This window comes from Mobula birostris, chromosome 3 (genome assembly GCF_030028105.1).
Source record: "Mobula birostris isolate sMobBir1 chromosome 3, sMobBir1.hap1, whole genome shotgun sequence".
Lineage (NCBI taxonomy): Eukaryota > Metazoa > Chordata > Chondrichthyes > Myliobatiformes > Myliobatidae > Mobula > Mobula birostris.
The window spans coordinates 31,030,809-31,102,897 of record NC_092372.1 but is presented as its reverse complement, the minus strand read 5'-3'; the positions used below and the strand labels follow the sequence as shown (position 1 = coordinate 31,102,897).

Sequence of the window (72,089 nt, the reverse complement as noted above, 5' to 3'; positions counted from 1 at the left end):
AATGTTGATAGATGCAGAAAACATAAATGGAAGATACTATGGAAATCACTTCTATATTATGATCATGTGCTACCGTTTTGATTGCCTGAAAATTTAACGTTAATACAATTTTAGCAGTTAGTGTAGTCTGAACTTTGTTTTGAAAGAAAATGGATTTTCAAAAATTTGCGGTATCCATTGATTAGAAGTTGAACCTTTGGCATTCTTGATACACTGAAGGGATGTGAGGCACAAGCAAATGCTTTATCCATAATTGGCCTTAAAGCTCACGAAGAGTGTTCAAACTGTGCTGCTTTCCAAGTATCTGCCTCATCAGTCACACTCCAACATCTAGGAAGTGACATCAGTTCACTGTATCTTAGGGCTAGAGATGGATGTTTGAAAGAGGGGCAACACGGGTGGGAAGGCATTCTGCTCCATGTGTCCCACAGGAGACAACATACCACAACCATGAGTATGGGTGGTCCCAAACCCTCATGATCAGTAGGAGAACTGGGCTCACAAACCAAAAGTTCTGTGAGATGCAGTTGGAATCCTTCATTGACAGGTCAGTTAAACTCACACATAGTTCACTGACTTTCAGTATGGTGAACTCCTCATTTTATTATGAGTTATTTATATATTTGCTCAATTGTGACCTTCTCTCAGAGATTTCAAAATTAGTTTTATTTGTCCCGCATGCATCGTCACTTTGTCACTTTGCATCTATGACCAAGACAGAGAGAGAATTGTCTGGGGCAGCTCACAAGCGTTGGCAACATAGCATGCCCACAAGTCAATAAGCCTAACCCCTATGTATATCTTTGGAATGTGGGACAAAACTGGAACACCCGGAGGAAGCCCGCATGGTCACAGGGAAAATGTACAAACTCCTTGCAGACAGCCGGAATTGAACCTCGATCAATGATTGATCATGACATAAAGCAATTGCACTAACCGCTATGCTACCGCGCTGTGTAAGGTGATGCACATGTTAATGGTGCTATCTTGTGTACAAAATTCAAAAGGAAGTGAGGTCTATTTGAGAATGAATCGTATCAGGAGGTGTCCTGGCTTAGCTTCTGTATGGGAGGAAGAATGACTCCAATGTACTTTACTCACACTCCTAATGTCTGGTATACATACACAAACTGGGAAAATTGTCAAGGGCTCATATTTATACTCCATTAAGCCTCTGTCATTCCTCGTCAGCAAGAGCCTCACCCATCACAAAAGATGAGGGCTTTCTGGATTGCTGTGACCATTTGCCAGCTCTTTTGCATATATTATTACCTGGAGCCATCACAAAAATCTGAGCTTACATGGCAGAAATCTGAACCTCAGTAGCACATTTCCAATAATGCCTGTTTTGCAGGGGAAGCTGAGACATTGGCAATCAGCTGCTGCATCATGCTTGGGTTCTCCTGCTCCTGATCGAAGTAATCTACTGGAAAGGGTGGGCTTCAGGACCTTTTCCAACCCCTGTGCAAGGCAAATCTCCAGAACTCTTCAATTTATATGCAGGATTTCTGACAGGTCTCTCAGTACACCAATAATTCCAATGTGGCCCAGTACTCTATTTACACAGTTTGTCTTTTTTCATTATTGGTTATTCATTACTTTGTCTGGATATGTATAATTTTTTTTTGAAAAATTCTGTTCTATTTCTTTTTTCCTGTATTGTCTGCAAGAAATGAATTTCAATGTAGTATATGTTATATACATACTTTGTTAATAAACTTAGAGCTTTTTAGCTTCTCCTCTCCTCATTGTTACAATACTCACCTGAAAGTGCCATCTTCCAGGATTTAGACGTTCTGACTGTCCAGAATATGGATAGCTGGCTCTTTAAAGATTCAGGCCCACCCTGCTAATTGGTGGCCATGTTTTGGCATCAGGATTTTAATATCTAAAGAGCACCTGAACTGAGATCTGGTGCTCAATAGTCAACTCTACATTGGATTCTCATCGAGTGTCTAGTTTAGAAACCTGACCTCATTTCAGTCTCATGACGTGTCTCAATTCTACTCTTGGATACTCCACACTGGGTTTTAACCATGCTCAATTAGGTCTCTCGTCAAGAGTCTTGGTCCAAAACATGGACGATTTACTCCCCTCCATAGATGTTGCCTGACTTGCTGAGTTCCTCCAGCATTTTGTGTGTTGCTCAACATTTCCTGCATAGGCAAAACCTGTTGTTTGAGTTGCTTTTGCTTTGGCTGCATGTTAGCAACACCTGGGGTCAAGCCACTTGCAGATCCCACCTCTAAACTATTAAGTTTCTGCAGAATCGCTGAGCTAAGTCACAAATATTAAGTCGTGCCTCACACTGCCTGATCTATTTTGCAGTTCTTAATGATATAAACAGAGAAGATGTTATGTCAGAGTTAAATTTTGACATAATCTGCAGCTGGAATATCAGAAGGGATAGTCGGATGAGGAGGAAGTCAGATGTAGAACAGAGAGAAATAATTTTTTTTCATGGTTTCATATTTGTTCCAGTAATAGGTACAGCCACTCAAATGATGGAATACAATTGATTTAATTTAAAAAGCCCTGCATAAACAGGATATAATTCAGCACCTAAAACAGAAACGATAGTTAGCATTACTGATGTCTTTTCACCTAGAATTCTTTAGTAAAACAAGAGTCAAAAGATTTATCTGGCACATTGGCACTATTTTCCTTGATGTCCCCAGATATATCGTTCAGAAACATGCAATAATATGTGGCAACAATTTCCATCTGTCCTTCAGTGGTAGCGGCTAGCATATCACTTTATTAGATTAGATTATGAGAACACTCAATCCTCTTTTATTGTCATTTAGAAATGCATACATGCATTAAGAAATGATACAATGTTTCTCCAGAGTGATATCACAGAAAACAGGACTAACACTGACAGAACCACATAATTATAATATATAGTAACAGCAGTGCAAAGCAATACCATAATTTGATGAAGGACAAACCATGGGCACGGTAAAATAAAGTCTCAAAAGTCCCCAAGTCGATCGAATCCTGAGTCCCCGATAGCAGGTGGCAAAAGGGAGAAACTCCCTGCCATAAACCTCCAGGCACCGTCAACTTACCGATGCCTTGGAAGCAGCCAACCACAGCCAACACTGAGTCCATCCGTCCAAAAACTTGGAGCTTCCGACCAGCCTCTCCGATACAGCCTCCCGAGCACCATCCTCTGCCGAGCGCCTTCGACCTTGCCCCAGCCGCTGAAACACGCAAAGCCAAGGATTTCGAGGCCTTCTGCTCCGGAGATTCTGGTTACCACACAGCAGCAGCGGCAGCGAAGCGGGCATTTCAGAAGTTTTCCAGATGTTCCTCTGTACTCTCACGTCTGTCTCCATCAAATCAGAATTGTACACAGTCCCCTACTTGACAGATAACAGACATCACCACCGAAGTGGCCGCGCGCGCTGCCGTCGCGCTGCCATCTTCTCCTCCTCCTTTATGTGCCGGTACTGGGGATCAATTCCCACTGCTGCCTGTAAGACTGCATGGGTTTCCTGTGGATGCTCAGGTTTCTTCCCACATTCCAAGCATGTGTGGATTGTTGAGGGTTAGTGTGGATTATTGAGGGTTAGTGTAGATTGTTAAGGGATAGTGTGGATTATTCAGGGTTAGTGAGTGTTGGGCAAGCTGTTTTGACATCTGAATCATGACGACTCTTGAAGGCTGCACGTGCACAAGACAGTTTTGGAAAATTGACGCACATCTCTCTGAATGTTTCAATATACGTGTGGCAAATAAAGCTAAACTTTATCTTTAACCATTTCAGCATGGGTGAGACAAGTTTTCCTCAACTTAGTGTCAGCAACACCTGAGCTCTTCGATAGCCACATATGAGCTATGAGCAACTGCCCCTGTTGTGCAGTAGACTTAGTTGAGGCAAAAACTTGGGACATCCTTAACTTCAACTTCTCTCATCATTTCCAATATGCCATTGAGACCATTTGCTTCATCATTGAAACAATTCCAGTCTTTACCTTGTTGCTCCCACTTCATCAGTAAAATCGCTATCTGCTTCTATTGGAACTACAGATCCAATGTGGATATAACATAGAGTACAGTACAGGAACAGGTTTTTTGGCCCACTCTGCTGAACTAGTTAAATATCTAAAAAGCCTGACTAAATTAATCACTTTTGTCTGTACACTGTTCATATTCCTCCATTTTACATAAACATCTGCCTGTCTAAGAGCCTTGTAAACATTTGTTGTATTTGTTGTATTTGCCTCCTCCAACACCACTGTCAGCACGTTCCAAGGTACGCACCACTGTGTATATCCCCTTTGGAATTTACCCATCCCCCCACCGCAAATGCATGTTCTAATATTTCACATTTCAACCCTGGGAGAAAGATACCGACTGCCATCTCTATATAGTCTCTCAGAATCTTGTAAACTTTTGTCAGGTCTCTCGTCAGCCTCACTGCTCCAAAGAAAACAATCTTTGAAAACAAGTTTCTCCAAGCTTTCCTTATAGCAAATGCCCTCTAATTCAGGCAGTATCCTGGTGAAACTCCTCTGCACCACTCCAAAGTCTCCATATCCTTTCTATAATGGATGGATTTTTAAAAACGGTAATGATAATGTGCCTATTTTCAAATATTATTAGCCCAGTGACTTTGACCTTATGTTGCTTGTGTGCAACTGACATCCATTGGTGTTGGTCCTTGGGAATCCAGTTACAGATATCCTCAAACACGAGGAATTCTGCAGATGCTGGAAATTCAAGCAACACACATCAAAGTTGCTGGTGAACGCAGCAGGCCAGGCAGCATCTGTAGGAAGAGGTACAGTCGACGTTTTGGGCCGAGACCCTTCGTCAGGACTAACTGAAGGAAGAGTTAGTAAGAGATTTGAAAGTGGGAGGGGGAGGGGGAGATCCAAAATGTCAGGAGAAGACAGGAGGGTGAGGGATGGAGCCAAGAGCTGGACAGGTGATTGGCAAAAGGGATATGAGAGGATCATGGGACAGGAGGCCCAGGGAGAAGGAAAAGGAAGAGGGGGAGAAACCTAGAGGATGGGCAAGGGGTATAGTGAGACGGACAGAGGGAGAAAAAGGACAGAGACATATCAGAATGGGATGTGGAATTAAAATGTGTGGCCACTGGGAGATCCTGCTTTCTGAGGCCCCTGGTCCTCACCTACCACCCCACCAGCCTCGGGGTCCAACATATTCTCCGTAACTTCCACCACCTCCAACAGGATCCCACCACTAAGCACATCTTTCCCTCCCCCCCCGCCCCCCGGCTTTCCACAGGGATCGCTCCCTACACGACTCCCTTGTCCGTTTGTCCCCCCCATCCCTCCCCACTGATCTCCCTCCTGGCACTTATCCGTGTAAGCGGAACAAGTGCTACACATGCCCTTACACTTCCTCCCTTACCACCATTCAGGGCCCCAGACAGTCCTTCCAGGTGAGGTGGCACTTCACCTGTGAGTTGGCTGGGGTGATATACTGAGTCCGGTGCTCCCGATGTGGCCTTCTATATAGACAATAGGTGCAGGAGTAGGCCATTCGGCCCTTTTAGCCAGCACTGCCATTCACTGTGATCATGGCTGATCCTCCACAATCAGTATCCATTTCCTGCCTTATCCCCATAACCTTTGAATCTGCTATCTTTAAGAGCTCTATCCATCTCTTTTTTGAAAGCATCCAGAGACTTGGCCTCCACAGCCTTCTGGGGCAGAGCATTCTATATATCCACCACTCTCAGGGTGAAAAAGTTTTTCCTCAACTCCGTTCTAAATGGCCTACCCCTTATTCTTAAACTATGGCCTCTGGTTCTGGACTCACCCATCAGCGGGAACATGCTTTCTGCCTCCAGCATGTCCAATCCCTTAATAATCTTATATGTTTCAATAAGATCCCCTCTCACCCTTCTAAATTCCAGAGTATCCAAGCCCAGTTGCTCCAATCTTTTGACATATGACAATCCCGCCATCCCGGGAATTAACCTCGTGAACCTACGCTGCACTCCCTCAATAGCAAGAATGTCCTTCCTCAAATTTGGAGACCAAAACTGCACACAGTACTCCAGGTGTGGTCTCACCAGGGCCCTGCACAGCTGCAGAAGGACCTCTTTGCTCTTATACCCAATTCCCCTTGTTATGAAGGCCAGCATGCCATTAGCTTTCTTCACTGCCTGCTGTACTTGCATGCTTGCTTTCAGTGACTGATGTACAAGAACACCTAGATCTCGTTGTGCTTCCCCTTTTCCTAACTTGACTCCATTTAGATAGTAATCTGCCTTCCTGTTCTTACCACCAAAGTGGATAACCTCATATTTATCCACATTAAACTGCATCTGCCTTGCATCTGCCCACTCACCCAGCCTGTCCAAGTCACCCTGCATTCTCATAACATCCTCCTCACATTTCACACTGCCACTCAGCTTTGTGTCATCGGCAAATTTGCTAATGTTACTTTTAATTCCCTCATCTAAATCATTAATATATATTGTAAACAGCATGTTACTTTTAATTCTCTCATCTAAATCATTAATATATATTGTAAACAGCTGTGGTCCCAGCACTGAACCCTACGGTACCCCACTGGTCACCGCCTGCCATTCCGAAAGGGACCCGTTAATTGCTACACTTTGTTTTCTGTCAGCCAGCCAATTTTCAATCCATGTCAGTACCCTACCCCCAATACCATGTGCCCTAATTTTCTCACTAATCTCCTATATGGGACTTTATCAAAGGCTTTCTGAAAGTCCTAGTACACTACATCCACTGGCTCTCCCTTGTCCATTTTCGTAGTTACATCCTCAAAAATTTCCAGAAGATTAGTCAATCACAATTTCCCTTTGTAAATCCATGCTGACTCGGACCAATCCTGTTACTACTATCCAGATGTGTCGTAATTTCATCTTTTATAATTGACTCCCACTCAGTCTGTGTCGGGTCAATTTTATATATTGGTGAGACCTGATGCAGACTGGGAGAACGTTTTGCTGAACACCTATGCTTGTCCGCCAGAGAAAGCGGGATCTCCCAGTGACCACACATTTTAATTCCATATCCCATTCCCATTCTGATATGTCTATCCATGGCCTCCTCTACTGTAAAGATGAAGCCACACTCAGGTTGGAGGAACAACACTTTATATTCCGTCTGGGTAGCCTCCAACCTGATGGCATGAACATTGACTTCTCTAACTTCTGCTAATCCCCCTCATACTCCATCCATTATTTATTTATTTATATATTCTCTTTCCCCCCCCTCTCTCCCCCCCTCCCTCTCTCTCCCCCCTCCCTCTCTCTCCCCCTCCCTCTCTCTCCCTCTCTCTCCCTCCCTCTCTCCCTCTCTCCCTCTCTCTCTCCCTCTCTCCCTCTCTCTCTCCCTCCCTCCCCTTTTCCTCCTCCTCCCCCCCCTTCCTTCTCCCTGGGCCTCCTGTCCCATGATCCTCTCGTATCCCCTTTTGCCAATCACCTGTCCAGCTCTTGGCTCCATCCCTCCCCCTCCTGTCTTCTCCTATCATTTTGGATCTCCCCCTCCCACTTTCAAATCTCTTACTAGCTCTTCCTTCAGCTAGTCCTGACGAAGGATCTCAGCCCGAAACGCCGACTGTACCTCTTCCTAGAGATGCTGCCTGGCCTGCTGCATTCACCAGCAGCTTTGATGTGTGTTGCAGATATCCTCAGCCAGATTGTCTGTGACTATGAATGTTAGACTGTTATGACACCTTTAGCAGCCCACAGGCTCCTCTTGGGGAGAGTTGACTAATTATGAAGGCAGCATATGGCAGACAATAATTGTTGTATGTTCCTGCTATTGAATTACAGTGTGACATGAATTTCTTTCAAGCCAATATCTGTTAGAAGTATAAATGTCTTCCTAATGTTTCTTCAATCTGCTTTCAGAATAGTGAAGAAGTAAATGTGCAACAAATGTAAACACCCAGCAAAATTCTGCAGCTGTGTTGGATCTCTTTTATAAAAATTTGATGGAAAATTAGATAAGTGCTGGAAAAATAAGCATGCATCTTCAACCACTGTGCAGCAGACCACATGCTCTGACAATATGCACAAGTGCCTAGCAAACAGGTCATCACCCTTGCAGAGTTTTGCCAATGCAAACTGACATATTTGATAGCATTTTAATTTAACTTAAAATTATAAATCTCAAAATAAACTGGCTTACTTTTCTCAAAACTAGTGGCATCTCTGGCTTTCACAAATAATGGCTTGCCTCTGTTTGGGGTTAATTAACTTAATGCTGTACTTGAGACTATTACAAGATGTTTTGAGACCAGACAGGCAAGTGAATGCTGGCCCACTAGTTGGGTCAGCCTCACGTACAAGTTATCTCTAAGCACAGATTCCAATCTAGATTTTTTTTAAATACATGTAGCAGGGAAAGAAGCAACCAAACTATGGTAGAGGTATAAAATTCATGGTAGCATGAGTTTAAGTTGAGAGGTATGAGTTTTAAACATATTGGAGAAAATTTCTTTTTAAACAGAGTTGCTGATGTCTGGAATTCTCTGGCAAAGGAAATGGTGGAATCAGATACAATCACGATGTTTGAGAGGTAATTAGACAGGTGCTTAGCCAGGCAAGGCACAGAAGTGTATGGACCTAATGCGGGCAAAAGCTAGCAAGTAAGTCAGTTTGGATTTGGTTGGCCAAAAGGCCCATTTCCGTGCTGCACAACTCCAACATTCTATGATTCTATTATAACGTATAGAGTTCAAATTAAATTTTTTTTATAAAAGTACACATGCAGTATGTCACCATATACAACTCAGATTCTTTTTCTTGCAGGCGTACTCAATAAATCCATAATAGAATAATAATCATAAAAGAATGAGTGAAAGACCACACCAACTTGGGTATTCAACTGAGGTGCAAAAGACAACAAACAGTCCAAATACAAAAAGAAAGTAGTAATAATAATAAATAAATAATCAATAAATATCGAGAGCATGAGATGAAGAGTCCTTCAAAGTAGATCCAACATTTCAGATGGGGTAAGTGAAGCTGAGTGAAGTTATCCCCTTTGGTTCAAGAGCCTAATGGTTGAGGGGTAATGACCGTTCCTGAACCTGGTGGCGCGAGTCCTGAGGCTCCTGTGGTACCTTTTCCTGATGGCGGTAGTGAAAAGAGAGCATGTCCTGGATGATAGATACTGCTTTCCTGCAACAACGCTTTGTATAGATGTGCTCTATGGTGAAGAGTCCTTTACCAGTGAGGGACTAGGCCATATCTACTACTTTTTGTTGGATTTTCCATCCAAGGGCATTGTGTTTCCATACCAGGCTGTGATGCAGCCAGAGAATAGACTCTCTACTACTCTTCTCAAGAAGTTTGCTGAAGTTTTAGATGCTGTACCGAGTCTGTGGTACAACTGTGGAGAAGATGTTGTTGCCTATTTGAACTGACTGGGGTCTTCAAGTGAGGAAATCAAGGATCCAGTTGCACAAGGAGGTATTGACGCCATGATCTTGCAGATTATTAATTAGTTTTGAGGGAATGATGGTATCGAATGCTGAGCAGTAGATGATAACTAGCATCTTGATGTATGCACCTTTGCTGTCCAGATGTTCCAGGGTTGAGCAAAAAGCCAATGAGGTGGCATCTGCTGTGGACCTGTTGCTCCGGTAGGAAATCTGGAGTGGATCCAAGTCACTTCTCAGGCAGGAGTTGATGTTTCATCATCAACCTGTCAAAACACTTCATCACTGTGGATCTAAGTCCTAACCTGTCACTGAGGCAGGCTACTATGTTCTTCTGAGACACCAGTATAATTGAAGCCTGCTTGAAGCAGGTGGGTACCTCAGACACTAGAAGCAATAGGTTAAAGATGTCAGTGAACACCAGCCCGTTGATCAGCGCAGGTCTTTAGTACTTGACCAGGTACCCTGTCTGTGCAGGATGCTTTTGAATTGGATGATTCACTGCATGGCGTTACAGAAACCTGCTAGTAGTGACTGCAAAGTTCTAGCAGTATGTCTTGTACCATGTAAACTACAGCTCCCTTCCAAGTAATCAATAGGAACTCAGAATAGTCATAGTCATACTTTATTGATCCCGAGGGAAATTGGTTTTCATTACAGTTGCACCATAAATAATTAATTAGTAATAAATTCATAAATAATTAAATAGTAATTTGTAAATTATGCCAGGAAATAAGTCCAGGACCAGCCTATTGGCTCAGGGTGTCTGACCCTCCAAGGGAGGAGTTGTAAGGTTTGATGGCCACAGGCAGGAATGACTTCCTATGACGCTCTGTGCTGCATCTCGGAGGAATGAGTCTTTGACTGAATGTACTCCTGTGCCCAACCAGTCCATTATGTAGTGGATGGGAGACATTGCCCAAGATGGCATGCAACTTGGACAGCATCCTCTTTTCAGACACCACCATCACTGACTGAAATACCAATAAGTAGAAAGGATTAGCAAAATTTATTCTTGCTACTCCTCCTCTACACCTGAAACAAATGCAAATTAAAATATGACTACTTAAAATTTGAAAATACAGATAACAACACAACAGCAATGATTATCACTATTAACATGAAAAATAAACATGTTTATTTATGATTTTAATTTGCATGCTGTGAAACAGTGTTAAAGATGGGTGGTGGGTGGAATGTAAAGTGAAGTTTATCATAGCGCAAAGCAGCAATGTGACCTAATTGGTTAAAAACAATCTAAAATAGTTTTAATACTGTCAGTAAACCACAAGCGGAGTCTATGTAAAATGTTAAAAAAATAGTGTCACTTTTCAGAGAACGAAATGATATAAAGAAAAATTGCTATTGTCCCAGTATACATAATTTATTAAAACTTTCTGCTGATGTTAAACTAATTTCTTCAGTATTGCAAATGCAAGCAAATCAAGTGAAAAGTACAAATATCTAATAACCACATTTATGATGAAGCTTTCATGTTAATAAATTGCTGACAAGTCAAAAATTGAAACCATAAATTTGATTGTTGTCATTATCCTGCTGGAAGTAGGAAAAACGCTGAACTGCTTTCTGTTCCTGATCCTTTTACTTCGGTCATACATTTCAATAGGCAGCAAATTCAGTAATGCCTAAATATGTTGTCTTCTGACTTTATGAATTTATCTTTCTCACAAAGTAAAAAGCTTAAATTGTACTAAAATGAGTCCCATCAGCACCACGGTAGCGTTGCTGTTCGTGCAACACTATTACAACTTGTTGGAGTTAGAGTTCAATTCCGGCGGCCTCTGTAAGGAGTCTCATTGGAATGCATGGATTCCCAGATGCCCCAGTTTCCTCCCACAGTTCAATGTGTGTAGGTTAGTTGATTATTGAAAACCATTCCTGCATTAGGTTGGGGTTAAATTGGGGTTGTTGGGGATGCTGGGGCATGAGCACCATGCCTATTCAGCCATGTATCTCTAAATACAAATAAAATAAAATTATGAAAACAATGCCATTATTTCTGCCCATTGGCTGGACCAATCACTTTGATTGAAGAATGGATAAAGAAGTGCATATAATTTCTTGAATAAAATGCACAGACTCGAGGCATGATTGTCAGGTAAGGTTTTACAGCTACTTGTTTACAGACTGGGGGGTTGGGGGGAGAAGGTGATTGGCATCAGAAATCCAAACTGGCAGACTGATAATACATTAACCACAAGTAAAAGTAAGCTGCAATAAATATTGGGCGCTTACACATGTTGGTGGCCTGCTATCAGGACCTTCTGATGAAAGTTACTTGAAAGCATTACTTTGAAACATTACTTCTCTTCCTCTTATCTTATTGTTTTGTCTTGTAGATTGGAAGCCCTCTGTGCTAAATACAAATTTCTGTTTCTCTTGAATAATTCTGCAGTATGGAGGATGACTTATTTACACTATGGTTTTGAGTTCCGATGAGGCTGAGATCAGTTTGAGAAACTGTCTCTCATACTGAACTCAGTGCAGTGTGGGTAGGTAATTTGTAAGGTAGTATGCTTCTATATGCATGGACGTAAAATTGTCAATAACTCCTTCTCTACTTTGACTGATCAGGAGCCAGAAGTCAGTAAGATATTGCATGTTTTGAAGAAGGCTTTGAGCACATGTCAAGTTAACCAGATAAGTCCTTCTCAGGCGCCAAACGTATTTGCTTCAATAGCAATTTAGGCAAGCTATTTATTGACCCTGTAAGCTAGCACAAATGTTGGAAATGTGATTCCTGGGGCACAAACAATGGTAAACACAAGGGGAGTACAAATCCATTAGTAAAAATCTGTCCATCTGCTATCCTGAATTAGCTTCATGTGGTTTTTCACCTCTCAAGTAGACTGCAAAGCATTCTACCATACCTGACAATCATGCCTCGAGTCTGTGCATTTATTCAATAAATTATATGCACTTCTTTATCCATTCTTCAATCAGTGATTCGTCCAACCAATGGGCATAAATAATGACATTGTTTTCATGATTTTATTTCATGATGGTCCGTATCTTGGGCAAACGTCTAATGTGTCATAACCATATGGTATAAGCTAAATGGATGAGTTTTTTTTTATTTTGCTATTTACTGTGTTTGTGGTTGCATATTTGTAATGAGGATTATGAAGGATTGCTAAAGAATGACATTAATACCAAAACAGACTCATTCAAAATTCATGGAAGGCTGACAGACCCTGAGATTTCATAGATGGCTGTTTACTGTATTTATTACTTCTAATAAACAGTTGAAGGAATGATTATTGTAACTTGCACTCATGTAGCTAACAAGCAGCAGTGCTGACTGTTGAAAGATTGAGAAGCATTGTACAAGAAGATTTTGTTTACATCCCACCATGCCTTAGAGAGGCCATAAGACTATTGGAAGATAACTGAATTCCTCTCAGTGGAAATTCTGTTTGTGAGCTTCATGTGCGATGAAATACTCAAGCACATAAACAGCATCAGACCATGGGTAAATTTAGATTTGTATCATGAAATTGGAAATTTAAGTCATTAAAATGTGTTGATTTTTTTTAAATATCGCACTTGTCTGTCAGCAGTTTGTTTTACAAATAATCAGAAATAATAGAATTAACATGCAATATCACATGTAGATCTTGTTCTGTCCATCTGTGCAGGGATTGTGTAAGTAATATAGATTTTGCTTTCATCTTTTGGGGTCCAGGAAATTGATCAGGATGGGATTCTGGGATGTTTCATCACTCTAATGATATAATGGCCTCAAATCATGTATTGGCCCCTGATTCATCATTAGGAGTGGGACATTTTCTACCTTAGTGGGTATCATGCCCAACAGAGTACTTTTATGTTTGTTATGGGTAGTTAATACTTCAACATCTCAGAGGCAGTCACAAGATTCAAACTATGTATATATTATGCAACCTTGAGGTTTCTCTCTTTACAGGCAGAACAAAACAAAAACCCTGAAAGAACCTATTTTAAAAAAAAATTAAAACATCCAATATGCAGAGAGAAAAAAACAAATGAAGTTTTATGAAAGACACGAATCCAAGCATCACTGCTGCTGGAACAGAACACAGCCTCAATTCATTACAGAAATATTACCAACGTGATAGCAATAAAAATTGTTTCCTTGGTCTCTCATTGGTCTTTTCCAAATTGGACCTATCAAAACTCAGAACAGCATCACTGAACCAACCATCAGGCAGTAGGAAGAGTAATTATATGGAATTACAACTACTCCAGGTTGTCTTTAACCAGATTTAAAACCATGACCATTGGGTAACTGTGAATGTATTATAATACCATAAGATATAGGAGAATTAAGTTATTTGGCCCATTGAGTCCGCTCTGCCATTTCATTATGGCTGATCTAATTTTTCCTCTCAGCCCCATATCTCTGCTTCCCCCTTCCCCACCCAGAATCCCTCCATACCCTGACTAATCAAGAATCAATCAACCTCTGCCTTAAATGAACATAAAGACTTGGCCTCGACAGCAGCTGAGACAAAGAATTCCACAAATGAACCAATCTCTAGCTAAGGAAATCCCTCCTTATCTCCATTCTAAAAGGATGCCTCTTATTCTGAGATTGTGTCCTCTGGTCTTGGGCTCTTCCACCATAGGAAACATCTTCTCCACATCCACTCTATCAAGGCCTTTCAATATTCGATAAGTTTCAATGAAGTCACCCCTCATTCTTCTAAATTCCTGTGAATACAGGCCCAGAGCCATCAAGCGCTCTTCATATGACAAACTATTCAATCCTAGAATCATTTTTCTGAACCTCCCTTGAACCCTCTCCAGTTTCAACACAGCCTTTCTAAGATAAGGGGCCCAAAACTGCTAACAATACACCAAGTGAGGGCTCACCAGTGCTTTATAAAAAGTCTCAGTATTATATCCTTGCTTTTGTATTCTAGTCCTCTTGAAATGAATGCTAACATTTGCATTTGCTTTCCTCACCAGACTCACCTGCAAATTAACTTTTAGAGAATCCTGCACAAGGACTCCTAATTCCCTTGGCACCTCAGTTTTTTGTATTTTCTGTCCATTTAGAAAATAATCAAGAAAATATATCAATAATTGCTCCCTTCTGTCTTCTGTAAAAACCTTACTACCAGCTGAGCTGCAAGCAGCTACCAGGACAGAGGAGATGTTGGGACCACATTACAAACTGCACATTGCTCCAATGACATGGTTTGAATAAAATGACCTTTTATAAAATCTTTTAAATTCTTAAAGCCAAGTATGGATGTGTGTGTGTGTGTGTGTGTGTGTGTGTGTGTGTGTGTGTGTGTGTGTGTGTGTGTGTGTGTGTGTGTGTGTGTGTGTGTGTGTGTGTGTGTGTGCACCCTTAACTCCTGATGGAGCTGTCGGGGTGCCGTCATGACAAGCTTTTTTGGTGTGCTCATCGTACGGCATGTCTTGGGCATCTGAAACCTGGCGGAGCCCATCCCTCTCCAGAATTTTTTTTTATGAGGTCGAGTTGTTAGCTCGACACTCAACCCAGGCACGGTTGGAAAGGGTGCAAGGCAGCCAGCCGGATTCGAACTCGGACCTCTCGCCCTGAAGTCCAGCGCTGATTCCACGACGCACACCAGCTGGCATGTGAGTGTTAGATTGAAATCCCTTGTAGCTTCCACACTATTTAGATATAAATTGAGATTCAAAAACTACAGCAACAAAACCACTTGTCAACTTCTTCCTTACTTCCCAACTTTTTTTTTTTTTTGGAACTTTCTTTCACAATTTCATTGATTTCTTCTCCTCCTTAGGCAGCCACTTGAGATCAAAGATGACCAGCTTCCACTTCAGTCTTTTTGGCTTCATAAACCACCTCAGATCCCAATTTGGGAGTTGTGCACTTTTCCACATATGGGAATGACAGACAGATGACGTGGGGCTTCCAAATTATTTTCATCACTTACACATACAGAGCCAATCCATAGCCTCAAGCCCATCCTGAATGTTCCTTTGTTTTGATTGGTCATTTCAAGAAAGTTTTAAACACATCATTGAATCTTTTTCTCACTCTGCCTGGTGACCTCCTATGACAGTGTTTGAAATAGTGTCCGCACTGAGAATATGCTGCCAGGCGTGCAAAAATGTGGCCAGCCTATTTAGCTGTCTGGGAGTAAATAGGGCCCAAATGCTGGAATGTTGGCCTGGGAGAGGATACTGACAGTAGCTTACTTGGCCTTCCATTGAATTTGGAGGACTTTAAGGATATGGTCAGAATTCAGTACCATAGACAACAATGGTATTGAATTTCAGAAGAGGAACATGTCAGCAAGTTGCCATTATTTATATACATTTCACGTGGATGGAATCCAGGATAAATTTCACCTCTGGAAAACAAACACATTTCCTCTCACAGGTCAAATATCATCTGTGGCATTACATTTTATAGTCTTTGAGCCAATAACCTGGAATTGCACCTGAACATCACTGTGTGAATTCAAGGTCAGAAGGAATTCAAGAAAACACATAACCACATCTCAAGAATAAATTAAAAATAATTGATTCAGGAGAGTTGATGTATTAAAATGTTTGATCAATTTTTAATTTTGCTCCACTTCATAAAAACATTTTTTTTACAAATCATCCAAATTTTCTGCCGACATTACACCATCTAATTTTATAAACCATCTTATTTTTTGCCATTAAGAATTTCTTCATTTAAGCTGTAAAAGCAAAATAAAAATACAAATTAAATGCCTGTGTTACAAGCACAAAAATCATTAATTCATATGGTCATTAAATTTTAAGCACAAAAATGAAAAAAAATTGGTAATTGGAAAGTTATTTGGCAATTAACAGTATTTTCAATACTCTGCTCTCCAATGTATACATGAAAGCTTCACACTATGTAAATATTAGCATACAAAACAAAATAGGTGAGTTAATTGATATTTCAAATTATTAAGCAACTTTTCTAATTATTAACTGGGATATAAAATTGAGATATTAATCTGGACAGCTGACAAACTACTTTGCTCAAACAAATACATCAGAATTAGTCCTAGAATTACACAGCATGAAAATAGGTCCTGCAGCCTAAATGATCCATGCAAACCAAGGTACCCCACCTGAACTAGTCCCATTTGCCATGTTTGGTCTGAGTCTCTCTAAAAGCTATCTATATACTTACCCAAATGTCTTTTGAGTATCACTTTTGTACCAACCTCAACTACTTTCTCTGGCAGCTAATTTCATGTACACACCCACGCTATGTAATTCACACCACTCTAAGTAGCAAACTCAGGTCCCTTTTAAAACTTTCCCCTCTCACCCTAAATCTATGCCCCCTAGTATTTGACATTCCCACCCTGAGAAAGGATATTTTTTCCAGAATTTTATTTATTGTTATAATGTGGAAGAACAGATCACCTGACTTGCAGCTTGTTATTTTTTATGTAGCAATCAATAGTCATTGAACTGCTTTTTCCATGTCAGTAAAACCGGTAAAATTACTTCTTTCACTTGTATTTATTCGATTGCAAACCTCCATTAGAATTTTTCTGTTTGACATTTATGACTGTCAACTGATATAGACTTTGGACTTCCAATCTTTTTAGAACAATTTGCTAAAACTTTTATAGAAAGAACAAATTGAAAGAATAGATAATAGTTAAGTCAGCATCACCAACATATCAAATGTGAAAGTGCAATGCATTGTGTCAGTTAAGTAAATCTGTATTAAATAGTTGTGCAAATTGATATTGATATCATTTGCATGTAAATCACATTAAACCTATTTAGCCATATTTTATGTTGGTTTACTTGAAATCCAAAATAAATCCCAATAGTTCTTCCTGAAATTCAATAGTAGAGCTAAATGTAATATTGAGTTCAATTTACACTGACTGAAACTTTCACTTTAAAATTCTCGACTATTATTGAATAAGAACATATTTATTCTAGCATGTTCTAGCAGCTAGATGGCTGATCCAGTATTCAGTAGGTCACTGTAATATTAAGTTCAGTTTGAACTGACTGAAACAGCTACATATATTTACTTAAATTTTAAAATTCATAAGTAATAATGAATAAGAACTGTATGTTCTTATTTATATAAGAAATGACAGTTGTCTGATCTTATTTTTGGTTCTGTATAGGAATTCCTCCTCAAGGTGAAGTCCCTCCCACAGTGATGAATATTGGACCAGTCTAATGAACCTGTAAAAGCCAATTGGTCTTGGGAAAGCTTGCATTGCCTGCTTCATCAGCCTCCTTCAGACTGCCAAGCTGGAGAAGTTCCAGAGAGCTGCATAATTTCAGCAGGATGAGTTCCTGATTGTCTTATCTCCTGTGCATACAACACACCCTGTGCCAGCATTGAGATCTTACTGAGGATACAAGGCATACAAAAATTTCCCATGGCTGGTTTGATAGCCTGGAATTCCATGTCAAAGGTCCTGATTTGTTATGTTTTTTTGGCTGGACCTGTCTACCCTGCCTCTCCAGCAGTTGGCTAGCAGTGCATTCTTCCTATCACCCCACCTAGTGACTAGCCCAGTTTTCTTAAAGCTGATTTGGATGCATTCCAACATTTTTGAAATGAATAAAATGTGAAAAATCCAACTTGTGTATCTTAGAGTGAAACACCATTGTGCTTCCCAGGCTCATCAGTTTCATTCCATCATTATTATAAACTCCGGACTGGTTCATTAGTTTTCAGGTATACAGTAAATGAACATCATAAAAGCTGCAGAAGCTTGACATACAAAGCATGAACAGAAAGCACTGAAAACAGTCAGCAGGGCAGGCAGCTTCTCTGTCAGAACTGGGAAACTGAGCATGCTTCCATCATTTTACTTTAGTCATGTCATCAGTTTTCGGTCTGTTTGTTCCGATCACTTTAGATTACAAAGTTAAAATCATACATCCAAAGTTTTATAAAATTGAATTCCACTAGCATATGCTGTTGGTGCCTTGCCTGAAAATTACTATTCATTAAAGTTAATTGGCAGAAGAGCAGGAGGTAATAATGTATAAAATTTTGGCCAATAACTTTAATGAATAATGGGCAGAAAACTGTACAGTTTTAAAATTTACTGGGCAGTATTTGATATTGTTAAGAGTGTACAGAAGTTGAACATTTCAAACAGAAAAAGAAAAATCTGGAAATTCCCAGCAGATCAGAAATTACCTGCAATTTCTAACTCATCATCATCAAAATAGACAATTTTCAGTCACACTGATCTGCTGTGTACAGTACAAGGATCTAATTATTTTTCTAATTTTATTTTTAATTTGATTTTTTCTCAAAATTGATGATGTGAACAATGCAAATACTCTATCAAAAGGTACTGAGCAGTAACAAGTACAATAAATCCTTTCTGTCTGATTTCTGTTAATGATTCATTTCTGTGTCTAGGAACCAGAATATTTTCCAGCTTTTTGTTAAGTATCCAATGCTTCCATTATTGGTCTGGTAAATGAGGCATTTTTTCTAAATGGAGTATCACCAGTCTTTATTTCAGTGACACCCTGTTTGAGAGACAAAGAAAAAACAAAATTCTTTATTATTTTATGACTAATAATTTCAGCAAAGTATTCAATTTATACTTCTGATGTTAAAATAAAATGTATTGAAGATTAGCAATGGGTAATTATCACTTATTAAACAAATGTTAATCATCTGTGAACCTATTTGTGTTAATTGCATGAAGACAAACAGCAGTTGGAATGCTTAACAGGTTTATGTTATAGGAGTTTCTTTTGTTGCTTATTTAATAAATATTGGCAAAATCAAACACTGGAAATATGCAATAGAAACAGAACATGCTGGAAGTACTCAGCAGGTAATGCCACTTCTGAAGGAAGACACGGGGAATTAATATTTCAGGGGAAATAGCCATGAATACTAGTCTGTTGTGGATATATGAGTATTAGTAAGTCTTAAGTATGTGAATGTGTTGTATGCTTTCTGAAAATCAAGGTATTTTGAAGTTTTGGACATTTAGCAGGAATGTCCTGCCTGCATCACTCATTTATTTGAGTTACTGATCAACAGCATTTATTTTTAAGACTACAAATTTAACTTCTGTGTTTTTGGCTTTCTCCCTAAAGTCCAATGTTTCAATTGCTGACCCAAAATTCTCCTCATTACTTAGATTGAAGCATTTTCATAAGACATCTATATTCTCATAGTTGTCTTGTAGCCACCTTTTTATGATTTTAACCATACAAACAATATACTTTTGGAAGCAGTATGCATCTCTTAATTATTTGTTCTTAAGAAACTGGATTAAGTATGAAAGCACATCATCTAATTTCAAATATTAATTTATCAAGATTAGCTATTATTGAAGAACTTGAGTGAATAAAACTACTTATTAGTCTTCAAATTTGTTTTCATGATGATAAAGTAACAGAGCTGCAGTAGTGAAATATATCACTCATCCAAAATCTTCAATATAGTTGCACTGAGTCAGTTAAACGCAAGATATGATTGCTGAAATAACCTACTCAGCCTAGCCATTTCTTCCATTACTGATCTAACAAGCATCAAGCAACTATCGGTGCTGGCTTCTTCCTCATACCCCCTGCCTCGTAAATCTACAGCTGTCAGTGAGGTTTCTAATTATACACAGCTCCCTTTCAGATTGGAGCACATATACTTAACCACATAGGGTTTTAGTTTGAAACAGAGAAAGCAGTGTGGGCAGAAATTCTGAATTAACTGGTTTTAATACATAAGCTATCCAACTTGCCCTGTGTAATCCAATTTTAAAAAGTTTTCTCCAGTACCTTTGCTGATGGAAATTCATTTATAGCCTACATACGTAGGCCTATATATAGTAAATGAATTACATTAATAATAAGTCTAGATTTTATAAATGATTCAATTTCAGCTGTTTAAAAATGTATCTATGTAAAAGGTATTCTTAAATCAATTAATTACCAAGAGAAAATTTTCAACTGAATTTAGATCCAAAATATTTTGTACAGTTTATTGTAATTTTGCTTTTAATTTTCTGCATGTCATTCCTGTCAGCTGTGCTGCTCTGAGAAAATGGTTGGCATGCTATGTTGGTGCTGGGATGTGTAACGCACTCTTCAGTTGTGTTGGTTATTCACGCAAAGGACACATTGTTTCAATGTTCATGTGATAAACAAATGAATTGAATCTGAGTCGGCACACTTGTAGGTGCAATGCTTAGAATCCTCTTGTGTCCCAGCTTTGAATTCCCTCTTTTTCTGAAGACAGTGCTCACCTGTACTTGCTTAACATGGTCCGACCAGATTGTGATAGGTTGTTCAGTTTTATAATCATGACGCTGTAAAGAACAGATTACACATAAACATAGAACAAACAGGCCAAAGTAATGCATAATCACCATAAACTGATAATTAAGATTTTTGCTAACTTCATAGAATGAAAAAGAGAATAAACTACTGTTCATTTTTGTTTAAATGATTCATATAGTTTCAAGGAGGGAACAGAAATTGTACTGCACGTGAGAATTCCTTTTCACAAAAACATGAAACTGGGAAGAAAAATGGACTAAAAACGGACAATTCTTTTGCTATAGAATTGTACTTAACATGTTCTGAGCTACTCCACTAATTACACATCCACCTCACTCATTCTACATATGAATATTTCCTGAACTATGGCAGTCAGTTCATACATGTGAACATATTACAACATTTTTATTAAAAATCTTCTCACTCCTGTAGTCAAGTTACAGTGTTAAACTATCCAGGGAAAAGCTCCTTGATTTTTAAGTGGCACAATTAAGGTTTGTCCTTGTGATGTGGAGGAAATATTTAGGAATTCTTGGCATCTAGTTGGAAAATGGGGCATTGTGCATGAATTGCATCAGTGCTAGTGTCTAGTGAAAGATCAGGGTTGTTCATTTGCTTAGAAGTATAATGGGTGGTTTTCTGTTGAACAAGGTAAAGCATTTGCTACTATCTGTGGAGAAGCTCTCATAGAAACAAGTAGAGGTAGTTATTTAGAGTTTATGTAGCTCAGGATAAGTTATCCTACATCCTAAATGGAGCATTTTTGAAGGTGGAATAAATCTGTAAAGTAGCATTGGAATCCTGCATTGTAACAGTCAAATCCTATAAATTAAATGCTATAGTCATAGTCATAGAAAAGTACAGTGTAGAAACAGGCTATTCAGCCCATCTAGTCCATGCTGAACCATATAAACTGCCTAGTCCCATTGACCTGCATCCAGACCATAGGCCTCTGTACTCCTTACATTTCTTAACTTCTTCATCTGAATAGCACATTACTTCCTAAAAGTTTATTTTAAAAGGAATATGGAATGGACATGGCATCAATTAAAGAGGAAATGGCAAGACTTTCACTTCAAGCCAATGGTTATTTGCAGACCATTCCAAGTCAACCTAATAGCAATCTCTCTCTCTATACTTAGAAACTGATTACCTATCTGCATGTATCCAAAGCTACAACTGCTACTGTGCACTTCAGCATGAGCAGATAACTGGACTAATTCCCACCATAAACATACTGAGAATCAGCATTTATCTGAAGCTTTAATGGTTCTGCCACATAAATACTGTAGTGACAAAAGCAGTGAGAAAGTAGATGTCTTGTGGTGAGTGATTAACCTCCTGACCTCAAATATTCTATGACCTACATAACGCACTTCAGGAGCATGCTGGAATACACCATTTGCGTGGATGAGTGCAATTCCAATTAATTGCCTCTAGTGTGCAGAGGAATAGCAGGGGAGGATTTGATGAGAGTGTGAGAAGAAAAAAATGGACTAAGTTAGAAGTTAAATAAAATGGGTATTTGATGGTTGGTGTAGATTTGAGCTGGAAGGCATTTCTGTACTATGACTTGATGCTTGACACCATAAATACAAAGTACCCAATATTTTGGAGCCCAAGCGCAACCCTATACTTTCATTCCTTTTACCACCAGCACACTGTGGCTGCAGTGTTTACCATGCATAGAAAACACCAATGTTGTTCGTCCTAAGAAAGCGGCTTCTACCATGAAAATAAAAAGGGCAACAGGTGCATTGGGATATCATTAACAAATCTCCTATCTTTGTGCACAGCATACTTGCTGCTGGAGGGCAAATGATTCCATTGCTAATAGCACCCACAAGAAGTAGCAAAGAAGGACCATCAAGCTTCCACATTTACCTAAACCCACTATATGAAGTGTTGTTTAGAAGTTCTGGCTGCCATGTTAATGAAGGGATCTGGAGGCTTTGCAGAGTGTACAGAAGAGGTCCATTAGGGTGTTGCCTGGATTAGGGTGTATTTGCTGTGAGGAGAGGTTGGACAAACTTAGTTTGTCTTCATTGGAGCAGTGGAGTCCAAGGAGCTAACCTGAGAGAAGGATATAACATTATGGGTAACATAGAGAAGTCTTCTTCCTGAGATGGAAATGTCAAGTACTAGTGGGCATAGGTGTAAGGCAGGGTTTCTCAACCGGGGTTCTGCGGAACCATAGGGTTCCAAGGGTGATCGCTAGGGGTTCTGCGAGAGATTGTGCTTTAGAACATAGAAACATAGAAAATAGGTGCAGGAGTAGGCCATTCTGCCCTTCGAGACTGCACCGCCATTTATTATGATCATGGCTGATCATCCAACTCGGAACCCCGCCCCAGCCTTCCCTCCATACCCCCTGATCCCCGTAGCCACAAGGGCCATATCTAACTCCCTCTTAAATATAGCCAATGTACTGGCCTCAACTGCTTCCTGTGGCAGAGAATTCCACAGATTCACCACTCTCTGAGTGAAGAAGTTTTTCCTAATCTCGGTCCTAAAAGGCTTCCCTTTTATCCTCAAACTGTGACCCCTTGTTCTGGACTTCCCCAACATCGGGAACAATCTTCCTGCATCTAGCCTGTCCAATCCCTTTAGGATTTTATACGTTTCAATCAGATCCCCCCTCAATCTTCTAATTCCAACGAGTACAAGTCCAGTTCATCCAGTCTTTCTTCATATGAAAGTCCTGCCATCCCAGGAATCAATCTGGTGAACCTTCTTTGTACTCCCTCTATGGCAAGGATGTCTTTCCTCAGATTAGGGGACCAAAACTGCACACAATACTCCAGGTGTGGTCTCACCAAGGCCTTGTACAACTGCAGTAGTACCTCCCTGCTCCTGTACTCAAATCCTCTCGCTATAAATGCCAGTATACCATTCGCCTTTTTCACCGCCTGCTGTACCTGCATGCCCACTTTCAATGACTGGTGTATAATGACACCCAGGTCTCGTTGCACCTCCCCTTTTCCTAATCGGCCACCATTCAGATAATAATCTGTTTTCCTATTTTTGCTACCAAAGTGGATAACTTCACATTTATCCACATTAAATTGCATCTGCCATGAATTTGCCCACTCACCCAACCTATCCAAGTCACTCTGCATCCTCTTAGCATCCTCCTCACAGCTAACACTGCCACCCAGCTTCGTGTCATCCGCAAACTTGGAGATGCTGCATTTAATTCCCTCATCCAAGTCATTAATATATATTGTAAACAACTGGGGTCCCAGCACTGAGCCTTGCGGTACCCCACTAGTCACCGCCTGCCATTCTGAAAAGGTCCCGTTTATTCCCACTCTTTGCTTCCTGTCTGCTAACCAATTCTCCATCCACATCAATACCTTACCCCCAATACCATGTGCTTTAAGTTTGCACACTAATCTCCTGTGTGGGACCTTGTCAAAAGCCTTTTGAAAATCCAAATATACCACATCCACTGGTTCTCCCCTATCCACTCTACTAGTTACATCAAACATCAAACATCACTCTACTAGTTACATCAAACTAGTTAGAACAAACATCATTTTTTGGACTTAGCACAATGCTGGTACTCACAGTGGTGGGCAGTAACCGAGCGGCCCATTTAGCAATCTCATCAGAGGTCTCTCAGTCTAGTATGGCAGTGCGCAGTAGGACTGTATTTATTTGGTTGAGTCCATTCTCAGTTTTTGATGTGCGATAGGGGAGGCTGTTGATAATTGGTGAGTGCTGTATTATATGGAGGGGAGGACGGTAGGCTGACAAGGAACAGAAATGTGTTTTCTGAGCATTGAATGGACTCACCCAACTTGGGCTGTTAGCCTCTCCCTCCCGAATTACCTCCCCTAACGCACCACCAACTGACTTATGGAAGTGAACAAACTCTACCGGTGTGGTAGAAAATTGGAAGGAAATTTTCATTCTAAAGAAGGAATTTTTGCATGCCGCAACTCAGCTGCTGGCCTGCCGCTTTGATGTTCTGTCAATGTTGCAAAAGACAAATTGTGTTGGTTAGAAGAGAATTGTATTGTGAAGTTTTCGTATTTTTTCAGTTGTTTAGTTATTTATTAGACCATAAGACACAGGAGCAGAATTAAGCTATTAAGCCCATCGAGTCTGTTCTGCCATTCCATCATGGCTGATCCTGGATCCCACTCAACCACATACACCTGCCATTCTTTTTGTATATTTTATTAACCCCTGTGTTAGGACAAGCTGCAGTATGAGAAATTGAAAAGGTTTCACCCAAGAAGTCAATGTATTAACATATCACATGAAGCTGAAGAATTTGTGTGAGATAAACTGAAAAACAACCACTTCTCTAAAATTTTTGTTTGTCTTGTTTAAAAAAAACTCTGACATTGTTACAACACACTATTTTCTTCACCGAGAGGTACTGATGTCAAAAACTCTTAGAGATGAAATGGAAAAGTTCTGGATGATGCTACAAAAATGGTTAACTTTATTAAACAACGACCAGTTCACTCAAGAATGTTTTTTTAAAAAAACTGAAAACCTAGACAAAGAGCACACATACAGAAAGCCAGTGACTTAGTGGAAGAGATCTCAACAGGGTGTTTGAGCTGAAAGGTGAATTGCAGGGGAACTTTCAAGAAAATAGTAGGCCAGATTTTGCTGAGTACTTTGATGATGAAGAATGGCTGCAGAAACTAGCCTACTTAGCAGACATCTTTCATCATATGAACCAGTTGAACAAGTCCCTACAAGGCCCTGGAGAAAATATTTTGACTTCAAGTGACACGATTCTTGGATTTAAAAGGAAACTGCAAAATCATATTGTAAAAGGAAATCTTGAATTGTTTCTATTGCTGCTAGGGCTTGAGAGTGAGGAAGGATATCAGAAAGTCTTGAGTCTTATTAAAAACAGAAATTTATTATGATTTATTATGTTTGCCTTACATGTTTTTAAAAAATTATGAAAGGGAAAGAAAGCTTAATTTCAAGAAAGGTAAACTAAGCTGTTTTTTTTTCAAGAAAGTTTGGCTAAAAATTCAGCTCTACTCAAAAGAGCATTGACAATTATTTTTGGATTATTACATCTACAACTTACTGATCACGGTAACGTACCGTGAGCTGCAGACATATTATTTTTTATGCAGGGGTTCCCTGAAACCTGAAAACTATTTCAAGGGTTCCTCCAGGACAAAAAGTTCAATTAAGGGAAGGAATAACTTAAAGAGATAACAGAAGTTTCTGTTGGCAGATGAATTATTACATATTCAGATTTTCAATATATGGATCTGTATTCCTTGAAAATTTTTTTGAAAGTGTTTTCACAAGTAGTTGTAGTCATACAGAGAGCTTCTGACACATTGGCCTTCATAAAGAAGAGTACAAGAGCTGGGGTGCTTATGTTGAAGTTGCAAAAGAAGTTAGTGGGGCCAAATTTGGAGTATTGTGTGCAGTTTTGATTATCTGCCTACAGGGGGATATGATTAAGGTTGAAACAGTACAGAGAAAATTTACAAGGATGTTTCCAGGGCTTGTGAACCTTAGTTAAAGGAAACGATTGAATAGGTTAGGACTTTATTCCATGAAGGAGAATGAAGGGAGATTTTGGATAGGGTAAATGCAAGCAGGCATTTTCCACTGAGGGTGGGTGAGGTTAGAACTAGAGTTCATAGGTTTGAAGGGAACCTGAGGGGGATCTTCTTCACTCAGAGGGTGGTGCAAATGTGTAACAAGCTACCAGTGGAGGTGGTGGCTGCAGATTTTGATTGCGATATTTAAAAGAAATTTGGATAAGTACATGGACGAGAAAGATATGAAGGGCTATGGTCCATGTGCGGGTTGATGGGACTAGGCAGAATAATGGTTCAGCATGGATTAGATGGGCTGAAGGACCTGTTTCTATGCTGTGCTGCTCTATCACTCTATTTGTAGTTTCTGCTGTCTTTTGTTATAGATCCTGCTTATTTCTACATAAAGTGACTATATTAAAACTATGGTACTCAAGACTCTTATGTGCTAAGCTACTTAGTAAGAATTTCCTTTACTTTGCTCAGATACTGCTATGCAAATATTTTTTGTCAACCATACATTCCAGATTTCTGTACATTTTAGCAGATCATCAAAAATTAGTGAAAGGAGCAACAGCAGCGAGTAAATTAGAAACTCAATGAATTTGCTCCCCTCCAGTTTTCAGGTTAGTTCATTAATACTTTACAAGAAGGCTAGATCAACTTCAAATGAAAAGATAATGCTTAATGGAGTTATGTTCAGTGCTAAGTTTACATAGCGGTCAATGGTAAGATTTTAAGCTTCACACTAAAAGCTACAACATCCATTATAACTTTTCCAACTTGCACACATTACTGGGGCAGTCAGGGCATGTTTTGCATAAAAATCTTGAAAATTAAATACAGGAGTAAATCTCATTTGATTTTTTTCCACAGATTTTTCAATTGGATTTTAGTACAATGTAAGTACAGTAATGAGCTATAATTGCTTATTAAATATGAAGATTAGATTTTGTTCTCCAGAACTTTTCATTCTGAACGCATGATACAATATTTGCTGCAAAATATTTCTTCATGTTAATCATCTGTTATAGAAATGGCTTTAATTATTTTCACTCGTCTCTTCTTTGAGGAATGTTCACACTTGCATTCTATAAAATGCTGCTGTAAATAATTAGACTGTTCCGCATTTTCCATGTTTGGATGGCTAGAATTTTATTTGGTTTATTTGCACAAACTATTGAGGTGTGAAACTAAATAATCAATGTCTCATGTTCAGATCTTTACCATAACAGGAGGACGTGGAACAGATTTGAAACCTTCCATTTTGAAGTCCCGCCCTGTTACAGACAGTGATTCCATCAGCTGTATTGCAAAGGCTTCTTTGTATTCATCGTATACTTCCTTACTAAAACATGAACAAAACAAATACAAGAATATGCTGTTAGCGAAGGGCATGCTTAGTGATATATAGTGTGTCTGCCACTATCACTGCATAGAAGACCAAACACAATTAAAACTAAGCAGCTAGGGATGTCCAAAATTCTACATGCCACGTATGGTTCGCACATGGCAACATGGGCCAGATGAAACAAAATAGCCAGATTGAGGTCTGTCTGTAAAAGTCAAATCCCATAATAAACTGAGGAAATGTCATTCAATTAAGCCATCTAGAGTATGTCACACCAGTTACATGTGTCAAGGAAGCAATATATCAAAGGGGTTTCAAACAGATGTTCATTATGGCTAATGTGTCCAAACTAATTTTTGAGAAAGCAACTTTATACACCTATAGAACATGGTGTTGCAGTAGTAAAAACTAAACCAAACTTCCACTGCTATTTGAAACAACACAAAGAAGGTTTTTAAGTTTCACTTCTACAAATTTCTGAAATTGGGACAAGTAGCCAATCATATGATAGACCAGATTTAGAAATTAAGCCAGTAGTGAATTATTTACCACAGTAAAGCATTAACAACCTTTTGAATTCAGCTTGATCAGAATTTTAAAATTCAGCCAAATTCTAAAAGGCAGTATTGTTGCATATTTTAAATGATTTTTAATAATGGCACAGAAAATTATTTCCAAAAAAGATAAGCTATTGACTTAATCTGAGTAATCTCACAACCAATTACTAAATTGTTCCAGTATCCCCAGAGCAAAGAAGGCTGAGGGGTCATCCAAAAATAGATAAGCCTTTATTTGTCACGTACTTTCTTCAGATACATGAAGTGTAAAAGAGAAGCAAGAGTGGATATTGGACTGCTGGGAACATAGTAATTGGGGACAACAAAAAAGCGCGTGAACTGAATAAGTACTTTGCATCAGTTTTCACTGTGGAAGACGCTAGCAATATGTTGGAAGTTCCAGGTGTCAGGGGCATGAAGTGTTTGAAGTTACTGGACAGAAGACACCTGGACCAGATGGGTGTACACCCCAGAATTCTGAAAGAGGTGGCTGATGAGATAGTGGAGGCATTAGTAATGACCTTTCTAAAATCACTAGATTCTGGAATGTTTCTAGAAGGCAGGAAAATTGGAAATGTTACTCTACTCCTCAAGAAGGGAGAGAGGCAGAAGACAGGAAACTATAGGCCAGGTAATCTGACCTCAGTGGTTGGGAAGATGTTGGAGTCTATTATTAAGGATAAAGTCTTAGGGTATTTGGAGGTACATGATAAAATAGGCTATGGTCAGCATGGTGTCCTCAAGGGAAAATCTTGCCTGACAAATCCATTAGAATTTTTTTAAAGAAGTAACAAGCAGGATAGATAAAGGAGAATCTGTTGATGTGTACTTGGATTTTTTAGAAGGCCTTTGACAAGGTGCCACACACAAGGTTCCTTAACAAGCTATGTGCCCATGGTATTACAGGAAAAATTCTAGCATGGATAAAGCAGTGACTAATTGGCAGGAGGCAAAGAGTTGGAATAAAGGGGGCCACCTCTTTTCTGACTGACTGCTGGTGACACAGGGGTCTGTGTTGGGGCTGATTCTTTTTACGTTGTATCTCAATTATTTGAATGATGGGATTGATGGCTTTGTTGAAAAGTTTGCTGATGATACGAAGGTAGCTAGAAGGGCAGGTAGTTTTGAGGTAGTAGAGAAGCTACAGAAGGATTTAGACAGATTGGGAGGATGAGCAAGGAAATGGCAGATGGAATATAGTGTCAAGAAGTGTATGGTCATGCACTTTGGTAGAAGAAATGAAAGAGTTGACTGTTTTCTAAATGGAGAGAAAATACAAAAACACTGAGATGCAAAGGGACTTGGTAGTCTTTATGCAGGCTTTCCTAAAGGTTAATTTGCAGGTGGAGTATGTGGTGAGGAAGGCCAATGCAATATTAACATTCACTTCAAGAGGACTAGAATATAAAAGCAAGGATATAATGTTCAAACTTTATAAAGCACTGGTGAGATCTCACTTGGAGTACTGTGAGCAATAATGGGCCCTTTATCTTAGAAAAGATGTGCTGAAACTAGAGGGGGTCAAAGGAGGTTCACAGAAATGATTCCAGGATTGAATAGCTTGTCATATGAAGAGCATCTGATGGCTCTGGGCCTGTATTCACTAGAATATAGAAGAAGGAGGGGTGACCTCATTGAAAACTATCAAATGATGAAAGGCCTTGATAGAGTGGATGTGGAAAGTATGTTTCCTATGATGGGAGAGCCTAAGACCAGATGACATAGGCTCAGAATAGAGGGGTGTCCTTTTAGAACTGAGATGAGGAAGAATTTTTTAGCCAGAGGGTGGTGAATCTGTAGAATTTTTTGTCACAGGCAGCTGTGGAGGCCAAGTCTTTATGTATATTTAAGGCAGAGGTTGATAGAACCTATATTGGTCAGGGCATGAAGGCATACAAAGAGAAGGCAAGAGATTGGGGCTGAAAGGAAAATTGGATCAGTCTTGATGAAATGGTGGTACAGACTCAAATGGCCTAATTATGCTCCTAGATCTTATGGTCTTATATACATCGAAGCTTATAGTGAAATGCATTGTTTGCATCGAATCAAATCAGTGAGGATATGCTGGGCAGCCTGCAAGTGTTGCCACACTTCCAGTACCATAATGCATGCCCACAACTCACTGATCCTAACCATACGTCCTTGGAATCTGGAAGGAAACCAGAGCATGTACAGAGATCCCGTGCAGTCATGGGGAGAATGTACAAACTCTTTGCTGCAGTGGCAGGAATCAAACCTGGACCAGCGATCGTTGGTGCTGTAAAGCGATGTGCTGACCACTATGCCATCATGCCGCCAATATACATATTTAAAATTGTATGAGATTCAGACAGGGTAGGTGTTCAGAACCTTTTTCTCATAGTAAGAATATCAAAGTAAAAGGAAGAAGTTTTAAAGGAAATTTGAAAGGAAGGTTTCTTTATTTTTAGAGTAGAAGATATCAGGGAGTCACTGTCAGAGGAAATGGTGGAGTCGAACACAATCATTACATTTGAGAGCCATTTAGAGGAAGATCTAAATAGACAGTGCATGGAAGAATATCAACCTAATGTATGCAAATGGGATCAGTGTGGATGGGCAAAAAGGTTGGCATGGATACGATGATCTATCTGTGCTATGACAACATTAGCATCTTGCTGACTATGAAAAATTACAAGGAAAAATGTCCTGATAAATATAATTTAGCAAATTACCACCCAAAACATAAACTCTCAATCAGCAACAAATTGAGCAAAGGTTTTGTCAATTGTATTAACAAGCAGAGCTTTCTTAGGAATAACCAGGTCAATGATGCCCAGTTTGAGATTTTCCAGGAATACTCAGCTCCAGACTTCATCACAGCCTTGGTCAAAACATGGACCAGCCAGCTCCAGAGGTGGGCTGACAATGACTGCCCTTCACCAGCAAGACAACGTTTGACTAAGTGGGAGGAATATAAGTTGATAGGAATTAAATGATTCCCATATTCCCACTTTCCTTATAGTATAAAACATGGATAATTCCAGTAACTGGAATTATATCTTTCACAAACAAAGGTGATTTGTAGAGGTGAGCTGCCCTAGCCATAGTATACCATTGTGTGAATTCCTCGTGGCAGTCTTCTAAGCCTAACTATCTTTAGCTTCTTCATCAATGATGTTCCTTCCAGAAATGGGGATTTTCATTGATAATTGTGCAATGAACAGTTCATCAGCAAATGATCTAGACCTTGCCTCCATGCAGTAGAATCTAAACAATACGTGGGGATGAGGTAGAAAGTGGAAAGTAACATACATGCCATAAGTGGACAGATAATGATCATCTCCAACAAAGTGCTGGAGGAACTCAGTTGCTCAGGCAGCACTTGTTGAGTGAGATGGGCAGTCAATGTTTCAGTTGACACTTTTCATCCAGTCCAGATGAAAATGTCCTGATGCCCTGCTGTAGGGGTTCCCAACTGGGGTCTATGGACCCTTCCGTTAATAGTAGGGGTTCATGGCATAAAAAAAATTTGGGAACTCCTGCTGTACTGGAACATTTGTCCACACTGCCATATCTTGTAGATAATCTATATGTTTATTATGACGATCATTTCATGCCATTAATGAAGAATCAATACCCTTTTTGCAAATATTGGAATCTAGATAATATGTAGCTAGCCAGTGGTGTTTCCACAGATGCTGCCTAACCTCTAGCATTTACTTATTTAGTTTCAAACTCATCTTTTTTTTAGCTTATCTTAATTATGTAAACAACAGATATTTACTATTTTTGGCAAGAGATAATAAAATATGCCAGAAGTCAAACTTTAAATGGTTTAATATGTTAACAATTTAGAATTGAAAACAATCAATACAAATTTCACCAGATATTTGCCGTTACAGTATAACTGGAAAGCTCTTTAGCTTCAGCAATAAAATAGATTGGAATATATTCAAGGGATGAAGGGGTTAACCTATGAGGAGAGTTTGAGTCACCTGGGACTATACTCTCTGGAATTCAGAAGAATAAGAGGGAATCTTATAAAACATCCAAAATTTTGACAGGGATAGATAACATTGAAGTAAGAAAGTTGTTTCCATTGGTAGGTGAGACTAGAACTAGGGGACATTGCCTCAAGATTCAGGACAGAAGATTTAGGATGGAGATGAGGAGAAATTATTTTTTTCCAGAGAGTGGCGAACCTGTGGAATTTTCTGCCCAAGGAAGCAGTTGAGGCTTCTTCACTAAATATATTTAAGAAACAGTTAGATTGTTTTTTACATAGTAAGGGAATTAAGGGTTATGGGGAAAAGGCAGGTAGATGGAGCTGAGTTTACGGGCAGATCAGCCATGATCTTATTGAATGGCCAGGGAGGCTTGATGGGCCGAATGGCCTACTCCTGCTCCTATTTCTTGTTCTTATATTTGATCAACTGAAATATTCCCTCCCTCTTGCCCAGTTCTTTATATTTACCTTATCTTGTGATACATGTATTTTTCAAATAATTGTTTCTTTATGCCTAGAGGAAAACAAAGGTATATTTAGCACAATCATATATAACTGCCAAGTTAATGTTAACAACTTTTACAATATTCATGTAAACTGTGTGATTGATTGAACATGTGTTGCAGTATGATTTTTTTAATAACATCAGACTGGCAAAAAATGATCTATGCTAATAATTCACAATAATACAATTATAAAATCAGAGACAGGAAGAGATGCCAGTTCAACCTCTTAGACCTTAAACTTACTGGAAAATACATTGGTTGGGCTACCCAACAAAAATGGCTTCAATAGGCAAACAGATTAATTCTAGAGACTGGTTTGAAGAATATGGTACTAAGAGATAATGAACATGAGAAATACAAAAAAGGAGTGGATGTGTTTGCCTAAATTGTTTTCATCCTTTAAATACTTACATCCATTATTTATTAGCTGCAAGAAAACATAGTTGTGTTTGTTTTACATAGATATACAAAATAAAGTTAAATGTGACTATGACTGTAACTCAATAACTCAGGCAAAAGCTGTACATAACATTCACCTTCATAACTTATAAAAGTAATGTTTGCCACAAAAATTCCACGTTTCAGCTAATAATTACCTATTTCCTGTTCTTTGGGTCCACTGGGAGGGTGATAAAATTCTTTGTACGTAGATATGCCAGACATTTTTGACAAATAATCAATGCTAAGCAGACCTTTATGCCCATTCTTGAAAGCTAAAGCACGTGATGTGGTTTTGGCTTGTTGCTGATCTATAGGAGCTGAATTTCGCTGGAATAAGAGTCAAAGGAAAAAAATCAAAAAATTAAAAACGCAAACAACAGGAATTCTGCAGATGCTGGAAATTCAAGCAACACACATAAAAGTTGCTGGTGAATGCAGCAGGCCAGGCAACATCTCTAGGAAGAGGTGCAGTCAACGTTTCAGGCTGAGACCCTTCGTCCTGATGAAGGGTCTCGGCCTGAAACGTTGACTGCACCTCTTCCTAGAGATGCTGCCCGGCCTGCTGCATTCACCAGCAACTTTTATGTGTGTTGCAAAAAATTAAAAATATATTTTAATACTTTACATGCTTAATGGAAGAATCAAAATTGAAAACAAAAAATTCTTGAAAAACAAAGAACAGTACAGCACAGTAACAGGCTAATCAGCCCACAATGACCAAGGTGCCCAACTAACTCTGTCTGCCTGCACATAGTTCAAAGTAAATTTATTATTGAAGTACATGCATGTTACCATATACAACCCTGAGATTATTTTTCTGTGATCATACTTAGCAAATCTATAGAACTGTAAGCATGAGGAACTGTAAACAAACTGTGAAAATGCAGATATGAATAAATAGCGATAAATAATAAGCATCAAATGACAGTATAACAAAGTCCTTAAATAAGTCCTTAAATGAGTGTAACTATCCCCTTTTGTTCAAAAGCTTGACAGTTGAGGGGTAGTAACTGTTCTTGAACCAGGTGGTGCAAGTCCTGAGGCACCTGTACTTTCTACCTGATGGCAGCAGCAAGAGAAGAGCATGGCCTAGGTGGCGAGGGTCTTTGATAGATGCTGTTTTTCTCTGCCAACATTTCATGTACAGGTGTTTAATGGATGGGACAGCTTTATCCATGATAGACTGGGCCATATCTACTACCTTTCGTAGGATTTTTCACTCAAAGGCATTGGTGTTCCCATACCAGACCATCATGCAGCCAGTCAGCACACTTCATCCCTCAATCTGTTCATGTGCTTATCTAAATGCCTCTTGAAGACTGCAATCATATCTTCTTCTACCAACTCCCCTGGCAGTGCATTTCAGGCTCTGTGTAAAATATTGCCTTGCATATCTCCTTTAAGTTCCCCCCTTCTCGCCTTAACCTAAACAGAACAATTCTGATGTGGTTTTCCATTTTATCAATGGATATAGCTTGGGTGTTGTGAGTGAGCTGTTCAATCTTGTTGCATCTACACTGCTGCACATATCATGTAAGGTGTCATCATGTCAGTTGTCACACTATTTTCCAAGACCTTAAATGTGCTAGTACAGCCTTTGATTTATTGAGAGAGGTATTTTGAATATCAAGATAGCAAACCTGGGACAAAATTTCTCATCTACTGGACTGGTATAACCCCTGTAATCCTAAATGCTTTTAAGACCCAAACTTTCTAACTGGAATACCATGAATACTCATTTCACAAATCCACCAGAAAGGTAAGTGAATGAACATCAGCATTCTTTCCCAGATAAATATCACCTTTCAACACACATCAAAGTTGCTGGTGAATGCAGCAGGTCAGGCAGCATCTCTAGGAAGAGGTACAGTTGGCGTTTCAGGCCGAGACCCTTCGTCAGGACAGGACCCTTCGTGTTTCCGTTTTTAAATTTCACCTTTATTGAGTTCCTAAATACATGCAGTCAGTGCTGCTGAATAGTTCATGTTAATCTCCTGACTGATACCAAGCTTCTGAAACAAACACTATTCTGACATTATCCACATTAGCCACCACAAAGTTCTCTAAACTAGAGTAGAAGAATGTTGTTCTACATTGTAAGGGACCGTCTACAAAGAAGACTTATACAGATGTGATGAAGTGTGATAGGTGGATAATTCATGTACTAACAATAGTTAGTTTGCATTTGGATCAGATAATTTGGCAGCTTTGAACTCATAAATTTGTTTTGACAAGCACCCTGGTATTGCAAGCTGTTTTGGGCTAAGTTTCTAATGGACACCTGCTAGTGGGTTCAGTGCAAAGTAGTGAGGGCAAGAATTCATTCAGGAGCATTCATGTTGGAAAGTAAGATTAGTGATGGAAGTGAGGAGGGTGTATAAGGATAGAATCGCAGATCTCTAAACATAGTTTCAGGATGACCTTTTCATCATCATCTGGTTCGAAACTGTGGTTGTTTATTTAAATCTTGACAACAACTAGCATTTAGTAGGCTTAGTTTCAGTGAATGCATCTTGCACCAGAGTGCAAACCAACATCCCTGAGTGCAAATCAACACTGGATCATGCATATCAAAGAAGTGTAAAGTCCTTTATTTTTATCTGCAAAGGTATTACTACTTCAGCATAGAAATGACAAGCATTTCTTTTTTGCCCCGTAGTACTCAGCTTTAAGTTAGAAAATATATACTCATCCCTTATTATACATCCTTTCAGGTGTTGCAGTCATTACTTTTAATTGATTTCATTCACAAATGCATTTTTTTGTGTGTAGTGATCTAAACCATGTTCATTTAAGTACTCAAATGCAGCTTGGGCATCAACAGCTAAATATATTATTGCTTGGGATGCTAGTTTCTTGAACATAGCTGATATTTTCTAGTTTCGAGTACCAGGAGAATTAAGTATAATTCTACAAATATCATTCAGTAATGTAAAACAAAAATCATCAGAAATAGATGCTTCTAAAAATGTTCTTCAGTGGACAGTGCATTCATGTGTTTTCAAGAAAATAAAATGCAATTTTCCAATGTAAATTTAAATATAGAGTACTTGTGAAAATGTGTATAATTATAAGAAATTAGAAATATTTATTGCCAGTAATGAAGGATGATTTTTAAAGATTTATTTGGTTAGTAAGTAATATATCTCTTATGGAATTCACAAACAAATAATGTGTTAGACTTGATTGGAAGAGGTTTTTATTTCAAAATAAGTTTTCTATAGGACAATGATAAGACTGCATCTTGCAACTTGCACACTTTCAGTCTCCTTACCATGCCACTCAGAGTGCAGCAAAGGTCCTCTAGATTGTTTACTAAAGTGATGAGTCTGCTGTTGAGAAGAAATTAAGCAGACTGGGAATGGATTCTTTAGAGTTTTAGAATAATCAGATGACATCTGCATGAAGTTCATCCTACTGCAACTCCTTGAAGACCGTGTTAGGGATCTGGAGCAGCAGCTGGATGACCTTCGGCTTGTACAAGGGAGAGAGGAGATAATCGGAGTTACAAGGAAGTAGTCACCCTAAGTTGTAGGAGGCGAGTAGCTGGGTGACTGTCAGAAGAAATGGAAATGTGAATAGACAGTTAGTGCAGAGCACCCCTGTGGTCATTCCTCTCAATAATAAGTATTTTGCAGCCTGCCTGGATACTATTGCAGGATATGACCTCCCAGGGGAATGCCGGGTTACTGGCACTGAGCATAGGTCCATGGTGCAGAAGGGAAAGTGGGAAGAGAGCGGAGCAGTGGTGATAGGGGACTCAATAGCTAAGGGGAACAGACGGGAGATTATGTGGATGTGAACGGGATTCCCAAATGGTATGTTGCCTCCCTGGCGCCAAGGTCAGGGACGTCTCTTATTGTGTCCACAGCATTTTGGAGAGAGAGGGGGAGCAGCCAAATGTCTTGGTATATATTGGTACCAATCACATGGAAGGAAAAGCAAAGAGGTCCTGAAAAGAGAATTGAGAGAGCTAGGAAGAAAGCTGACAAGCAGGACATTCAGGGTAGTAACTTCTGGATTGCTGCCTGTGCCACGCGCCAGTGAGGGAAGAAACAGGAGCTGGCAAATTAATGCGTGGCTGAGAAGCTGGTGCAGGGGGTAGGGACCGATATTGTCACAGGCAGGTTTGTTAGAGCTGTTGGGGAGGGATTAAACTAATTTGGCAGGGGGTGGAACTGGAGTGATGGGACTTGGGATAGGACAGATGGTAAAAAAGCAAAGATAGCATGCAGTCAGACTGTCAGGAAGGACAGGCAGATGATAGGACAAAATTGCATCTAGCAGGGTGAGTATCAGTACACTAGGAATGCAGAATCAAAAAGGTTAGCAAATATAGTACTCAGTGTTACATCTCAATGCATGGAGAATAAGAAATAAGGTCATTTTGCACGATTACAGATGGTCAAGTATGTTGCAACCATCACTGACTCATGGTTGAAGGATGGTTGTAGTTGGGAGCTGAATGTCCAAGGGTACACGTTGTATTGGAGGGATAGTGGGTGGCGTGGCTCTGCTGATAAAGAATGGCATTAAATCAGTAGAAAGATGTGACATAGGATTAGAAGTTGTCGAATCCTTGTGGGTTCAGTTAAGAAAATGCAAGGGTAAAAGGACTCTGATGGCAGTTATGTTCGGGCCTCCCAACAGTAGCTGGAATGTGGACCACAGATTATCATGGGAAATAGAAAAGGGATATCAAAAGGGCAATGCTATGATCGTCAATGGAGATTTCAACATGCAGGTCAATTGGGAAAATCAGGTCGGTAATGGACCTCAAAAGAATGAGTTTGTTGAATGCCTATGAGATCGCGTTTTAGAGCTGTTTGTCATTGAGCCTACTAGGGGATTAGCTGTACTGGATTGGACGTTAAGTAATGAACCAGAGGTGATTAGGGAGCTTAAGGTAAAAGAAACCTTAGGAGACAGTGATCACAATATGATTGAGTTCAACTTGAAATCTGATAGGGAGAAAGTAAGTCTGACATAGAAGTATGTCAGTAGAGTAAAGGAAATGACAATGGTAGGAGAGAGGAGATGGCCAAAGTAAATTGGAACAAACTGCTGGCAGGGATGACAGCAGCGCAGCAATGGTGCGAGATTCTGGGAAAATGAGGAAGGGGCAGGACAGATGCATTCCGAAAATGAAGAAATACTCAAATGGCAAGATAGTACAACTGTGGCTGACAAGGGAAGTCAAAGCTGAGAAGAGGGCATATAACAACACAAAAACTAGTGGTGAGACAGAGGATTAGGAAGCTTTTAAAAACCTACAGAGAGCAACAAATAGAATCATTAGGAACAAAAACATGAAATATGAAAGCAAGCTAGTGAACAATATCAAAGTGGATAGTAAATACTTTTTCGAGCATGTAGAAAAATAAGAGAGGTAAGAGTGGATATAGGACCTCAAGAAAATGAGGCTGGAGAAATAATAATGGGGAACAAGGAGATGGCAGATGAACTAAATGAGTATTTTGTATCAGTTTTTACTGTGGAAGACAATAGCAATGTGCCAGAGGTTGAAGAGAGTGAGGGAAGAGAAGTGAATGCAGTACCTAATACAAGGGTGAAGGTGCTCAAAAAGCTGAAAGTTCTAAGGGTACATAAGTCACCTGAACCAGATGAATTGCACCCTAGGGTTCTGAAAGAGGTAGTGGTAGGGATTGTGGAGACATTAGTAATGATCTTCTCAAAAATCATTGGACTCTGGCTTGGTACCAGATGACTGGAAAATTGAAAATGTCACTCCACTCCTTAAGAAAGGAGGAAGGCAGCAGAAAGGAAATTATAAACCAGTTAGCTTGAACTCAGTGGTTGGGAAAATGTTGGAGTCAATTGTTAAGGATGAGGTTATGGAGTACTTGGTGACACAGGGCAAGATTGGCCAAAGTCAGCATAGTTTCCTCAAGGGAAAATCTTGCTTGACGAGCCTGTTGGAATTCTTTGAGGAGGTTACAAGTAGGATAGATAAAGGGAATATAGTGGATATTGTATATTTGGACTTTTAGAAGGCCTTTGACAAGGTGCTAAACATGAGGCTGCTACCAAGTTAAGAGCCCATGATATTGCGGGAAAGCTACTGGCATGGTTAAGAGCATTGGCTGATTGGTAGGAGGCACCGAGTAGAAATAAAAGGATCCTTTCCTGGTTGGCTGCCAGTGACTAATGGTGTTCCGTGGGAGTCGGTATTCGAACCACTTCTTTTTATGCTGTATATCAATGATTTAGATGATGGAATAGATGGCTTTGTTGCCAAGTTTGCAGATGATATGAAAATTGGGAGAGGGGTAGGTGGTGTTGAGGAAACAGGCAGGCTGCAGAAGAACTTAAACAGATTAGGGGAATAGGCAAGAAAGTGGCAAATAAAATACAATGTTGGAAAATGTATCGTCATGCACTTTGGTAGAAGAAATAAATGTGCAGACTATTTTCTACATGGGGAGAAAATCCTAAAATCTGAGATGCAAAGGGACTTGGAAGTCCTTGTGCAGAACACCCTAAAGGTTAACTTGCAGGTAGAGTCAGTGGAGAGGAAGGAAAATGCAATGTTAGTATTCATTTCAAGAGGTCTAGAATACAAGAGCAGGGATGTGATGCGGAGGCTTTATAAGGCACTGGTGAGGCCATATCTTAAGTATTGTGAACAGTTCTTGGCTCCTCATCTAAGAAAAGATGTGCTGGCATTGGAGAGAATTCAGAGGAGGATCACAAGGATGATTCTGGGAATGAAAGGGTTATCATACGAGGAATGTTTGATAGCTCTGGGTCTGTACTCACTGGAATTTAAAAGGATTGTGGGGGGGAATCTCATTGAAACCTTCTGAATGTTGAAAGGTCTAGACAGAGTAGATGTTGAAAGAATGTTTCCCATGGTAGGGGAGCCTAGGACAAGAGGGTACAGCCTCAGGATAGAAGGGAATCCATTTAAAACAGAAATGCAGAGAAATTTCTTTAGTCAAAGGGTGGTGAATTTGTGGAATTTATTGCCACAGGCAGCTGTGGAGGCCAGGTTGTTGGGTGTATTTAAGGCAGAGTTTGATAAATTTTTGTTTGGACATGATATCAAAGGTTATGGGTAGAAAGCTGGGGAGTGGGGCTGAGGAGAGATAAAAAAAGGGATCTTCCATGATTAACTGGCAGAACAGACTCGATGGGCCAAATAGCCTAATTCTGCCCCTGTGTTTTATGATCTTATGATCTGATCTCCACAAAACTTACAAAATTCCAAAAAGGAGTGACCAGGTAGATACAGAGTAGATGTTTCCATGACCATCCACGTGGGGGGTGGAGGGATGGAGTGCATAGTCAGCCAATAGTAGGCCATTTTGGGTAGATAAGGAGAAATGTCTTCACTGGAATTTAGCAAATCTTTGGAGTTCTCAGTGTTGAATGGATTTAACAAAAAGTAGAGATTCATAGAGTTTTGGGCATTCAAGAACTATGGGCAGAGAGTTTCAAGTTCATTTCAAGAGATCCCAGAGTATTTAATATCCAATGAAGTGTGGTCAATGTGCCATAGAGGAAACACAACAGTTAATTTGCACACTGTGATATTACAGTGTAATAATAACTAAATGAATTGTTATTTGAAGAAATTAAGAGATGAATAAATATTGGCCAGGGAAAATCTTCTTTGAAACTCCACATTAGGAATTTTTACAACAAGTGAAACCACAGTTTAACATTTCATACAAGATAAAATATTTTACATCTGCACCCATTCAATATTACACTTGGAACACCAGACTGGATTGCAGTACTGTGCTTGAGAATCTGGCATAGACTGGAGCACAGAGCCTTCCGCATCATTGTAAGCTGTGGAGTAAGTAGCCACTATGCTAGGCATATAGGACTTAATTCCAAATTCAGATAAAAGTACCCTATTACCATTATGAAAAGGATGCTGTCAATACATTGGCATAGTTATGAAACTTATGTGGATTTCGAACAGTTAAGAACTTATTTGTGACTGAGATCTGAGCAGACCTAGAAATAATCAATATGCATATATAGAACTTACTTACAGCAACATGGAATTGGCTATTCTGTGGCCATTTGGCCCACTGTCGATGTTAGCTTCTAGCAGAGGAACCTACCTGTCCAATTCCCTCCAACATGTTCCTCTGCAACTTTTTTTTCAGATAAGCAGTAACTCTCTGATTCTTTTGTCACTTACCCACACAAGGGGGTTATTTACGGTTGCCAATTAACTCCTTGAGATGCCAGCACTCCTGGGAGCAACCTCAACAGCCACAAACAGAAAATACAACTTCAAACAGACAGCATCTGTATAGATGAACAAACCCAGGCTGCTGTGTCACCATAGCTCTCGTAGAAACGCTTTACGTGGTGGGATATAGTTGCAAATGAACTTCCATTGTGAAATATAATTTCCCAGCCGAGAATAGTCTTTTAGAATAAAAAATCTAGTCATGTTTGTTGTAAAGCTCACACACTGCACATGTTACAGTTACCGTAAATCAACAGTTCTGACAATTATCTATTGCTTCAAGTGCCAGAGACAGGGTAAATTATTACAAACGAAAACCCTGCGGGTGTTGGAAATCTGAAACATAGAAAATACTAGAAATGCTAAGGAAGTCAATTATAGTATTAGAAACCATGTTAAGTAGCTAGAGTGGTGTTTATGAGGGAGGATGATAAACTTTGAATTTACCTCTTCCTGCCAGTTCCCGATCAGGCACTTATTTGCAATACGGTCCTTGAGACTTTCAAGGGCCCCACCATCCCCTGCCTCCGCCGTAACTTGCTCCTCATCATCGCCCTGCCTCCTTCCTACCTCTCGGGTTTCACAATTGCCCTGCATTCCCGGTCCACCTTCACCGGGTCTGGTCCTACTTCTCCCAGCCCTTTCCCCCGTTTGCTCTCCCTGACCGTGGTTACCATCCCGAAGAGGAGGCGACCTGGTCGCTAACACTTCGTTACACACCACCTGATCCATCATCCGCGGCCGACAGTCACCGGTAACCAGCCACGCGTTGCTAAGAGACCGGCTCAGCGCCTGCGCAGTGTAGAATAAACTGTTAGTTACCCATGGCAACCCTGAACGTCGGATGGCGGGCATGGACAATATGATACAGTATGTTGAGCAATCAGTCTCATGGTAAACTGCTTTCTCGATAGACCCTGAAGCGGGCTGTACTCGCTCTGAGCTGGTCTCGGAGAGTACAAGTTTGGTAATAGTGATTGCTTCCTTTAGCTTAATTTAATCTTATGTTTTGTTGTACAGAAGGTAATGGTGTTTGGCTCATTATAACCACTAACATTTTAAGAAACATTGGACTTCATCCGGCCTCCCAACTCATTGAGAATCTTTGAGCCCAAAAACATTACCAGATCAATCTACGTTTAAGGACACGCTAAGTGTTTTCTAACAGTGCCAATTTCCCTTTACACGTTTACTTCTATATCGATCTTATGGTCAGCAGTGATTTGACGGAGCTTATCTTACTGGCTGAGAATCTGCTATTAATTTCCTGGTCTCCTGAATTCTCTTGCATTAAGAGCAATAAAGCTGCACTATAAGTTTGTTCCACTGAAGTCAAGGAGAAGAGATTCTACAATATTTTTTGACAATGTTGCAAAATCTACTTTTACCTGCCGTCCCCACCCCCACTGTATACATCAGCGCCTTTAAATCGGACCTGCTAGCATCTGTTCTTTTTAAACGAAATTAAACGAAAAATGACTTCAGCAGAAGACCTTTAATTGGTGAATTTAAGAGGTTGCGTGAATATTCATGAGAAATAATATCTGTTGCGAAATTGGTACGGATAATTCAATGTGTTCCTCATGTGCGCAGGGACTCCAGGCGTGATTGAAGTAACTAATGACATCATTATTGTGGCAACTTCCCTTTCCAGCTTTAAGAGAATGAGTTGAATTATTTTGAACACAACTAACCACTTGCAAATTTTTTTCAAAGTTCAACAGTTTGGGTTCTCTGCAGCTTTGTTTGTGGAGTCATATCGTTCATATTGGATCATCTGACTTCAAAAAGCTCTGTAGGCTGTTCAGGGACTCTCCAAAGATTCAGTGCACAGAGATTCAGTGAAAACACACAATGAGTTATCTTGCGTTTAACAACTCAAATATTCCTGCAATAGGGATACTAGCCGACCCATGTATTCCTTAAAAAAAAAGTACTAAACCCACACTAGCCCGTAACCCTCTTATTTTTCTTTCATCCAGTGCCTGTCCAAGAGGCTCTTAAATACCCCTAATGTTTTAGCCTCCACCACAATCCCTGGCAAGTCATTCCAGGTACCCACAACCCTCTGTGTAAAAAACTTACCCCTGATGTCTCCACTAAACTTCCCTCCCCTGACTTTGTACATATGCCCTCTGATGTTTGCTATTCGTGCCCTGGGAAACAGGTACTGGCTATCCACCCTATCTATGCCTCTCATAATCTTGTAGACCTCTATCAAGTCCCCTCTCATCCTTCTACGCTCCAAAGAGAAAAGTCCCAGCTCTGCTAACCTTGCCTCATTATACTTGTTTTCCAATCCAGGCAACATCCTGGTAAATCTCCTCTGCACCCTCTCCATAGCTTCCACATCCTTCCTATAATGAGCTGACCAGAAATGAATGCAATACTCTAAGTATGGTCTCACCAGAGATGTGTAGAGTTGCAACATGACCTCTCTACTCTTGAACTCAGTCCCCCTATTGGTGAAGCCTAGCAGCCCATAGGCCTTCTTAACTATCCTATCAACCTGTGCAGCGACCTTGAGGGATGTATGGATTTGAACCCCAAGGTCCCTCTGTTCATCCACGCTCTTAAGTAACCGACCATTAACCCTGTACTCAGCCTTCTGGTTTGTCCTTCCAAAATGCATCACCTTGCATTTATCTGGATGGAACTCCATCTGCCACTTTTCTGCCCAACTCTGCATCCTGTCTGTATCCTCTTGTAACCTTCAACAACCTACAGCTCCAAATACAACTCCTCCAGTCTTCATGTCGTCTGCAAACTTACTCACCCATCCTTCCGCCTCCTCATCCAGGTCAATTATAAAAATCACGAAGAGCAGAAGTCCCAGGACGGATCCTTGTAGCACTCCACTAGTCACCAACCTCCAGGCAGAATACTTTCCTTCCACTACTACCCTTTGATTTCTTCCTTTAAGCCGATCTTTTACCCAAACAGCCAAGGTTCCACTGATCCCATGCCTCTTGACTTTCTGGATGAGTCTCTTGTGGGGGACCTTGTCAAATGCCTTGCTAAAATCCATGTAGACCACATCTACCGCCCTATCCTCATCAATTTCTTTTGTTACCTCTTCAAAAAACTCAATTAGGCTTGTAAGGCATGACCTTCCCTTCACAAAGCCATGTTGACTATCCTTGAGTAGACTATACTTCTCCAAGTGCTCGTAGATCCTATCCTTAAGAATCCTTTCCAATAGTATGCAGACCACCAACGTAAGACTCACTGGTCTATAGTTCCCGGGATTCTCCCTATTACCTTTTTTAAACAAGGGAACTATATTTGCCATTCTCCAATCCTCCGGCACCTCCCCCGCAGCCAAGGAGGACTCAAAGATAATAGCTACTGCTCTAGTGAGCTCTTCGCTCACTTCCCACAGCATCCTAGGGTATATCACATCCGGCCCTGGGGACTTATCAATCTTGATGTTTTTAAGAAGATCCAACACTTCTTCTTCCTTAATCTCCACATTGTCCAGCACACAGTCCTGTTCTATTTCAACCTCACCCTGATCAAGGTCCTTTTCACTTGTGAATACTGAAGCAAAGTATTCATTTAGGACCTCCCCAACCTCCTCCAGGCACATGTTGCCTTCTTTATCCTTTAGAGGGGCCACCTTCGTTCTTGTCATCCTTCTGTTCTTCACATTCACATAGAACGCCTTGGGGTTCTCCTTAACCCTACATGCCAAGGCCTTCTCATGCCCCCTTCGAGCTCTCCTAAGTCCTTTCTTAAGCTCCTTCCTGGCTACCCTAAATTTCTCATGAGCCCTTCCTGCTTCCTGTTTCTTATATCTAATATATGCTTCCTTCTTCCTCTTGACGAGTTGCCTCATGTGTTTTGTCAGCCACGTTTCCCTTTGCCTACCATTTTTTCCTTGCTCAGTGGGACAAGTGGTCTTCATAGTAACATCATAGTAATATCACAGAGAGTTGGAGAAATCAATATGGTGATAATCTGCCATATTGGCGTATGCACATGCCCCAAGGTGGAATCTGTAAGAACATTTGCAGAGAAAGTTCAAATTCACAAATTAAGTCAGAGTGTCAATAATGATTTTATTTTAGGTATAAGAGATTGCAGATGCTGGAATCTGAAGCAGCAATCAATCTGCAGGAGGAATCCATAAACGCAAGAGATTCTGCAGATACTGAAATTCCAGAGTACCACACACAAAATACTGGAGAAACTCAGCAGGTCAGGCAGCATCTCTGGAGGGGGAAAAACGGTTGACGTATGGAGGCCAGAAACGTCAACTGCTTATTCCCCTCCATAGTTGCTGACTGGCCTGCTGAGTTTCTCCAACATTTTGTGTGCATTGCGAGAGGAATTCAGTGAGCCAAGCAGCATCTGTGAGAAGAAGGGATCATTGCGGAGGCATTAGCAATGATCTTTCAAAAGTCAATAGATTCTGGCATGGTTCCGGAGGACTGGAAGATTGCAAATGTCACTCCACTATTTAAGAAGGGGTCAAGGAAGCAAAAAGGAAATGGGCAAAGAAGTGGCAAATGAAACACAATGTTGGAAAGTGTATGGTTATGCACTTTGACAGAAGAAATAAATGTGCAGAATATTATTCATATGGGGGGAGAATTCAAAGTTCTGAGATGCAACGGGACTTGGGAGTCCTCGTGCAGGATACCCTTAAGGTGCTGATGTTGGAGAGGGTTCAGAGAAGATTCACTAGAATGATTCCGGAAATGAGAGGGTTAACATATGAGGAACGTTTGTCCGCTCTTGGACTGTATTCCTTGGAGTTTAGAAGAATGAGGGGGGACCTCATAGAAACATTTTGAATGTTGAAAGGCATGGACAGAGTGGATGTGGCAAAATTGTTTCCGATGGTGGGGGAGTCTAGTGCGAGAGGGCATGACTTAAGGATTGAAGGGCGCCCATTCAGAACAGAGGTGCGAGGAAATTTTTTTAGCCAGAGGCTGGTGAATCTATGGAATTTGTTGCCACGGGTGGGAGTGGAGGCCAAGTCATTGGTAGTATTTAAGGCAGAGATTGATAGCTATCTGAGTAGCCAGGGCATCAAAAGTTATGGTGAGAAGGCAGGGGAGTGGGACTAAATGGGAGAATGGATCAGCTCATGATAAAATGGCAGAGCAGACTCGATGGGCCAAATGGTCGACTTCTGCTCCTTTGTCTTATGGTCTTATGGACATGACCTGCTCTTGCAAAATGCCATGCTGACTGTCTCGAATAAAACAAACTTATCTAAATGTGGGCTAATTCTATCCCTAAAATTGCTCTTCAGTAGCTTCCTTACCATTAATGTGTTTCTGGACTGCATTTTGCTGAATTCTCCAAATTGCCTTTCTTGACCAACAGTAGAATAATTCTCCAGATCTCTGGGACTTGGCCTACTGCTGGAAACAATACAAAATTCTGTCAGGGCTCCAGCAATGACCTCTCTTGTGTTTCTCAATAACCAACAAACAGCCTTCCAGAAAGTCCTCTCTGAATGCAGCAGTGACATTCTCCCTCATCAGTAGTGTAATTCCCCCACCTCCTTTACATCTCTATCTTGTCTGAATCATTAAAACTCTCAAAGGTTCAGCTGCCATTTATGACTTTCTCCCCACCAAGTCTCTGTAATGACCACAGAATCATAGCTCCTTGTGTAAATCAATCTGTCTAACCCATAACACTCCCTGCATTGACTCTTCAGCCTTCACTCCCCCCACCTTCATTAACATGGCCCTATCTGTCCTTCCTACCAGATTTAGTTGGCCCAACTACTAACTACCCCACTATTGCTGATTTTATGAATCAATATGACAGCTTTTTGATGTCAGATTGACACAAATTATCACATTTATTTAATTAAACTTCATAATTTGCCATGATGACTATACAATAATCACTTTTGTTCCTGGCTGCTTGAGTTCCATACTTTCAAAATATTTACAATTTAAAAAGCTCAAGAGATCTAATTCACAAAAGGATGCCACAGTATAACAACAAAAACACTACAAAATTTTTGTAGTCATTGTTCTGCAAAATCTTTCTGTAAAATAATTAACATTTTTAAATTTATTTTTAGCCCATTAATATGATACTTCTACAGTTGATTTATACTTTTGTAATGAAAGGGAGAGGCTGACACGGAGTCTTAAATCCTCAAAACGTAAATGTGATATTTGCTCTTTTGTACAAAGGGATTGGCAAAAATAAACCACTTGGTTTCCAAATATAGCAAAATGTATGATGAAAATTACTGGATCCCCATGACATTAGTCATGGGCAGAGATTAAAATAAACAATTTTTTGGAATCCTTTACGATATATTTTGTGCATGAGAAGACAGCAGATTATGAAACAGCCACAATGCAGAATCAAATTAATATGTATGCTTCCGCAATCCAGTTTCAGGAATAAATCAAAAATCTGTTATTTGATGTTTTAAGTTTTGTTTTGTTACAAAAACAGGTTTTCAGCTGGTTCTACTGAAATATCATGGAACATGGCATATTCATGAGCAAACTAAGTTGAGATAAAGACCAGTCCTGATCTAATTGAATGGGAGAATATGTGTGAGAGTAATAATAGCTTATTATTGTTTTAGATTTCCAATATTCCAGATTTCAATCTTATTTACTCAAGGAGAGTGGGAAAATTTAAAGTATAAAAATGGATAAACACTCAAACCAAACCTATTCATGCTGGGTTAGCAAAATTAACATCATATTGAATATTGCACTAAACCTGAAAAATAAAAAAAATTAGCACTGGTTAAATGCCTTAGGGTTTTCCTTTAACCTATTCACCAAGGCTTTCTCCTGTCCCTTTCTAGCTTTCCTAAGTCCCTTCCTAAGTTCCTTTCTTGTTACTTTATAACTCTTAAGAACCCTGTCTGATCCTTGTTTCCTACAACTTAAGTTTGCTTCCTTCTTCCTGTTGACTAGAGAATACTGGAGTTCTGGGTTTGCAGAAGAACCATATGATGGGTAGTACCAATCTGGCATAGGAAGGTCCACACATGTAATCCACAGTGTTGAACTGTTAGGCTTCTTTAGCCTATATAAAAGTTTAGGACCAGAGTAATTTATTAACTTTAACTACAGTGCTTTTTTTTTTATTTTTCATGTTTAGGGTTCATGTATGTGAAGTATTAGAGGGCAACTAGAGTGAGGGTAGGACCAAACAAGGATAGAAGAGGAAAAATATCCCTGGAGTTGGAGAAGGTACGAGAAGTCCTTAATGAATACTTGCTTCAATATTGACCAGTGAGAGAGACCTCGACAAATGTGAGATCAGTTTAGAACAGGCTAATATTTTGAATTATATCAATGTTAAGAAAGGAAGTGCTGGAACTTTTGGAAAAACATTAGGATAGATAAGTCCCCAAGGCTGATCAGGATATAGCCCAGGTTACTACTGGACATTAGGAAAGAGATTGCTGTGCCTTTGACAATGATTTTGCATTCTCACTGGCTACAGGAAGAATGCCAGATGATTGGTGGGTAACAGATGTTAATTCCTTTTTTCAAGAAAGGTAACAGGGATAATAATAGGAATTTTAGACCAGTGAGTCTTATATCCATGATAAGGAAACTATTAGAGAGGATTCTTAGAGACAGGATTTAGAAGCATTTAGAAGCACATTCTGATTAGGGATCTTCAGCAAGGCTTTGTGAGAGGCAAGTCATACATCACAGTTCTGATTGACTTTGAAGAAGTCAAAAACAATTTTATGGAGGTAGAGCAGTGGATGTGGTGTATATGGCCTTCAACAAGGTTTCCCATGAAAGGCTCATACAGAAAGTCAGGAGTTATGGGATACAGGGAAACTTGGCTATGTGTATTTAGAATCGACTTGCCTACTGAATACAGTGAGTGAGAATAGGTGGAGTGTATTCTGCCTGTAGATCCATGACTAAATGGTGTTCTGCAGTGATGGTTCTGAAACCCCTAATCTTTGTGATTATCTTAAATGATTTAGATAAGGAAGTGGGGGGGGGGGTTGTAAGTTTGCAGGTGATTTAAGGTTGGTGGTATTGTGGATAGTGTAGAAGGTTGTCATAGTTTACAATAGGAGAAAGAGTGATACTCTTTGGCAGGTCAAAATTGAAAGCAGAGTATAAGGTTAATAGCAAGATTCTTAGCAGTATGGAGGAACAGAGAGATTTTGGGATCCACGCCCAAAGTTGCTCAAAGTTGCCACACAATAGGGAGATTCTGAAGCCATATGGTCCGTTGGCCTTCCTACGTCAGATTGAGTTCAAGAGCCGCAAGATCATATTCTTCTTAATCCATCACCCTTACTAGGGGATAGGCCCATGACAGCTCACCATCCTCTATCCTGGGCCAGTCTTTCAGACTTTTAAGGTGTAGCCTATTGGAGATCCTTCCTCTCCCAAGTCTTAGGAGCTCCTCTTGGCATTTCTGTAGCGCTGGAATTTAACAGGATGGGGTTGATAGACCCATGCGCTACTCTCCTCCTTTTGCAGCCAGGCTTGGGATTGTCCATGGCAGTACTGTTGCCATCCTGTAAAATTTTGGTTAGACCACGCTTGGAATATGTATTCACTTCTGGTTGCCTCAATACGTTAAGGATATGCAAGTTTCAGAGAGAGTGCAGAGGAGATTTACCAGGGTGCTACCTAGATTAGAGAGCAAGTCTTATGTCAAAAGTTGAGCAAGTTAGTACTCTTCTCTTTGGAATGAAGAAGGTTGAAAGGTGACTTAACAGAGGTATATAGGATGATAACAGGCATAGACAGGGTGCACAAATATTATCGTTTACACAGGATGGAAATAACTAATATGAAAGGACATAATTTTAAGTTGATGAAAGGGAAGTATAGGGGAAAGTCAGTGACAGTCTTTTTTTACATAGAAAATGGTAATATACTGCCGGGGTGATGGTAGAGGCAGATACATTAAGAACATTTAAGAGACTCTTAGACAGACACATGAATGAAAGCAAAACAGAGGGCCAAGAGGGACAGAAGGCTGGGTGAGAAGGCAGGGGAGTGGGACTAAATGGGAGAATGGATCAGCTCATGATAAAATGGCAGAGCAGATTTGATGGGCCGAATGGCCGACTTCTGGTCCTTTGTCTTATGGTCTAAGGTTAGATTGACCTTGGAGGAGTATAAAAGGTCAGCACTACATCATGGGCAAAGGACCTGTGCTGTACTGTACAGTGTATAGTCTCACGGACATAGACTCTTTAGCCCATCAAGCCCAAGCAAACAGCATGAGCCCATATGTACTAATTCCATTTACTACCACTTGGTCGGTAGCCTTCTATTCCTTGGTGATTCAAGCATTTATCCCAGTTAACTATTAACTGTTGTGAGAGTACCTGCCTCCCCTTAGCCAGTGCATTCCAAATTATGACCACCCACTGAGTGATTTTTATTTTCTTCAGACGTCATCTAAATTTCTTACTCCTTAACTTAATGTTTCACCCTCTAGTTTTGGATAACTTGTTTGGTGCTTTGAGCAGCAGCCAGTCAGTTCTCCGAAGCGTGTGAAGACGTAGCTCACACAGGTTCGCCACGATTTGATTTAAATTGATAAGACATCAATTCATGGCAGTTTGGTGTTTGGAACAGCAGTCATTCAGTCGTTGAGACTGAGCGGCAAGAACAAATTAATGTAAGGCTGGGCAAGCAGAGCAGCCATTGCTGGAATGGACAGCGTTAGAGTGTGGATTTTGAGGCTTTTGTTCTTCAAGGAGAGGCTTGAGTGAGAGAAAGCGAAAAAGCTGTAGACAGATTCCTCCCCCACCCCAATTTATTTATTGTCTTTCTTCTTAATATTTGCTCAGTTGAAACAGTAGGATGCCACACAGGATAGCTGAATGTTCCTCTTGTAGTATTGGGATGGCAGAGAGACCTCTGGTGTCCATAGTGACCACACCTGTGAGAAATGCATCCAGCTGCAATTACTAATGCTCTACATTAAGGAGTGGGAGCTGGAACTGGATGAACTGTAGAGCATTTGGAAGTCTAGGGGGTTTATCGATGGGACATATAGAGAGGTAGTTACACCCAAGGTATAGGACACAGAAGACTGGGTGACGGGAAGGAGAAAGGAGTTAAAATGCTAGTGCACCTCTGCGGCCATCCCCCTCAACAACAGTTTTATCGTTTTGGATACCGTTGGGGGGTTTGACCTAACAGAGGAACGTCACTGTGGTTGAGTCTCTGACACTGCATTTGCTTCTGTGACTTAGAAGGGAAGCAGGGAGAAGAGGTATGCTAAGGTGAAAGGGGATTTGTTAGTTAAGGGAACAGACAGGATGTTCTGTGGACAAGAAACAAGATTCCCATATGGTATGTTGCCTCCTGGGTGCCAGGACTCAGGACATCTCGGATCGTGTCCTCAGCATTCATAAGTGGGAGGGTGAACAGCCAGAGGTCATGGTTCTTGTGGGTATAAGTGACATGAGTAGGATGAGTGACGAAGTTCTGCAAAGGGAGCTCAGAGAATTAAGTGCTAACTAAAAGGGCAGGACCTCCAGGGTTATGATCTCAGGGTTGCTACACATACCACGTTCTAGTAAGGCCAGAAGAAGGAAGATCATATGGTTTAACATGTGGCTAAGGAGCTCGTGTAGGAAGGAGGACGTCAGATTTTTTGGATCATTAGGCTCTCTTCCAAGGGAGGTGGAACCTGTACAGAAGAGATGGTTGGCACCTGAACTGGAGCAGGAACTATTATCCTAGCAGGAAGGTTTGCTAGTGCTGCACAGGGAGGGGTGTTTAAACTAGATTTACAGGGGGATGGGAAACAGAGTGCCAGTACAGATAATGGAGAGGTTGTGGAGACAGATGTTGTTAAGCTGTCAAAGTCAGGAATCAGAAGTTGAGCATGGCGCGACTGATGTCCTGAGCTGCATATATTTCAATGCAAGAAGTATCATAAGAAAGGCAGATGAGCTCAGGGCATGGAGCAACACATGGAATTATGATATTGTAGCCATCATTGAGATTTGGTAGCAGGAGGAGCAGGACTGGCAGCTCAGTATTCTGGGGTTCTGTTGCTTTAGACTCAACAGAACAGGAGGGATTAAAGGGGTAGGTGGTGTTACTAGTCAGGGGAATGTCACGGAAGTACGCAATAGGACAAACTAGAAAAATCATCTCATGAGGCTTTATGGGTGGAACTGAGGAATAAGGAAGGTATGACCATGTTAATGAGGCTATATTATAGACCACCCAACAGCCTACGGGATTTAGAGGAACAAATTTGTAGAGTGATCACAGACTGTTGCAAGAAACATAAGATAATTATAGGAGGTGATTTTAACTTCATAGATTTTGACTGGGACTCCCATATTGTAAGTGGACTCGTTGGGATAGAATTTATCAAATAAGTTCAGAAAAGTTTCCATAATCAGTACACAAAAGTCCCAAATGACAGACATAGTGTGATAGCTGATATGCTATCAGGAAATGAGACAGGGCAGGTAACAGAAGTTTGTGCAGAGGAACATTTGTATCTAGTGATCATAATGCCATGAGTTTTAAAGTAAACATGGAAAAATATGGGTCTAATCCATGAGCTCAGATTCTAAATTAGAGAAAGGTCAATTTTGATGGTGTCAGAAATGATCTGGCAAGGGTGGATTGTGATAGGCTATTTTCTGGGATGGGTGTGCTTGGTAATTGGGAGGCATTCAAAAGTGAAATTTTGAGAGTACAAAACTTGTATATGCTTGTCAGAATAAAAGGTAAAGATAGCAGGTTTATGGAATCTTGGTTTTCAAGAGATATAGAGGCCCTGGTTAAGAACAAAAAAGGAGGTGCATAGCAGTTATAGATAGGTAGGAACAAATGAGGTACAACACTTAAGAAAGAAATCAGGAGGGCTAAAAGAAGGCATGAATTTGCCCTAGCAGACAAGGTGAATGTGAATCCTAAGGGATTCTACAGATATGTTAAGAGCAAAAGGACAGCAAGGGACAAAACTGGTCCTCAGGAAGATCAGAATGGTAATCTATGCATGGAGCCAAGAGAGATGGCTTAAATGGATTTTTCTTCTGTGTTTACTCAGGAGATGGACACAGAATCTACAGAAGTTAGTCAAAGCAGCATTGAAGTCGTGGACCCTATAGAGGTTAAGAGGAGGAGGTGTTTGCTGTCTTGAGGCAAATTAGGGTGGATAAATCCCCAGAGCCTGACAAGGTGTTCTCTCAGACTTTGTGGAAGGCAAATACAGAAACTGCAGGGGCCATAGCACAGATATTTAAATCATCCTTAGCGACAGGTGAGGTTCTGAAGGACTGCGGGATAGCTAATGTTGTTCCACTGTTTAAGAAAGGCTCTAAAAATAAACCAAGAAATTATAGGCTGGTGAGCTTAACTTCAGGTAGTGGGAAAGTTTTTGGAAGGTATTCTGAAGAACCAGATATATATATATTCGGATGGACATGGACTGATTAGAGACAGTCAACATGGCTTAGTGGGTGGTAGGTCATGTCTAACCAATCTTGCAGAGTTTTTTGAGGAAGTTACCAGCAAAGTGGATGAGAGTAAGGCAATGGATTTTGTCGAAATGGACTTTAACAAGGCATTTGATAAGGTTTTACATGGGAGGTTGGTCAAGAAGGTTCAATTGCTCAGCATTCAAGATGAGGTAGTTAATTAGACTAGATATTGGCTTTGTGGGAGAAGCCAGAGAGTGGTAGGAGATAATTGTCTCTCTGACTGGAGGCCTGTGACTAGTGGAGTGCCACTGGGATTGGTGCAAAGTCCATTGTTGTTTATGATCTATAGCAATGATGTGGATGATAATAATAAGGTGGGGGGTTATATGGGAGGCAGGGTTTGAGGGTCGGCACGACAATGTGGGCCGAAGGGCCTGTACTGTGCTGTACTGTTCTATGTTCTATAATGTGGTTAACTGGATCAGCAAATTTGCGAATGACACCAAGATTGGGGGTGTAGTGGACAATGAGGAAAACAATCTGAGCTTGCAGCAGGATCGGGACCAGTTAGAAAAATGGGATGAAAAATGACAGACAAGTGGAGGTGTTGCACCAGGGTAGGTCTTACACAGTGAATGGCAGGGCACTGAGGAGTGTAGTAGAACAAAGGGATCTGGGAATACAAGTACATAATTCATTGAAAGTGATGTCACAGACAGATAGGATCATAAAGAAAGCTTTTGGCACATTGGACTTCATAAATCAAAGTATTGAGTACAGGAGAAGGGGTGTTATGTTAAAGTTGTATAAGACTTTGATGAAGCCTAATTTGGAGTATTGTTGCAGTTTTGGTCACCTACCTACATGAAAGATGGAAATAAGATTGAAAGAGTACAGAGAAAATTTATAAGGATGTTGTCAGGACTTGAGTTATAAGGAAAGGTTAAATAGGTTAGGACTTTACTCCTTGGGACTTGAAATATTGAGGGGAAGTTTGACAGAGGCTTACAAAATTCTGAGGGGTATAGATAGGGTAAATGCAACAGGCTTTTTCCACTGAGATTGGCTGGGACTATAATAAGAGGTCATGGGTTAAGGGTGAAAGGCGATAAGTTTAAAGGGAACATGAATGAAAACTTCTTCACTCAGAAGGTGATGAATGTGTGAAATGAGCTGCCAGTGCAAATGGTGCATGTAAGCTTGATTTCAGTGTTTAAGAGAAGCTTGGATAGGTACACGAATGGTAGGAGTATGGGGTGGGGGGAGATTTAAGGTCCAGGTGCAGGTTGATGGGGGAGTAGGCAATTTAAATGGTTTGCCACAGACTAGATGGGCCAAAGGGCCTGTTGCTGGGCTGTACTTTTTCATGACTCTATGGCCCTATCTCCATTTTGGAAAGAAGTTTCCAATTATCTACCTTACCAATGCTCCTCATCATTTTGTCAGATCCCCTGTTGGTCTCTTATGCTTCAGGTTAAAAAAACACAGCTGATTCGATCTCTTCTCATAACTGAATTTTTTTTTTAATCACAGACAACATCTGGTTAATCTCCTCCACACTCAGTCCAGTGCATTCAATTAAGTCCATTGCTGTGGCGCCCAGACATGCATGCATTACTAAGATTATGTGGTCTTTTACAGAGTCTAGTGGCCCTATAAAAGTTTTCTCCTGTGATTGTAACTAGAGATGGCAGAGCAGTAAGCTTAAATTGAAGAAACTCGATGGCCACCCAGCATGTAAAGCTGGTGTGTGATATAAAGCAGTTTTGGACCTTGAAAATCTATTTATAAATGGTGGCAGCTTGTGTTTATAGCTGGGTGGCCCAACTGACTATGTATTATTACAAGCTATTTTATTGACTTTACCTCAAATAATTAATAGTGATTTCACAGTGTTCTGCAGTAATGCAAATTATACTTACCTATGGCTTGTGGTTCTGCTCAGAATGAGCAGAATGTTGCAGAAATAATCCTGGAACATCTCAAGCTGCTTATCTTGCTTTTCAGCCTAAAAATCGTACTCTTAGGCGAGATACACTAACATAATTTTCCATTTAGTTTGTAGCCATTGTGTCACTATCTTTAACCTTGATCACCTTAATACGTGCCCTCACAAAAAGAGCACTTACCTTCAAAATACATTTATCTCAGGTTATAATTTCTTGCATTGTATTGGATAATAGTACGGTAGCTATCAATTTCCTGATTTCCATAAAGATCATTGGAAGTGTAACCCTTGTGACAACTTCAATAAGACATTGACTTTTCAGTACCTCTGGCAGTTTGGCAGTTGGAGTAAGATATAGCATGCAGATGCTGGATTAAACATTTGCTGCACTGTAAAACACTTAGCAGATTTAAGCATCAGTGATCAAACAAAAACTGGAAAGAAGGATAATACTAGACATAATTCAATAACTGACATGGTAAGTAACAGAGAAGTAGGAAAAAATATAGGCTGAAGTTAATGAGAAGCAATTCTTTTAACTCAAGGATCCATTCAGCACTAGTTCAGTTTGGTGTTTACTGTGATATTCAAAGTATAAAGTTCAAAGTAAATTTATTGCCAAATGTCACCATACACTACCCCAAGTTTCATTTTCTTGTGGACATTCACAGTGATACAAAGAAACACAGTAAGAATGAATATCTGCACACAACAAAGATGGGCAAATAAGCAATGTGCAGTTCAGCATTCAACAACATAATTCCCTCTAGGCTCAACAAGATGCTCAGAGACCTCAGTCTTTACCCTGCCTTGTCTAGCTGGATCCTGGATTTCCTGTCAGATCACCAATAGATGGTAAGAGTGGGTTCCCTCACCTCTGCCCCGCTGACTCTCAACACAAGTGCCCCTCAGGGCTCTTTCCTAAGCCCACTTCTTTACTCTCTGTGTACGCATGACTGTGTCACCACCCACAGCTCCAATCTGCTAATTAAATTTGATGACAATGCTATATTGATTGGCCTAATCTCAAATAATAATGAGGCAGTCTACAGAGAAGTCATCACCCTGACACCATTGTGTTGTTAGTACCTCCAGCTGAACTCTGTCTCTTTGTGTATTTTCCCCTTGCTGTTATTCTGTGTTTTTGTATTGCCATATGCTCTTGTTTGTTTTCATGCCCATGTGCTCCTGTCCCCGCCCCTGCTCCACTCCGTCCCTGTATCACTGATTACTCTGCCTGTCACCTGTTTCTCATTATTACCTGTATTGCTGCCACCTGTGTCTCATTGTGCTCCACCTATCACCTGCCTCTCTGTTTATTGCTCAGTGTATTTTAGTCCTGTGTTTTCACCTATTTGTTGCCAGATTATGCCAGTGAATTTTTCTGATTAGGATTTTTGGATTTTTCGGGATATTTTGATCTCTGCCTGAACTTTGATGCCAACTTTGTTTGCACCTCTGGATTTGTTACTCAATAAATATCACAGTGGGCACAGTACTAGGTCTGCGATTGGATCCCTGCTCCAGCGCCCTGATAGTACAATCTGGCAAGAATGGATCCAGCGGACCCCAATTGTCTGAAAGCTATCTTGGAACAACGGGAGTGATGCTGGGGTGACTCCAGAACCAGCTGGAGTCTGCATTCAGGGCAGTGGAGTCGCTTTCTGCCAATGTAGCTGATCTTGTGGCCCAGACTCAATCACTCCAGCTGTCCCAGAATGCCCATCAATATTCTGTGACTGCATCTTCCATGTCCTTGCATGCTCCTCCCATCCAAGAGCCCCTTCTGCCTCCTCCAGAAAAGTATTCAGGTGAACCCGGTACCTGCTGCTCTTTTCTTTCACAGTGCATACTCATTTTTTGAATTACAACGAACAATATTTCCGACTGATCCAGCCAAGGTAGCCTACGTCAACACCCAACTGTCCGGTTGGGTGAGAGAATGGGGAACAGCCATCTGGGAGGCAGATTTCAGTTTTCAGTTATTTTCTGAGGAGATGAGAAAAGTGTTTGATCGCTCCAAACATGGGCGAGAGGCTGCCCGTGAAAAGCTGCACATGCACCAGGGGCGCAGATCTGTGTCAGATTAGGCCATAAAGTTCCAGACCCTAGCCACCTTCGGTGGCTGGAACTTGGAGGCCCAGTACTACATCTTCATGAATGGCCTCTCCGAAGACTTCAAAGATGAGCTGGTCACCCAGGACCTTCCTGCCACCTTTGAAGCCCTGGTGGATTTGGCCATCCATATTGATGTTTGCCTTCAGCAGCGCCACAGAGGGAGGGGTTTCAGAGGGTCCCTGGGGGCACTGGGTGAATTCCAAGCTCCTCGTCAGTCTGTATTGACCTGCCATTTGCCCCCATCTACAACTCCCGTTCCAGAGCCCGAAGTATCTGCCTGACGCTGACTGAAAGACAAAGGAGAATCAGCACCCGCTCCTCTCTGTACTGTGGCCAACCAGGCCACTTGATCTCCACCTGCCTAAAAGCCAAGTGCTCACCAGTAAGACGAGGAGTACTGGTGAGCGTGACTCCCGTCCTGCCCTCCTCAACACTACTCACTCTCATACCTGCTTCTCTGAAGTGAGGCGTCCAACGGCAAGCAGTCTCCATCTCAGTCGATTCTGGTGCGGAAGGGTGCTTTATCAATTCCGGCTTGGCTGCCCAGTGGGAGTTATCCACGTCTGCTCTCAGGTCACCATTAATGGCCAACGCCTAAACAGTCAGAGACTGGCTAATATCACCCATGTCACAGCCCCAGTGAGTCTCAGTTTATCCAGAAACCATCATGAACAGTTAACCCTTTATGTTATTGACTCTCCTCAAGCTCCCATTGTCCTCGGCCATCCCTGGTTAGTAAAACACAACCCCCACATTGACTGACTCAGTCACACGATTGTAGGTTGGAGCCTATTCTGTCACTCTCACTGCCTCTGCCATGCTCAGATCCCCTTGTCTTCAAGCCCAGATCCTTCCTGAATACATGGCTGTGTTCAGCAAGTCCCAGGCCAATTCCCTGCTGCCCCATCATCCATATGATTGTGCCATTGACCTCTTGCGTGGCACATCTCCCCCAAGGGGCTGCCTGTACTCTCTGTCCGTACCTGAAACAGAAGCCATGAATAAGTATATTCAAGAGTCTCTGGCTGCAGGCATCATCCGGCTGTCTTCCACCGCTGCTCTTGCCGGTTTTTTCTTTGTTGGAAAGAATGATGACTCCTTACGTCAGTATTGATTACTGGGCACGAATGAAGTCACTGTTAAGAACTGTTACCCTCTTCCACTCATGACCTCGGCATTTGAGCTACTACAAGGAGCCTCAGTTTTCACCAAGCTTGATCTCCGTAACGTCTACCATCTTGTCCGCATCCGCGAAGGGGACGAGTGGAAGACGGCATTCAACACCACCTCAATCCATTGTGGTTTTATCTATGCCTCCGCCGTCTTCCAAGCCCTGGTAAATGACATTCTCAGGGACATGCTGAACCAATTTGTTTTTGTGTATCTCGATGACATTTTGATTTTTTTCTAAGTCTTTGCTGAACACACATGTCACGTCCACAGAGTTCTCCAGCGCCTTCTGGAGAACATGCTCTTTGTGAAGGCTGAGAAATGAGTTTCATCGCAATACAGTCTCCTTCTTGGGTTTTGTAATTTCAGGCAGTTCCATTCAGATGGACCAACAGAAGGTCAAGGCGGTGGTCAAATGGTCCTAACCTTCGACTCGTGGGGAGTTGCAACACTTCTTGGACTTTGCTAACTTCTATTGCCACTTCATCAGAAATTACAGTACACTGGCTGCACCATTCACTGCTCTTACCTCATAAGCTGTGAGATTCTCCTGGTCCCCTCCTGCTGAAAAAGCATTCTCTGACCTGGAGCAATATTTCACCTCTGCCCCCATCCTGATTCAACCCAACACCGACCGGCAGTTCATTGTGGAGGTGAATGCGTCTGACATTGGCGTAGGAGCTGTTCTCCCTCAGTGCTCGGCCAAGGATGAGAAGGTACACCCCTGTGCCTTCTTCTCTCACCGCCTCACTCCCACAGAGCAGAATTATGATATCAGAAACCAGGAGCTGCTGGCTGTGAAGCTAGCTCTGGAGGAGTGGAGGCTTTAGCTGGAGGGAGCCAAGGTGCCATTCTTGGTCTGAACTGATCACAAGAATCTAGAATACAACCTTACTGCCAAATGTCTCAACTCCCATCACACTCGTTGGTCCCTGTTTTTCTCAAGGTTCAATTTTACTCTGTCTTTCCGCCTCGTTTCCAAGAATGGAAAACCTGATGCCCTCTGCTGAGGATTTCCTTCCCCTGAGACCCCTGAGGTACCCAATGTCATCCTCCCTGCTCACTATCTTGTGGGTGCAGCATAACGGGACATTGAATCCATTGTGCAAGCTGCTCAACAGAGCAAGGCAGCCCCTTGTCAATGCCCCACTAACCGTGTTTATGTTCCCAGCTCTGTCCACTCACAGGTATTGCAGTGGGGTCATTCTTTCCGGTTATCCTGTAACTCTGGAACCAGGCGTACTCAGGCCCTCATCAGTCGGTGGTTCTGGTGGCCCTCCATGGGAGATGACATCCGCAACTTTGTCTCAGCCTGCTTGGTCTGTGCTCAAGGCAAGAATTCTAGCCAGTCACCCACTGGTCTGTAACAACCCCTATCTATCCCCAAGAGACCCCGGTCCCACATTGCCCTGGACTTTGTCACCAGTCTTCCCCCATCAGATGGTAACACCTCCATTCTCACAGTAGTCGATCGCTTCTCCAAGTCTGTACATTTCATTTCTTACCTAAACTCCAGTTATGTTATATGGCTCAGAATGTTGGACAACATCTAGTAACATGAGGAATCAAATTGAAGCAGCAGAGATGTGGTTTTTGAAGAGGATGCAAAGAATATCATGGACGAAACAAATATCTAACGAGGATGTTATGAACAGAGCAAACACAAGAAGAGAAATAATATATGAGATCATGAAAAGGCAACGTAACTTCATTGGACATGTAATTAGGAAGGAGGAGTTAGAATGCACAGTAATTATGGGAAAGATTTGAAGGGAAGTAAGCAAGAAGAAGGCAAAGACAAATGGTGATAGAGACAGCAGCCAGAGAACTGGAAATTAATACCAATGAATTGATCTACTTGACCTGAAAAAGGAGTGTGTGGGCCATGGCAGTCAAAGCTCAAATTGGGCACGGCACCTGATGATGATGATGAAACTCCCCTCTGCCAAAGAAATAGCCAAATTACTAATACTGCATGTTTTCAAATTACACGGTTTACCTGTGTCAGACAGACAGGGGCCCTCAATTCTGGAAGGCATTCTGTAATCTTCTGGGTGCCTCTGCGAGTCTGTCTTCAGGATTCCACCCACAGACCAATGGCCAGACCAAGCGGGCCAACCAACAGCTAGAGACAGTATTGTGGTGTCTGCTAGAACCCCTTCTCATGGACTCAGCAGCTACCCTGGGGCGAGTACACTGTAAACTCTCATCTGTCGTCATCCACTGGTCTGTCCCCCTTTGAGTGCTGCCTTGACTACCAACTTCCACGGTTTCCTGCCCAGGAGGAGGAGGTTGGCGTACAATCTGCCAAGGCATTCATCCGCTGTTGTTAGTGAATGTGCAGGTGCACTCGCTCTGTCCTTCTCTGTGCCTCAGCTAGGAACAAGCATCAAGCTGACTGCCATCACTCCAAAGCCCCACATTACTGCCAGGGACAGCGTGTGTGGCTTTCAACCCGAGATCTGCCCCTCAAGGTGGATTCCCATAAGCTCCCCCCGCCGACTTCATCAGCCCCTTTCCCATTGCTAAAGTCATCAGTCCCGCTGCCATCCATCTCAAGCTCCCCTCTACTCTCTACCACATTCATCCCACCTTCCATGTATCCTGTGTCAAGCCTTCCCTGTGCTTTCTGTCCCCAAACCTACTCCCCATGGTTCATTGACGGGTCAGAGGCTTTCACAATGTGTCGACTGCTGGATGTTCGTTGCCGGGGCCGTAGCCTCCAGTACCTTGTGGACTGAATGGGCTTCGGTCCTGAGGAGAGGTGCTGCATCCCCGCCCGTAACATCCGGGACGCCCACTTTCATCAGGGCCTTTCGTCATCAGCACCCAGCTCTCCTGTTTGTTGTCAGATTGTGTCAGTGAGTTTTCCTGATTCTGATTTTTGGATTTCTCTGGGTGTTTTGATCTCTGCCTGAACTTTGATGCTGACTTTGTTTGCACCTCTGGATTTATTACTCAATAAATATCACAGTGGGCACAGTACTTGGCCTGCAATTGGGTCCTTGCTCCAGTGTCTTGACAGGTGTCAAGAAAACAACTTTTCCCTCAATGTCGCGAAAACAAACAAGCTGGTTGTTGACTACAGGAGGAATGGAGACAGGCTAACCCCTATTGACAATAATGGATCTGGGGTTGAGAGGGTGAAGAGCTTTAAATTCCTCGGCCTAAACATCACCGAGGATCTCATGTGGTCTGTACATACCAGTTGGGTGGTGAAAAAGTCACAAAAGTGCCTCTTTCACCTCGGATACTTGAAGTTTGGTATGGGCCTCCAAGTCCTAAGAGCTTTCCTCAGGGGTACAATTGAGAGCATCCCGACTGGTATGGGAACTGTACTTCCCTCAACTGCAGGACTCTACAGAGAGGGGTGCAGACAGCCCAGCACATCAGTAGATGTGAACTTCCCACTATTCAGAACATTTACAAAGACAGGTGTGTAAAAGGGCCTGAAGGATCATTGGGGACCCCAGTTGCCCCAACCACAAACTGTTCCAGCTGCTACTATCCTGGAAGTGGTACCACAGTATAAAAGCCAGGGCCAACAGGCTCTGGGACAGCTTCTTCCACCAGGCCATCAGACTGTTTAATTCATGCTGACGCAACTGTATTTCTGTTATATTGACTATCCTGTTGTACATACTATTTATTATAAATTGCATATTTAGACAGAGATGTAGCGTAAAGATTTTTCCTCCTCATATATATGTCATAAAGTCAATTCAATTCAAAAGATAAAACCTGTGCAAATACAAAAAATATATACATTTTTGACATGGAGAAATTTATAGGCATATAGTGTAGATCCTTATCGCCTTTCAAGCAGTCACAGAGTCCATTCTCACGTACGGATGCGAGGCGTGGACACTCACCAAGATGATGCGAAAGTCTTTAGATGGTTGCTATACACGAATGCTCCAGATGGCTCTTGATGTGAGTTGGCAACAGCACATGACGAACGTCGAGCTCAATAACAACCTACCGATGCTCACCACTAAAATCGAGGCAAGAAGACTGCAACCAGCGGGGCACTGTCTACACCACCCCGAGCTACCCTCCAGCGTAGTCATCATATGGGAGCCCAAGCACGGGAGGATGAAACCTGGGTGCCCTCCCAAGACTATGGTCAACACGCTCCTAGAAGACAGCGGCGTGGCTAATGTAGGTGAACTCAACACACTGATGAGGGAGAGGGAGAAGTGGAGAGTCCGTCATCGTGTCCGACGCCGGCCCCCTAGGCCTGAGTCGACGTAGTAGTAGTAGTAGCCTTTCAAGCCACACCGGCCAGCAATCTCATGATTTAATAGGACAATTTACAGTAACCAATTAACCTACCGAGCAGTACATCTTTGGACTGTGGCAGGAAATCAGCGCACGTGGAGAAAAACCACAGAGTCACAGAGAGAACATACAACCTCCTTAGAGGCAGCAACAGAAATGGAATCCAGGTCACTGGTACTGTAAAGCATTGTGCTAATCACTATGCTACTGTACATTTAGAACATTAGTTGTAAAGTCCATAGGTTGTGGAATTAGTTCAGTGTTGGGGTATGTGAAGTCATCCGTTCTGGTTCAGAAGCCTGATGGTTGAGAGGTAATAATTGTTCCTGAGCCTGGTGGAGTAGGACCTAAAGCTTCTGCACCTCTTTCCTGATGACAGCAATGAGAATTGATCAAATTATCAAGAAAATGAACAGCAAAATAACCCGCATGACCTCCACAAATTATATATAAACAACTTTAAAGATGCTATTTTGTATGTAGTTCAGTTTAAGTGCAAGCATTCTTATTTCCTTGACAGAAGTTTATGGTACCATTCCACAATCTGTAATTGGCACATATGATCCAGTGCTTACTGATGAAGTGCTCTTTCACTGGACATGTAAAGATGGAATGCTATATTAAAGCTTCTTATGCCTAAGTTTATTAATTAGATATTGCAACTTATGTTAAATAGTGGTTACATTTATAGCAACTTCTGTGTAATGAAGTTCAATACTTTTTTTTATTTTTGATTACTCTTTTCTTTTTCATGAATCCATAAATCAGTTTTGAACTGTATTTCAAAGCTAATAGTCCTTGATTAACTAATCAAGTAATGATTCCCTGCATATGCATTAATGCAATGTATATTTACAGACTATTCTGTGTGTTGCAAGTGGATTTAGCCAGAAAATAAGGCACTGATCATTTAAAACAGCCGTGTAGAGCTATCTTCCTTGATGGTAATGAGTCTCTGGAATTCTCTGCTCCTGAGCTTCTTTGAGGCCAGATCAATCAATGTACAGTATTTAAAGTGGAGATAGATAAATAGTGGAAGGATCAAGGGATTGAGGCTGGTGGGGAACCGGCATAGAAGAAAATATAATGCATGATTATAGTGAATGGAATGGTAGGCTTGTTTAAATCTACCCCTTTTTCTTTGAGTTCTTGTGTTTTGTATTGTGCATTACAGCTGAACATTTTCTTTAGCCTCACTCAACCTGTAAATGTGCAATCATAATCTCTAGTATTACTACTATCAGAAGAAAAAATGCTACCAAAATTTTCCTTGTATCTTAGCTCAGTTATGAGCTCAACTGAAATCAGCTAACACAGTATAGATTAAGGATAAACTGAAAAACCACAGGACTTTTTTAAATCTGTCTCCCATTTTATTTGACCAGATTGTGCATTTATTAAGCTATTAAATGTGTTAATCAGAAGTTTATTAAGATAATCATGACAAGCAAGCTGCATTTTCAAGCAATTGCTATTAAAATTATCTTCTATAGAAGTATTTGCCAGTTCGTGAATTATTTTCAGTTCAAAACAAAGTACATATTTTATATATTCAAAAGTTTTGTTGATTTATTCCCTAATTATTGACTCTGTGGTTCTGGTTTTTAATTTATTAATTTCCAATGAATTACTGATAATTTGGCTTTAAATTCCTCATTTCTGTTTTTTAACGTGCTATTCATCATACCGAAGAGTTTATTTATGTAGCTGTAATAACAGCCAACGCGCAAGCTTGAAGAATGAATGACTGTTGTCTTTATTTGAAGAGGGCTGCTAGTTTGTTCTTAGGGCCTATTTTATGTGGCAAAACTGTCTGAGGCTGTGATACTTTTGGTGTCACTTTTCAACAGGAGGAAAACTAGAATTTATGCTTTTGAGATTTATATTGGCATTCGTTGAGCTATCAGCTGGTCAGCAGATTTGCAAGCACTTTGAACACAATGAAATTCTTTTCATCACTCAGTGATAAACTTACTTTGAATAGGCATTTTCTGTAGGATTTTTTAATGTTGCATAATTAATTGACTGTTCATTATAACATTTTTCTTTTACTTTAATTAGTTAAGTGTGGTTACACCCCAGGATGATATTTCTTAACTTACTTTAGAATGATACAGAAGAAGGACATTCTGACTATTGGGTTCTACACTCTCTCCCTTTCATTTCCCAGTATCCCTACCATTAATTCATATATGCCTACCAAATCTCCTTCGATTCTTTTAGACATAGAGGTGATTTACAGATCCCACTTAACCTACCACACACCATCGGGATATATGAGGAAACCAGAGCACCATGTGGAAAAGTACATGGCCATGAACTCCACTCTGAGAGCAATCAAGGATCAAACTAAAGTTCCTGGAGCAGCAGTGTTGTGTATTTAATATTTCACTAATATCTGAGTAATATTGTAAATATATTGCTTGATTAAGCATCCTCTGTTTGTTTAAATAACTCATTATGGGTTATTTGTAAAAGTAAATGAACGGCATACATCATCATGCCACCATGTCATAAACTGTGAAACACAATAATAAATTTATACTTAGCTACCTTACCATCCTTTCACCAAAAGATCAATATACGTGAGTATTTTTTTATTCCTAAAAAATTTAATTCAAAGTCAATAATTCTAATGATTATAAATTCTAGGCTTTTTACAAAATTTCAAGTTTACTGATTAAAATTTAGTGTTTTGAAGTGATGTGTTTTTTTTTTACTTCATTAGTTACCACTATCTGGCCATCTCAGCTAAAGTCAGCATTTATTGACCGTTCCTAAATGCCCTTGAGAAAAGTTGGTCAGTTGCCTTCTTGAACTACTACAATCCTTTCTGATTAAGTTACTCACAAAGAGTGATATTTGGAATTTTCCAGTCCTCTGGAACCATGCCAGAATCTATTGTCTCTTGAAAGATCATTAATAATGCCTCCACAATCTCTTCAGCCACCTCTTTCAGAGTCCTGGAGTATAGTCCATCAGGTCCAGGTGATTTATCTACCTTCAAACCTTTCAGTTTCCCAAGTACTTTTCCCACAGTAATTGCAACTTCACTCAATACTGCACCCTGACACTCTCAAAATTCCAGCATGCTGCTAGTGAAGACATGCAAAATACTCTTTCATTTCTTCCGCCATTTCCTTGTCCACCATTATTACCTCTCCAACATAATTTTCAGCGGTTCAATATCTACTCTCGCCTCTTTTTTACTTTTCATATATCTGAAGAAACTTTTGGTATCCTCTTTAATATTATTGGATAGCTTACTTTTGTATTTCTCTTTTTCCTTTTTTTATGAATTTTAGTTGCCTTCTGTTAATTTTTAAAAGCTTCCCAATCCTCTAATTTACCACTAATTTTTGATCTATTATAGGCCCTCTATTTGGCTTTTATGCTGGCTTTGACTTCTCGTCAGCCACAATTGCATCATCCTGCCTTTAAGATACTTCTTCCTTGGAATGTACCTAACCCGTGCCTTCCAAATTGCTCCCAGAAACTCCATTGATTTCTGCTCTGCCATCATCCCTGCTTGTGTTCCCTACCATTGAATTTTGGCCCGTTCCTCTCTCATGCCTTGTAATTCCTTTTACTCCATTGTAATACTGATGCATCTGACTTTAGCTTCTCCTTCTCAAATTGCAGGGTGAATTCTATCATATTATGATCCCTTGTCCCAAAGGGTTCTTCTACCTTAAACTCTCTAGTCAATTCTGGTTCATAGCACATCTCCCAATCCAGAATAACTGATCCAATATTGGGCTCAACCACAAGCTGCTCTAAAATGCCATCTCGCATGCATTCAAACAATTTTCCCTATTGGGATCTAGCACCAACCTAATTTTCCCAACCTACTTACATATTGAAATCCCCATGATTATCATAATATTCCCCTTTTGACATACATTTTCTATCTCCCATTGTAATTTGTAGACCACATCTTTACTACTGCTTGGAATTCTGTACATAGCTCCCATCAGAGTTGTTTTAACCTTGCAGTTTCGTAGTTCTACCCACAAAGATTCAACACCTTCTGACCACCTTCTGACACCGGGGCCACGGGAGGCAGACAAGTGGGTCACGGTTAGGAGGGGGAAGGGGAAAGGTCAGGTAATAGGGAGTACCCCAGTGGCTGTGCCCCTTAACAACAGGTACTCCTGTTTGAGTACTGTTGGGGGGGACAGCTTACCCGGGAGAAGCGACAGTGGCCGTGCCTCCGGCACAGAGTCCGGCCCTGTAGCTCAGAAGGGTAGGGCAAGGAAGAGGAGGGCAGTTGTGATAGGGGACTCGATAGTAAGGGGGTCAGATAGGCGATTCTGTGGACTCAGTCCAGAGACCCGGATGGTAGTTTGCCTCCCTGGTGCCAGGGTCCGGGATATTTCTGATCGTGTCCAAGATATCTTGAAGTGGGAGGGTGAGGAGCCAGAGGTCGTGGTACATATAGGTACCAATGACATAGGTAGGATAAGGGATGAGGTCCTGAAAGGAGAATATAGGGAGCTAGGAAGGGAGTTGAGAAAAAGGACCGCAAAGGTAGTAATCTCGGGATTACTGCCTGTGCCACGCGACAGTGAGAGTAGGAATGCGATGAGGTGGAGGATAAATGCGTGGCTGAGGGATTGGAGCAGGGGGCAGGGATTCAAGTTTTTGGATCATTGGGACCTCTTTTGGCGCAGGCGTGACCTGTACAAAAAGGACGGGTTGCACTTGAATCCTAGGGGGACCAATATCCTGGCAGGGAGATTAGCGGGGGCTACTGAGGTGACTTTAAACTAGAATGGTTGGGGGGTGGGAATCAAATTAAAGAGACTAGGCGTGAGGAGGTTAGTTTACTACAGGGGGATGGGAACCAGGGCAGAGAGGCAGAGGGGTGTAAAGTGAGGGTAGAAACAAAAAGTACTATGGAGAAAAGTAAAAGTGGCAGGCCGACAAATCCAGGGCAAGCATTAAAAAGGGCCACTTTTCAGCATAATTGTATAAGGGCTAAGAGAGTTGTAAAAGAGCGCCTGAAGGCTTTGTGCGTCAATGCAAGGAGCATTCGTAATAAGGTGGATGAATTGAAAGTGCAGATTGTTATTAATGATTATGATATAGTTGGGATCACAGAGACATGGCTCCAGGGTGACCAGGGATGGGAGCTCAACGTTCAGGGATATTCAATATTCAGGAGGGATAGACATGAAGGAAGGGGAGGTGGGGTGGCGTTGCTGGTTAAAGAAGAGATTAACGCAATAGAAAGGAAGGACATAAGCCGGGAAGATGTGGAATCGATATGGGTAGAGCTGCGTAACACTAAGGGGCAGAAGACGCTGGTGGGAGTTGTGTACAGGCCACCTAACAGTAGTAGTGAGGTCGGAGATGGTATTAAACAGGAAATTAGAAATGTGTGCAATAAAGGAACAGCAGTTATAATGGGTGACTTCAACCTACATGTAGATTGGGTGAACCAAATTGGTAAAGGTGCTGAGGAAGAGGATTTCTTGGAATGTATGCGGGATGGTTTTTTGAACCAACATGTCGAGGAACCGACTAGAGAGCAGGCTATTCTGGACTGGGTTTTGAGCAATGAGGAAGGGTTAATTAGCAATCTTGTCGTGAGAGGCCCCTTGGGTAAGAGTGACCATAATATGGTGGAATTCTTCATTAAGATGGAGAATGACATAGTTAATTCAGAAACAAAGGTTCTGAACTTAAAGAGGGGTAACTTTGAAGGTATGAGACGTGAATTAGCTAAGATAGACTGGCAAATGACACTTAAAGGATTGACGGTGGATATGCAATGGCAAGCATTTAAAGGTTGCATGGATGAACTGCAACAAATGTTCATCCCTGTTTGGCAAAAGAATAAATCAAGGAAGGTAGTGCACCCGTGGCTGACAAGAGAAATTAGGGATAGTATCAATTCCAAAGAAGCAGCATACAAATTAGCCAGAGAAAGTGGCTCACCTGAAGACTGGGAGAAATTCAGAGTTCAGCGGAGGAGGACAAAGGGCTTAATTAGGAAGGGGAAAAAAGATTATGAGAGAAAACTGGCAGGCAACATAAAAACTGACTGTAAAAGCTTTTATAGATATGTAAAAAGGAAAAGACTGGTAAAGACAAATGTAGGTCCCCTGCAGGCAGAAACAGGTGAGTTGATTATGGGAAGCAAGGACATGGCAGACCAATTGAATAATTACTTTGGTTCTGTCTTCACTAAGGAGGACATAAATAATCTTCCAGAAATAGTAGGGGACAGAGGGTCCAGTGAGATGGAGGAACTGAGCGAAATACATGTTAGTAGGGAAGTGGTGTTAGGTAAATTGAAGGGATTGAAGGCAGATAAATCCCCAGGGCCAGATGGTCTGCATCCCAGGGTGCTTAAGGAAGTAGCCCAAGAAATAGTGGATGCATTAGTGATAATTTTTCAAAACTCATTAGATTCTGGACTAGTTCCTGAGGATTGGAGGGTGGCTAATGTAACTCCACTTTTTAAAAAAGGAGGGAGAGAGAAACCGGGGAATTATGGACTGGTTAGCCTAACGTCGGTGGTGGGGAAACTGCTGGAGTCAGTTATCAAGGATGTGATAACAGCACATTTGGAAAGTGGTGAAATGATCGGACAAAGTCAGCATGGATTTGTGAAAGAAAAATCATGTCTGACGAATCTCATAGAATTTTTTGAGGATGTAACTAGTAGAGTGGATAGGGGAGAACCAGTGGATGTGGTATATTTGGATTTTCAGAAGGCTTTTGACAAGGTCCCACACAGGAGATTAGTGTGCAAACTTAAAGCACACGGTATTGGGGGTAAGGTATTGGTGTGGGTGGAGAGTTGGTTAGCAGACAGGAAGCAAAGAGTGGGAATAAAAGGGACCTTTTCAGAATGGCAGGCGGTGACTAGTGGGGTATCACAAGGCTCAGTGCTGGGACCCCAATTGTTTACAATATATATTAATGACTTGGATGAGGGAATTAAATGCAGCATCTCCAAGTTTGCGGATGACACAAAGCTGGGTGGCAGTGTTAGCTGTGAGGAGGATGCTAAGAGGATGCAGGGTGACTTGGATAGGTTGGGTGAGTGGGCAAATTCATGGCAGATGCAATTTAATGTGGATAAATGTGAAGTTATCCACTTTGGTGGCAAAAATAGGAAAACAGATTATTATCTGAATGGTGGCCGATTAGGAAAAGGGGAGGTGCAACGTGACCTGGGTGTCATTATACACCAGTCATTGAAAGTGGGCTTGCAGGTACAGCAGGCGGTGAAAAAGGTGAATGGTATGCTGGCATTTATAGCGAGAGGATTTGAGTACAGGAGCAGGGAGGTACTACTGCAGTTGTACAAGGCCTTGGTGAGACCGCACCTGGAGTATTGTGTGCAGTTTTGGTCCCCTAATCTGAGGAAAGACATCCTTGCCATAGAGGGAATACAGAGAAGGTTCACCAGATTGATTCCTGGGATGGCAGGACTTTCATATGAAGAAAGAATGGATGAACTGGGCTTGTACTCGTTGGAATTTAGAAGATTGAGGGGGGATCTGATTGAAACGTATAAGATCCTAAAGGGATTGGACAGGCTAGATGCAGGAAGATTGTTCCTGATGTTGGGGAGGTCCAGAACGAGGGGTCACAGTTTGAGGATAGAGGGGAAGCCTTTTAGGACTGAGATTAGGAAAAACTTCTTCACACAGAGAGTGGTGAATCTGTGGAATTCTCTGCCACAGGAAATAGTTGAGGCCAGTTCATTGTCTATATTTAAGAGGGAGTTAGATACGGCCCTTGAGGCTATGGGGGTCAGGGGGTATGGAGGGAAGGCTGGGGCGGGGTTCTGAGTTGGATGATCAGCCATGATCATAATAAATGGCGGTGCAGGCTCGAAGGGCCAAATGGCCTACTCCTGCACCTATTTTCTATGTTTCTATGTTTCTATATGACACCACTTTCTAATGATTTAATTTCATTTTTTTACCAACGGAGCAATGCCAACCATCTGCTTTCCTGCCTATCCTTTCGATACAATGTGTATCCTTGGACAATAAGCTCCCAGCTATAATCTTCTTTCAGCCATGACTCAGAGACGCCTACAATATCATACATGCCTGTCTGTAACTGTGATACAAGTTCATCTACCATATTCCACATGGTAAAAAGTAATGTAAAGTTAAAGTTCCTCCCTATGCCTTGTTTGGTGCATCGGGCAGTAACCTTGCCATTTCTTTAGCATTTGTATGTTTTAGCACTTGTTGCTGTTACTTCCGGGGCATCTAGGCGCGACTAGAGCAGCAGGCGGAACTCCCAACAGATATGATTAAATATTCCCCTTGCAGCCTGACACAGCTAAAAAGCTCAACTGGTTCAAAGATCAGTACGGTCAACAAAGAGATCTTAATGCATTTAAACAAACTATCACTGCTTAAACAACACATTGTGGTCGGAAGTGCCCATGGAGGACACCTCAGAGGAAGTACGGGTGTAGATCAGGGTTACAAGTGCATTTAAGGAAACAGGGTTTTAAACTCTCTATTCCTACTATCTTGCTGGCAAACATGCAGCCTCTGGTGAATAACATCAATGAACAATTATCTCAGAGCCAGGGTGTTGAATCAGAGGAACATTAGGACCGTGTGTGTCCATTGTTTCATGGAATCTTGGTTAACCCCTTCGGTACTGGATGCAGCGATCCAGATTGACGAGTTTACTATACACCATCAGGATAGATTTATGGAGTCTCTCAAAAGCAGAGGTGGAGGAGTATGCCTCATGATCAACTCTTCTCGGTGCACAAATATATCAGTGCTGTCCCAATTGGTGCTTAACAGACCTGGAATATCTAGCTGTAAAGTGCCATCCTTTTTACCTACCACAGGATTTCTCTGGGATCATTTTGGTAGCAGTTTACATTCCACCTCAGGCCAATGTCAAGCAGGCTTTCAATGATCTGAGCAATGG

The 72,089-nt window shown here is 41.0% G+C and overlaps 1 protein-coding gene across 1 annotated transcript; it reads right to left on the bottom strand.

Annotated features, from left to right (window-relative positions):
* Positions 1–15,982: 15,982 nt before the first annotated feature.
* spag8 (sperm associated antigen 8) lies at positions 15,983–42,010 on the bottom strand. Its single transcript, XM_072251775.1, has 6 exons — positions 41,701–42,010; positions 33,176–33,347; positions 32,542–32,587; positions 27,426–27,546; positions 20,631–20,693; positions 15,983–18,900 (listed from the first exon to the last, which is right to left on the bottom strand). Exons 1-6 carry the CDS (start codon positions 41,986–41,988, stop codon positions 18,814–18,816), a joined length of 777 nt encoding a protein of 258 aa, XP_072107876.1. The 5' UTR covers positions 41,989–42,010; the 3' UTR covers positions 15,983–18,813.
* Positions 42,011–72,089: the final 30,079 nt, after the last annotated feature.

Excerpts from the sequence above, each read along its gene's own strand:
- spag8 (XM_072251775.1), bottom strand. The coding sequence starts at position 41,988 with ATGATGGATCAGGTGGTGTGTAACGAAGTGTTAGCGACCAGGTCGCCT. Across the intron at positions 27,547-32,541 it reads TACATGTATCACAAGATAAG|TAAGGAAGTATACGATGAAT; the intron begins GTAAATATAAAG and ends TTCATGTTTTAG. Across the intron at positions 18,901-20,630 it reads ACCATGTTAAGCAAGTACAG|GGTGTCACTGAAATAAAGAC; the intron begins GTGAGCACTGTC and ends TCTCTCAAACAG.